General features: G+C 33.6%; 3 protein-coding genes across 3 annotated transcripts; all 3 read right to left on the bottom strand.

Moving 5' to 3' along the window:
* Nucleotides 1-22,435: 22,435 nt before the first annotated feature.
* On the bottom strand, nt 22,436-25,455 carry LOC123668258 (mexicain-like). Its single transcript, XM_045602031.1, has 6 exons — nt 25,236-25,455; nt 24,872-25,084; nt 24,156-24,279; nt 23,893-24,068; nt 23,347-23,448; nt 22,436-22,740 (listed from the first exon to the last, which is right to left on the bottom strand). Exons 1-6 carry the CDS (start codon nt 25,453-25,455, stop codon nt 22,601-22,603), a joined length of 975 nt encoding a protein of 324 aa, XP_045457987.1. The 3' UTR covers nt 22,436-22,600.
* Nucleotides 25,456-30,828: 5,373 nt separating this feature from the next.
* On the bottom strand, nt 30,829-35,423 carry LOC123668246 (mexicain-like). The gene is made up of 6 exons (XM_045602021.1): nt 35,204-35,423; nt 34,094-34,312; nt 33,495-33,618; nt 33,008-33,183; nt 32,108-32,215; nt 30,829-31,158 (listed from the first exon to the last, which is right to left on the bottom strand). Exons 1-6 carry the CDS (start codon nt 35,421-35,423, stop codon nt 31,019-31,021), a joined length of 987 nt encoding a protein of 328 aa, XP_045457977.1. The 3' UTR covers nt 30,829-31,018.
* Nucleotides 35,424-38,666: 3,243 nt separating this feature from the next.
* Nucleotides 38,667-42,362, bottom strand: LOC123668236 (chymomexicain-like). Its single transcript, XM_045602012.1, has 6 exons — nt 42,143-42,362; nt 41,590-41,808; nt 40,899-41,022; nt 40,474-40,649; nt 39,289-39,396; nt 38,667-38,895 (listed from the first exon to the last, which is right to left on the bottom strand). The coding sequence occupies exons 1-6, from the start codon at nt 42,360-42,362 to the stop codon at nt 38,756-38,758; spliced, it is 987 nt and encodes a 328-aa protein (XP_045457968.1). The 3' UTR covers nt 38,667-38,755.
* Nucleotides 42,363-72,089: the final 29,727 nt, after the last annotated feature.

The following is a 72,089-nucleotide window of genomic DNA, read 5'->3' as shown; positions in this document are numbered from 1 at the left end:
GCTATCAGGTGTACATGATAACAACCGGAACCGACGGCTTAACGTGGCACAGTGGGCAGACCCACAAGGACTGCACAAACACCCAGACCACGGCAAACACCTGTATGGCCAATACAAATGTTTGTCATGTGCGGGGATCGAACCCGCATACATAAATATATAATAAAGATAATTTAAAAATGTAGTCCATAATTTTTTAATGCTTGATATGTTTAGTGGATTTGATACTAAACACTTAAAATTATTTTCCAAAAGTTACAATTGCGCCTCTGTGCTCGTATCATACAATACAGCTTAACTTAGTATAGCAAAACTTTGTAACCCCATTCAAAATATATTAGAAGAACGACCTTAGTAGTATACCTTGAGAATGTTACTTGAACTACGCGCTTACAGGGCAACTCACGCTGCGCCGCCCGCCCACCGCACTACAGGTACGTTACGTTCACACGAACCAAACTAAATTATACGTTACACAAACTAATATATAATTATGTTTATAATACAATGTTATTCTTAAATATAATGTTGGTTAAATTGGGGATTTCAATTTTTATCGATTACGAAAAATTGTAAAATATCCTCATTGTAGTCGAGTACTGGAAATAGCATATTTTGTAAGTGCGACTTTAGCGTCTGTTATGGGTTACTAAAAACTCATAACGGCTCATCATCATCTCATTTTCTTATTCTTTAAGAGAAAATTGCGCAAGAAATTGAAAAAAAAAATTATGTTGTCATGAGACACCAGGTAGGAACGAAGTTCCTTCGGATAGTATAGAAGCAACACAATTTGAAAAAAAAATGTTGAATTTTATATATATTTTTTAGTTCTTGTTTTTTTTTTTAATTTTGTTGATTGGTTTTTAATTAAGTACATAATTAATTAGTAGGAAATTTAGTATTTTAGAAAATAACAAATACCGTAAAATAAAATAAATCAAAGAAAATAATAATAATAATAATTCAAGCTATTAAGTGAAATAAAAAAACATATGACTTTATTTATTTTTGTCTACAGTATAAAATTACATAAATAATTTAAAAAAAGTTTACTAGTAATATTTTAGTTTTACAAACGTCATATTCATACTAGTCGTGTGACTGATATTACGTCACTTCCGTTATATATTTTTCTTACGGTTTTAGTATCACATTTTTTTCAGTTCGGTCGCCCAGCCAAATGTCAAGCCTGCCGTAAGGAACTTCGTTCCAAAATTGCAGAAAAAGTATAATTTCAACTTCACACGTTTGACAATTCGTAAGACGTCAGTCGACTTAGGTAGTATAGTATAGTAGAGAAATACATAGGTAGGTACTATGAGGATTTTATTGGTCGTTTTATGACTAATAATTACTAATTGTAAATCAGATATTTGTAATTAGAAGACTTTATGACACACAAATGGATCTGCTATTATGAGAATTGTGACCGATGACCATATACGACATAATAAATTTTAATGATTCCTATCATTGGTAGGTATGTTTTATAATTAAACAAGGCTTTACTGCCTAATAACGATTTATTATTGATTATTTATAGAAATTACACATTTGTGTTTCTTAGTTTTTATTTAAGGGATTATTATGAATTATATATATATTATGAAGGTTAAGTTTTATTTTAAACAAACACCGAGATAAGTGAATTAAAAGCTATTTTCAACCTTTAAGGTTAAAAATTTCAAATAATGTTATTTTTTTTTTCACTGCATACGTTCAAACAGTTAAGCATAATGAAAATATATATGTATGTTAATTTGTGAGTACTCAAATTACTATCGATTTTTTTTATATCACTAGGTCGGCAAACAAGCGTACGGCTCACCTGATGGTAAGAGATTACCGTAGCTCATACACGCCTGCAACACCAGAACCATCGCAAACGCGTTGCCGACCCAATCCCCAATCCCCCCTCAGGAGCTCTGGTCACCTTACTCACCAACAGGAACACAATACTGCTTGATAACAGTATTATTTAGCTGTGGTCTTCTGTAAGGTCGAGGTACTACTCCAGTCGGGCTGCTCCATATTTTGAACAGGAAATTCCTGCTGTGCCCTACCTCAGTCATGCCGATGCCATCTATAATGTATTTGTGCCGATTGATATAATTAGTATGTAGTTTTTGTTTGGTCTGCGCCTCTGTTGTATCTACTCTGTGTATGTAACTAACATTAATTTACATATATAACTTCCGTTTTGGTCAGAACAAGTTAAACACGTTTATTCAAATCTATTATTAATAACAATATAATAAAGATGTAAATTGATCACTATTTGAATTTACCATTTCTGAATAGGCACATAATTATACGCGCTTTTTTACAATGAATTTATTGTTATGGCACATAATTATTAATTACTAATCTGAGATCACATTTCTGGAAATAAAATTAAGCCGATAACTTAACAGCAGTAAAATATTAATTAAATTAAAAAAAAACTAATTTCAATGACACACATCCTTTCAAAATTAAAATATACACGACGAACATTCATAAATAAAGTTAATATAATTCAAATGCACTTTTAAAAATGTAGCAACGTCATCTTAACGTACGAAACACCATAATCCTCTCACTGAACGTCACTGAACACATTATAAAGATTCCCCTATATTACCGAATGTATACAAGACAGGCGCTTAAATTATACACCGCGTAATAAAAGGGACATTCCAGTAATAAAATTACCATAGAGTATAATTAGGACTATTATAGTATAGTTTGCGCCGTGGGCAGAGATGGTCAACAGTGGAAGTACGTCACCCCATAGATCACAAAGCGTTTTGTTTACATTGTGTATGAATGTATAATTAATAAAAATATATCGCTCTAGGCATGAGAAAATAGATACAGACGGGAATACATTAGAATTTTTATATTTTCTTAACTTTTTTACCCTTTTATGAGTTACCAAATTGTTTTTTAAACAGATAAAATGAGAGAATGAAAGTAACCGAAATAGCATACAGAATTAGCAAGTTGAAGTGACAGAGGGCTGGTCACCTGTGTCGTAGGACCGATGGCCGTTGGAGCCGAGATGTCCTGGAGTGGACAGCGTGACTAACAACCTACGTAAGATTACCCGTGTAGGTAGTCCGGTGCGAACTTCCAGCAGTGGACTGCAATAGGCTGAACTGAATATATTAAAATTCTATTTAAAAAAAAAGAAAACATTTTTTAGTTGAAAAACAAACGCTTAAATTGTTCAACAGCATAATAACATAATTATTATTTATAGTCCAAGTTTATCAAACAGACGCGGTCGACTGTTCCTAGACCAGTGTTTTAGGTAATAGCCTTAGTAAATAAATGTAATACAAATATAAATTCACACCCAGATTCAAAGCGACAGTTAAACCTTGGATAAATAATTAAAAATTGGGGTATATACAATAGTATAACTAGATTTAAAAAAAGTACAAACAATATTTCAGTCTTGCGAGTAATCGGTAATCAAATAAACAATAATAAAACAGCACAAAGCTCAAATCGAATCGTACTTCACAATTGCATTTAGCGTGATACGTCACACCTTCACGCCTCCGCAGCGAGACACAAACAGCGCGACGAAATCCTGACTTATGCACTTAAGCTAGTCGACCAGCGCATCGAAGAAAGCAAACTATACTCAATGATACAATATGCAATTTATTTCAATTGAAATACTGGGAATGCTATGAATTAATGTGGTTTTAATTTTGTGTAATAAAATGTCCTTAATATTATCACTAACTTTTTTATTTTAGTATAAAATAACCAAGAAGGATACATGTTGAAAATCTAAATCGTAATTAATAATGTAATTGATATGCCACAGTATCTACGCGCATAATATCCGAACGACGGCAAAAAAAAATCGTAATTCCACTCCAAATGGATAGTTAATTTCATTTATCTCTATTGCTCGTTTTTATCTTTATTGTCAGATCTAATTTTGTATGAAAGAACATTAAAAATATTCACCAAATAAAATATGGTGGTAAGGAATCATTCGTGGCCAGATTTGAAAACGTGACAGTACGGTGACTACTAACCTTATCTATCCAATAGACTATCTCTACTTTGTATGAGTCAAAATATTATATTTTTACAGTAACCCCCCGTTGTTCTGACAATGTAACAAGTAAAAACATTAAAACGTAACCATTACTATTATCACAGTAAAATCGAATCAACAGTTACTGCTAAGTCATACATACACATGACAATTACAATAAACAAGTACATGTTTTTGTCCGTAACGTTTGAATTGCATATAAAAACTTACATGTCGATGGCATTATACTTTTATATACTTTCGAGGGCTCTCGACCTACAACAGGGATACGCCTTACAACAGTCTGCGTATTATGACAGTAGCCAGTTAGATGTTCATTTTTATATTGCCTGTTTGTACACGTGTGACGCAAAGCTACTTAACCAACATTAATAAGATCCTCTTGACATATTAGTGAATTTTTACTTGTGTTGTTTTACAAGCCGATTCGTTCAATAAGATTTTATTATTGCTCTCGCAAGCACGAAACGAAAAAAAAAACCGAGTTTAATTACATCGATAAGTATTACTATGTAAGTAGTTGGTAAAACAGTAATTTAAGTACACATGACTAGCGATAACTCGATAACTTTTTAACTTAGATAGGGTACAGCAGGAAATTTCCCGCTCAAAATATGGAGCAGCCCGACTGGGGTAAAACCTCGACCTTACAGAAGATAACAGCTAAATAACACTGTTTTCAACCAGTGTTGTGTTCCTGTTAGTGAGTAAGGTGACCAGAGCTCCTGAGGGGAATTGGGGATGAGGTCGGCAAAGCGCTTGCGATGGTTTTGGTGTTGCAGACGTCTATAAGCTACGGTAATTGCTTACCATCCGTTGAGCTATACGCTTGTTTGCCGATTTATTTAAATAAATAAACTACTCGTCAGATCTCGATAAAATTTAAATGAGACCAAATGTCAAGCACAAGTATTCGATTAAGAAAAAAAAACGATAAACCGTAAGTAACAGTAAAAAGTTATGAATTAATACACATAAAATAATACAATCGAATTGAGAAACTCTTCCTTTTTTGAAATCGTTGAAAAACATTGTTTGTATTATATGAGTTATTTATTTTTACAGAATAGCTTGTCATATCGCTATACTTTCATTGGATATCCATACTCAGGTTTCAGTCGACCGATTACAACAATATGTAATCAATAACAATTCCAAGACGCGAGAGAGTTATTGATTTCTGCAGACATATTTAAAGGGAGATAAATAATTAACTGCCAGTTAGTGTTGGAACTAAATGCATCATGTTTTATGCAAATATTATTTAATTTTATCTATCTTTTATGTTATATTTAACTATCTAGCTATCCTTTTCTGAATTGACCTACCATGAGTGATGATTGCTATCAACTGGCTATGCGTATTCAGCCTGTAATATCCCACTAGGCACAGGCCTATTTCTTCCTATTGGAGAATGATTGGGGAGTAATCCACTACGCTGCTCCACTGCAGGTTGGCGGATATGAATAATCAGGTATTTATGATAACAATTGGGGCTGACGGCTTAACGTGCTATCCGAAGCACGGAGGGGAGACACACAGGGGCGATATCCAAATCAGAAAGAAATATTACAGTACAAATACTCCATCCTGAGCGGGAATCGAAACCGCAAACCGTTATGTTGCTGGTTGCTATGGTAACAACTAAGACCTACAGCTTTACGTGCTCTCCATAGTACGATTGCGAGACCTACAAGGACGTACAGCCAGACTAGAAATAAGGATTTGAACCTATACAAATATTTGCCCTAAGCGGTAATTTAGGTTCCTTTGTTATACGACTTGGTCGGCAAACAAGGTTACGGCTCACCGGATGGCAAGTACCTTAGCCTACAGACGTCTGCTACATTAGAAGCCTCGTAAGCGCATTGTCGACCCTACCACCAAGCCTCCCCAGGAGCTCTGGCCACCGTAGTCACCAGATTACTTGAGAGCAGTTTTATATAGCCGTGTTCTTCTGTAAGGTCGAGGTACTTCCCCAGTCGGGCTGTCTCTAGATTTTGAGCAGGATATATTTTGCTGTGCTCAACCTTAGTAACTATATTCAATGTTCTATTGTTTACGAATTAAGCTACATTTTAAGTTCAACCCTTCTATTTGAAAAAAATTGAATAAATCAGTCACTCGATGAAACATATTTTTACCAAGGCTCTTCGATAAAGAGTTTCAGCGATTAAACTTTATATTAATTCATTGGCCTAAGTCCGTCTATTGCAGACGATTTAGACAGTGTTAGACAGACACTGTGTCGCCTAGGACACTCTTCAGGAAAATGCAAAGTTGTCTAAGCTCTGCGCCACCCTCACTGGCTAGGCCCACAGGAACGACGAGTCGATACGTGTGAAGCCAGTTCGGCTGCAGGAGTCGCATTTTAGAGCTATGCCACAATGCTTAATGGACACCCCATTCCGGGTTTCAAATGAAATTTTCGTTCTCCAGGACCCTGATGATTTTGAGCCAGGTTTATCCCTCGGTCGCCTTTTACAACCCCCACGGGAAGAAAGCGGACAGTGCTATTCTACTCGGCCGACACCACACGGCATTATTAATTAAATAATAGTAAACTTATAGCACATTATTTTTATACATATTTATGTATTGTATATACCATGTAAAATACAATTTACCGTCATAAATTATTAATCAATTTATCAATAAATGCATAAATAACTTCTACATTGACAGTTTTAAATCAATAAACTCTAGTTGTCGCCATTAATTACGCGTTTAATAAATCAAAATGGAGTCAATGAAACACACAGACTTATGGCTTAGTCAGACTGATTGTACTTATATAACATTAAAACACACTGGAGTCGCGTAGGTATTTAAATTTTTATTGTAAACTAGCTGTACTGTGCGCGCATTACTACGCTTTTTTTGGTCGTGCCAACTCAGAAACCTTTGTGGGCTCATGCACAAAACTTTGCTGAAGATCATGACATGATCAAATGCATAGTTTACGCTTAAAGGACAAACAGACAAACATTCATTTTTATATATTATATAGATGTTTGATGACCTTATCGAACAGAACTACGTACTGGGCTAGAATAGTGATTATAATGTGTGATATGTTAGTATTATTCAAACTTACTTTTTAAAAGCAAAAGAAACCTTATACAAGCAAGTAACAATATGCAAAATGATGTTCGAACATGGGAGGCCTATGTCCAGTAGGTCTAATAGGCTGAACTGAACCGACTGAAATAAACTAGTACTTGCAATCGTAGCGCTACTAAAATGCTAAGCCTAAGGAAAACTCACAACTTTTATTTTAAGATTTATTTATTTTATCCTCTATGTAATTGGTTTATTTATTTCTAATATCTGTCAACTGAGGTAGGGCACAGCAGGAATTTCCTGCTCAAAATATGGAGCAGCCCGACTGGGGTATTACCCTCGACCTTGCAGAAGATCACAGCAAAATAATACTGTTTTCAAGCAGTATTGTGTTCCTGTTGGTGAATAAGGTGACCAGAGCTTCTGGGAGGATTGGGGATTGGGTAGGCAACGCACTTGCGATGCTTCTGGTGTTGCAGGTGTCTATAAGCTACGGTAATCGCTTACCATCAGGTGAGCCGTACGCTTGTTTGCCGAACTAGTGACATAAAAAAAAAATCTGTAGTATTTCATTGTGAATTTAGCTCATGTTTATATAAATTAGTTTCATACACATAATTTAAAAATTGCTTATAGCATAAATCATAATATACTATAATTGTAATTATATTACACAGTAATACAATAGTTTATCTATGGCATGGCAACATAAATATTTGCCATCAATAACCTCTGTTGCCATTAATTATAAATGTCACATATATCATGCGACACTCGTCGACATCATGAAGTCAGCCGTTCTCAAACGTTAATGTACACACACCTTTAGAAATTGAATTTCAATTTCATATCATGAGCTATAAGCCGATAGAAGTAAAGCCGTGATATACTGGAGCACAGATATTTAAAAAAATATTTTTAAAATATAAAAAATTACAGTTGTATGACCAGTTTCATTTATGTAATTAAAAAACATAAATGTTCATATGCGTATGTGCACAGATTATTATATAACTAAATAAAAATCTTTCGATTAAAAAAAGAAAACAGCACTAAATAACATTTAATATTTTTAAAGTAACTAATAACAATAGTTTAATATTTCAGATAAAAAAAATACAAATAAATAAATAAACAATATCTCTCAAGGATTAGAAGACAACGTGTCAGAATTTATTCCTAATTTATAAACATTTTTTTTTAAGTTTTTTCATCGGAATCAATATGGCCGTTCCCGTACGCATGCGCACCAGGTATCTCAGTAAATCAGGATTAGCCGTTCGACCAACGAGACTCATTTGTGTGTTATTTATAAACTAAATCCGCGATACGGTGGGCAACGAAAAACAATAATACCTTTAAGGAATTATGTACCTTATAATTAGGATGAAAGAGAATAAAATTCCTTGATTTTTGGTATGTTAGTGTGTGCCGTGTACACCGAGGTCATCCCGATAAAGTGACCATTGCGTGGATTTTTTATCATTTTTATGAGTCTCCCTTTAAAATGTAGACCTTTTATACTACTTATATTTTGAATAATTGAACGTATGTATTGTTAGTGTGAATGTCTTTAGACGTCGTATAGTTTGTAACTGATGTAGTTCTTACACGTAATTTTGAATATTTTTCTGGTCATCTTTTTATTCTTCTTTGACTCCTACTGTTACCTATCTGTGACTTTAATAATACGAGCTGTGTGCAATGGTTTTGGCTGTCTTTGGAGACGTGCGAAGTAGGATTAGAAGTCGAACTTCTTCAGATTAACCATTGTCGTCCAGGTCTTCAAGTACCGATATTAGAAAAGTAAAAAGAATCGTGTTACCTATTAACGTCCATTTATTCTCAAAAATGCCTTCCTTAAGTGAGAAAAGGGTTGCCCTTCACATGTGCATTAATAATTGTAATTAAAAATTACAATAAGTTACGCTGCTACATCTTGCACTGTTTACCCCACAATATGTCACTCTCTCGCATGACCGTTAGGTGACTGGTGGACTTTACTTGATCTCTTCTAGGGTTATAAGTCCGCATTTGCCATCAACCATATTAATACCAATTTAATATTGAAGTTTGATCAACCAATCTGTTCCACTGCTGGCTGCTTTTCATTATCAGATATTTATGACAACTGTGACCACGCTTTTCCGTGCTCTCCAAAGCATGGTGTATTTCGTAGGTTGGTTGAAAACTTCGAGACAAAAACGATCAAACGATACATACAAAACAACCAAAAAGAAAGACTTATCTTTGGTTACAAAACTTTAATGTAGAATGAAACCAGTATCGAGCGGTTTTTAGGTAGATATTTGTTACCACTACAACAATATAAACATTTTGCGACAGTTTTAAAATTAACTTTCATATTACCATATTGTTTAACATTAATCGCATTATGTATTATAATAATCGAAAACAACTGCATCCCTTCAGGGAGAATTTTACACACAAAGAAAAACATATGGCATTACAAAAATAACAATAAACTATTATGCATTGTTTACAAATTGCGCTACCAGTTAATATCTGTTGATGTGTGGTACAAGTTAATGATGAAAAACGATTTACGCCTGCTCATGTTACTATAGCAAAAATCGAAAAAAAAAACAATATGTTGTTGATATGATACGATAAATGAAACAATTTGATTAATTTTAAACAAAAAAAAAAAATACTTGATTAATTACTAAGCTGAGTTTTTCAGTTACCTATTTCTAACAATACTTAAACACTGATTGTAAACTCAATCAGCCTTTTCTATTAAATCTATAATACAATGAAAAAGCGAAATTTTTGGCTTCATTGTTTATAAAGAATGTTTATTTCTTTTATTTATTATTTTTTTTTTAATTTACCGGCTAGTACTACTCTAAATTACACATTGTAGCATCGCTTTCTTCTTATAACTTAGACCACGGAACCTGTAAAGCCCTGAAGCAACGCACATGGCTTTTCAATACGAATAATATATTTTCGGTAACAATACATTTTTTCAATAAATTGTTTGAAGTAACGTCGATGTAATATTATAGTGTTTTAATAATAACACATAAAAATATTAAAATACGTCTTGACGACACTGTAAAGGAAACCTACCGCAAATTACTGAAATTTATTTTAATGTTGTAAAACTGTGTGTTGTATGTTTATTTAGTTTTCTCGGATACTATTTAATCCACCACTTCAGCCTATCGCAGTTCACCACTGGACATAGGCCTCCACAAGTTCGCGCCAAAAATGGCGTGAACTCATGTGTTTTGCCCATAGTCACCTCGCTGGGTAGGCGGGTTGGTGACCGCAGGGCTAAGCAAATAACTATACAAACAATAAAAATTTTCAGCTTTATAATATTAGTATAGATAATAGCTATCTATATCGAAAGCCGAAAATGAACTGAAAAGCTAATAATAAGCGACCACAGTGAAATCAATCGTTGGTTTAGTTTTCTTGAATTATACTTTTTCAATGTTTGAAATCACAATAATACTGGTCTTAATAATTTCAGGAACAACTGCTTTGAATTGGAAAAGTTTTTTCGTGTTTGATAGTCTATTTCGCGAGGAACACTATAGGCTGTATAATGTTTTATTTTCTAATACAAGTGAAAGCGCGGCGCACAGCTAGTTATAAATATAATATAATATTAAATATAATATAATATTAAATATGATAAGTTATGGTTTATCCAAATAAAACAAAATAAAGTAATATATAACACAGCATTGTAAGCTAATCTATACCTAAAGAGTGCGTTGTTAATCTGCATATTTTTAACAGTCAATATTTTCAACAGTTTTCGCAGTTTGAGAGTTGCACTATACCGAAAGCTATCATTTACGCAAAAAAAGAAATATTTTCTGAAGCTATTTCTCGCTAATATGACTACAGTACGTGTCGATTGAGTTCCGTACGTGTCCATTGTCCGCTAATAGTCGGTATGTCCGTCTGTTCGCATGTCTGCCTCCGTTCGCTCCGCCTTCGATCTACTTTGCCATTGTAGTGTGACAAGTAGTTACGGAAAATATACCACCCTGTAGCGATTTGCACAGGGATGGATTTGACCTTTTTAATTGTTTCAGCAATCATACATTTTATAATTTGTAATTTTGCACCCTGGTTTCGTCCGCCCTTCTTTTACTCAAATTAATATGAGGAAAAAATAGCCTTTTTCGATAAATGGACTAGTATATACTTGTAGTATAAAATGTTTAATTTGTAATATATTCATTAATTTTAGTGATTGAAATAATAGTAGTAAATTTATGTTTTTGAAGTAAAACTTCTTTAAGCACGCTAGACTTGGGGAGTAAGTTGGTGAATGAGTGACGAGAGCGTTACGAAAAGTGTGATCGGGCGAGGCAAACGGGAGTTGAGAGGGAGATATAAGTTAGTGAAGATAAAACGAGACAGAGAGTTACGTTTCGTAAGTTATACTTCAGTCGTGTCATAAACTTAAAGCACACTTTTTACTGAAAGTTTTCAATTCCCTGCACTTTTTTAGTTTTTGTTACATAAAAATCTTATTTAAAGTATTAAAAAACTTAAAAACAAGACATGGCTCGAATGGAAAATAGAAATTAGTCATTCTGGAGTTTAGTTCATAGCATTGAGTGATTTATTTTCATTAATACATTTTACTATATAATTATATCAGTGTTACCTGAAGCGACTCAGCTATTGTGCCAGGGCCGTAGAACAATTGTACGTAAATCAAAAGTATCGTATCCGTCAAATTTTTGTTAATTTAGATCGATGTACGGTAATAGGGTACTATCGTACACCGTAAGTAGGTATGATATTATAGCACATGTACCATAATTGTCTAAAGTTACACTAGTGTATAGGAAAAAAAATCTAGCTATATTTGTCGGCTGCTACCTATAATAGGTATTAAGTTGTTTATCGTAGGAAGGGACGATCGCGTGTGTACATTATAAGATATTTATATATTACCAGTTCTGAATCCCACCCTGTGGATCAAGGTGCAACGGGTTGCAAAAACCCCGAAATTGTCCAAAAATTTCTAAACGTGATCACGTCATTGTCCGCGCACACCCGCCACAATGCCGACAATGCGCCCATCCTTAGCTCCTTTATTCTTACCATTGTGCTTTACTAACAAACAATACGTTTCTATAACAAAAAACATAAATAACACACTATATTCAGTTTAATATAAACCAAATTTATGTTTCATTAAAGTTCATTTTGCGTTGTATAGTATTGTCGGCTATGTCGTTTTGTACCAGGTGGTGCGAATGACATTTCACATGTTTGCTGTAGTGTCATTGTTAGGTACACCATTGTTGCAATTGTTCAGTTTGTTGCTGAATGGATCGATGCGAAACATTTTAATATTATAAAATTATAAACGTCTCCCGCGCGTTTCGGCGTTAGAACATGGCGCGGGTAGAAACGACTTCGTACGTTTTTTTAACTTATTAATATTAATTGAAATTAAATAATGTTTTGTCTAGTACAGTCCAATTCTTGTCTTAGTTCAAAAAAATACCCCAAGGTGATCATGATTACACGCTAATTGCAGTTGTCCTCGGTGACACTATTCGTCTCTTCTCTTTGTACACCTCCGAACTGCTTTTACTTTGCCGTGTCCTTTATACCTAATGATTATCTGGAAGAGATCGCTTTTGTAGCAATAAGAGCACCATTGTACACCGTTCTTTATTCGTATCTTTTAATTGTTTTTTTATTCTTGTTGTTTACAATAAAAAGAATTAATCTAATCTAATATATTACAGTATTTATAGTGTCAACATAATTTACGCCTCATAATATACTTAACAATTTCATTAAATGGTGTACAACTTAAAATTTAGGTAAGTAAGTACGACGACGGAACGTACTATTTGGTAGTAGCAATATTAAAAATAAAATTTAAGAGACGTATGATGTCCGGTATACTATTAAACAAAACCTACAAAGCGGATTATGACAAAAGTGAAAAGTATATAAGAAAATCAGAATAATTCAGGAAGTTAAACAAGTGAAATAGCAAGACACAAAAAGTTAAAAATTTTAATGTGGACAAAATAAGTTATTGTTATTGTATCAAACTACTCATAAAATTATATAAAAAAAAATTAAAATCATTATCATCTCTATAGTTCCTATATTCCGCCCACTAGTGCGATTTATCGGAATGTATGTCCGTCTCCACATAGCTTTGTGTTCATTTCAAGACAATGGCAAGGCATCCGCCCTACTGCTATGTATAACTCTGCACGTGTATGGATTCGTACCATTTAAAACACATTATAAAACGAATCAATACTAAAATTATATTAATATTATAATTTCTGGCAAACGAAAATTTTTCAATTTTCAAATTTTCCAATTCAAATCAGTTGTTCCTGAAATTGGCGTGCTTAAGCAAACAAATAAATACACACACACATACACGCACTTCAGCCTATTGCAGCCACTGCTGGACATAGGCCTCCAAAACTAATGTGTTTTGCCCATAGTCATCACGCTGGGCAGGCGGACATTTAACGATTTAATAATCGTTAAATGTCCTATACATATCCTATACAATACATATTTGTCCAGTCATTTTAGGTTTTATCTGCGGAAAAATTCCTAGTGACCTGAATTTTTGTATACACCTTTATGACAGCGTTGTAATGAAGATGTGAAAAGTCGACATTGTCGATATGTGTGTTGCCCATAGTCACCACGCTGGGCAGGCGGGTTGGTGACCGCAGGACTGGCTTTGTCGCACCGAAGACGCTGCTGCCCGTCTTCGGACTGTGTATTTTAGTGTTGGATGGTTATCCCGCCATCGGTCGGCTTTTAAGTTCCAAGGTGGTAGTGGAACTGTGATATCCCTTAGTCGTCTACCTTAGTTGAAGAGAGGGGGTGGCTATATTCTTACTGCCGTAACCACACAGCAATATGATTACTACTTTTGAGTAATCTTTGATAAAGCGTAATTACTAGACTATTTTTTGTCTACCTACTGTTGTATTTATAGCGTTGTGTGTGCGTTTGTTAACTTGTCGATCTAGAATGAATGTTGTAGAATGAATGAAATAAAATGTTGAAGTCGGTTTTTTTTCTTTTGTGAGCAAACACAATTATTCCTTAAATTACCCGGTGAAACCGCGGAACTCAAATTTTAGAAATCTACAGTTTTGATATTTCTATTAGGTGCCATCCATAAATTACGTCACACGATTTTTGACCCTCCCCCCATCCTTGTCACAGCTGGTCACATTTATGAGACGTCACATATTCCGCAACTTTACATATCAATTTCAATTTTTTTAATTGAAATTATTATTTTACAATAAATAAATAAAATAAATAAAAAATGTGACATATTTTAAAATCAAAAGTCGGCTCCTAACACTAGTACGGCGAGTTTCGATTAGCCAACAAAACAACTTTATTTTCTTAGGTCAATCGTTTACAATGAACAATAGAATAGAAAATAATATAGTTTATTTCATACCAAAAAAGAAAACACAAATTGAACAATGTTTCATTTTTTTACTTCACCATGGTACCATGATAAGGAAGCCAGGATCTGATGATGGAATCCCAGAGAGATCGAAGGAAACCCTCGAAAATCGTAGTGACGACTAGTGCGTTTGTTAATTTTTTTCGTCTACTTACGTTGTATTTCTTGTCGATACAAACACAATTATTAATTATATCTTTAAATATATTATATAATATTATTATATCTTTACCTTACATTGTTATCTATAATATTTTTATTTGTATACGTTATACACTTGCATATTTGGCATTAATGCATTGTTATTTAACATTATTTTACATAAATTCCATTCTATAAATATTTTGCGTAATGTTCGAACAAACAGAAATAAATATGTAATTTGATACATTTGATACCAGCGACGTCATCTTCATGGCTTGTTACGACAAATTATGTATAGATAACAAATCAATGAAAATCGGAAAAATGTACTTTGCTAACAAAATTCCTTTTAAACCTTCATCATCCTTGATTACCGCTCTAGTATAATAGTGTAACGGTGGTCACGGGTTCGATTCTCACTCGGAGTTGATGTTTGTGTTTATACAAATATTTATTTCCTGTCTGGTTGTGAGTCCTTGTCCCCCCACCGAGCCTACCTGTTATCATGTACACCTAATATATATATCCGCCAAGCCGCTTCTGAGCAGCGTGGTGATTTAAGCTCCAATCCGTCACCTGCGTGGAGGAAAAGGCCCAGCAGTGGAAATTTACAGGCTGAAGCGCATCCTTGAAATATATAAATCTAGTAGTTTTTCAATACAACAAAATACAGATATCTAGAATTTTATTATATACTAGCTGACCCGGCGAACTTCGTATCGCCTAACACAAACTTTATCGTATGGTATTAAAGTTCAAATTGACTTTTAAGTATTATCACAAATCTTTTGTATGGGAGTATAGAAAAGTGTTGTTTTCAGATTTTTTCAGGAAATTTAATTTTTTTTTTTTAGAATTTTTCTCTCCGTAAGAACCATCCTCGTACTTCAAGGAATATTTTAAAAAAAGAATTAGCGAAATCGGTCCAACCGTTCTCGAGTTTTGCGCTTAGCAACACATTCAGCGACTCATTTTTATATTATAGATCTACATAGTTCTTAATATAAGATAAGATCCCTTATAAATGATTTTACTATACAAATCAATCACAAAATTTAATGTGTAATATTAACATGAAAACAATAATAATTGTATTAGGATCTATTGACGATTTCTCAGCATCTCGAACGATTGTGACATTTATTACGTCCGGTACAAAGTTTTTGCACAATCGACAGCAGGAAGTCATGTATAAGGACACATTTGAACACTTTTATATTATTATGGACTATATAGTACATATTGTAACAAATACTTGGTAAAAGAAAACAGGTGTTAAGAATTCAAAACGATAGTGAATTGAAACGTAAAATCTTTAATGGTTTTAATTGTGCATTGGGCTTTATGTGTGCGGTGATAAATTTATTTTGGTATTGTAAAGAGAAAAATAGTTCCTTGATTCGAAGAAGTATTTAGGGAATGGAAAGAATGGAACTGGCCACAAATCTGTTGTATAAATAGATTGATAACAATTAAAATTAAAATTTTAAAAGAAAAAATATTTTAAAGCAGCTTTATCATAATATGTTATAATTAATAATTTAGCATATTTTTAATAAATTTAATTATAGATGCTGATAACAATCAGCTGGAAACTAGAGTGGATTTGTTGTATTGTGAAGGAGATTAGGGTTGAAGGGGAGTACCTCGACCTTAAAGAAGATCACCGCTAAATAATATTGCTTTCAAGCAGTGTTGCGATCTTGTGGCGTGTAAGGTGACCAGAGCTCCTGGAAGGGATTAGGGGTAGGGTCAACGCGCTTTCGATGCTTCTGGTGTTGCAGGAGTCTATTGAATACGCTTGTTTGCCGACCTATTTGTATAAGAAAAAAATATTATATCTTTCAATTATTAAAACTAGTTTCACCTCCAAATCATTGTATATATTTTAATGAATCACTATATGACGATAATTACCATTGCTTGAAACACAGTTTTTGTCCCACACTAATTACTAGTACAACACTTAAGTACACTTCTGAAGAAATCGTCAAATACTAAGAAGTTCTAATGTGTATCTGACAGTTCTTGATATTTCATTTTAAAAAATATTTATCGATAAAGGTACACAGAAATATAAATCATTTATAATGTCATCGTTATCTTTATATTTTAAAATGTCTTTACTCACTTATTTAAATTGATGGCTTTCAATTAAATATTTACATTAATTGTAACTCAAATATTGCAGACGGTGTGACGCCCAGGTTTGGTCAGTTTACGTCAAATAACAAAACTTACAGTTAAATTCTTTATTTACCAGATAAACCCAATTTTACGGATTCGTCTCAAATAAGTAATTGTTAAATTTATATCAATGAATTATATGAATAAAGCATTGAATGGAATGTGCTTTTAATTCTACAATCGCTACTGATCAATAAAACACAATGTACTTAAAGACATATTCCATGTAAGAAAGGCAGGCTTAGTTTCATTCACAAATATTTACAACAGAGGAATTAGTGTGTAGATTATAAGAATGTAGCTCTTGTACTTTAAGAAATAGAGTTTAAATTTGTTTGGGTTATGTAGTCGTTTGAGAAGCCGCTAAGAAGAATCATTGGCGATCGTAAGCCAAGCCGGTAGTTGATAATCCGGATATTGTTCGGTTCATTCATAACTATGTTACTATTCCATAAATAATCTTTAAATTTTTTGCTCAACTAAATCAATGAATGCACTAACAAGATTTTTGTAATGTCCTGCATAAGTCCTTTTATTACTTTATTGGATATACTTAAAAAGAAAAAAAAAGTATTAGAGGTAATAGATGACCAAATTAAAGAGTCGGTAGAAGAATTATTCATTAACTTGTTCTTAAACTAACAAACATACTATAAGTTTAAAAAAAGTTTGTATTAAATCTATTATTGGCAATCCAGTCTTATTTATTTTCCATGTTATAATGGCATGTTAGAAAACGAGAAAGCATATGCTAAAGCTTTACATATAGCGAAATTCAAATAACTGCATGGACGTCGTCCATATTCAAGGTGGCATGGGTGCAGTTATCTGTGCAATTTTGGTTCATCATCATCATCATTTCAGCCTATTGCAGTCCACTGCTGGACATAAGCCTCCACAAGTTTGCGCCAAAAATGGCGTGTATATACATATACAACTAGTTCGGCAAATAAGCGTATGGCTCACCTGATGGTAAGCGATTACCGTAGCTTATAGACGATTGCAACACCAGAAGCATCGCAAGCGCGTTGCGACCTACCCCAAATCAAGTCGAGGTACTACCCCAATCGAGCTGCTCCAGACCTTCCTGCAGTGTCCTATCTCTGTTAGTAAGCTGCTTCACAATGTGTTTAGCGTTACAATTTGGGTAATATATTAACTATTCCAGTTCTTTCTCAGTAAAGGCGGTAAAACTGTGGAATGCCCTTCCTTCTAAAATCCGTCAATCCCCTACTATATCTGTCTTCAAAAATCGAGTTAAGAACTTTTACAAAACTTTGACTTGATTTCTTACACGCATACATTCGCCATTATTTTCCCAAAACGACTTATAGTTGTACCCAATTAAGTATTATTTATTTATTATTATTATTTATTTAATAATAATAATAATAAATAACTTTATTGCACACAGTAACATATAACAATTACATAAGTATAAAGCTTAAAGGGAAAAAAAATTTAGTAATTACGTCGCATACAACGGGCGGTCTTATCACTAGATAGTGATCTCTTCCAGACAACCCACCAGAAAGGAGCTTGTTGAATTTAAGGGCTTGTGCAGCTTAAGGATATAATATAATATATAATTATTTATTTATTATATTATACATTTAATTATTTTTTATCTACTTATACTTTTTAATACCGTGAGTATTGCGCATGTGTGGATATATGTATAATATATGGATTGTATATATTATTTAATATATATTATATTATATTCTTAAGCTGCACAAGCCCTTAAATTCAACATGCTCCTTTCTGGCGGGTTATCTGGAAGAGATCACTATCTAGTGATAAGACCGCCCGTTGCATGCGACGTAATTATTAATTTTTTTTTCCCTTTAAGCTTTATACTTATGTAATTGTTATATGTTACTGTGTGCAATAAAGTTATTTATTATTATTATTATTATTATTATTATTTTACCTACTAGCTGTGCTCGCGACTTCGTCCGCGTGGAATAGTGACTTTACATGTTCAACGTGATTATTTAAATTGGCATAACTTTTTTTATATAAACCGATTGACATGAAACAAGTACTGTTACAATATATTAGTAACAACCACATTTAAATCGGATAAGCCGTTTCTGAGTTTAGAGTGCACAAACGCACAGACAAACAGACAAAATTTTGAAAATCAATGTTTTGGGTGCCATCTTCGTTGATAATGGTCCCAATAATATTTTTTCTTTATATCATACATGTACAGACAGCGACCCGTTACATTTTTATTATACGTATTGATTTTCATATAGCTTAAGTTTTGGAACGTATGCAATGAAAAATAAAATAGCATTATTTGAAAATTTTAACATTGAAACCTTGGTTGAAATAAGCTTTTAATTTAGCCGGCTTTGTTTAAAATAAAACTTAACCTTCACAATTAAGTCCTTAACTGAAAACTAAGAAACACAAATATGTTATTTCTATAAATAATCAATAAATCGTTATTTGGCAGTAAAACCTTGTAATTGTAAAATATATCTAGCAATGATAGGAATTATTAAAATTTATAACTATTTGCTCGCAAACGAAAATAAAACGACTTCAATTACATCGACAAGTAATACAACGTAAGTAGACGAAAAACATAGTCAAGTAAATACGTGTCATCAAAGATTACTCCAAAATTAGTTATCAAATCTCGATGAAATTTAAATGTGCCCACATAATAAATATCAGCTTTCGATTAAATTAAAAATCATCAAAATCGGTACATCCAGTAAAAAGTTATCCGGTATAATACAACATAGGTCGACGAAAAAATAGTCAAGTAAAAACGCATTATTAGATATAACTCGAAAAGTAGTTGTTAGGTCTCAAATAAATTTAAATGGGTCCTTTCGATTAGAAATGTTTTGGTCGAAATCGGTCTACCCAGTCAAAAGTTCTGGTGTAACATACATAAAAAAAATACAGCCGAATTGAGAACCTCCTCCACTTTTGGAAGTCGGTTAATTATCGCGTATACATCTCGGTCATTGGTCACAATTCTCATAATAACACATCCATTTATGTTGATTGTACCCTCAAGACAAACAACCACCAATACCTTCTACATATAGTTACTAAAGTATCCTTGAAACGAATTTACAGTTATAAATATTTGATATAAATATCTTCTATAATAGACAAAACACAATAGAAACATTCGCCTTTGTAGTATATTTAATAGTACAAATATAAAGATACACCGATTGAGATACGAAATTCAAGCTACCAGACCGTAAGGCACCGTAGTTCATTGATTCAAAGAATTTCATTAACAGGAATATTCTTTGTTATAATCGCATTCACAGCATCCACTGGTGTATAAGCAGACGATTGTTATTATAAAACGTCTAAAGTAGGATTAGAATTTACGAATGAATTCGTGATGCTACCGACACTGGTCACTTGAACTACTGAATGGGCTTTGTAAATTTACCGTTTTGGTAAAAGGAGTACGGAGAAATGACTATACATGAAACTGTTTTGCAGTTTTTTTTCCATCGTTAATTGATATACATAATATATATGTGTAATATAAAGATATGCGTTCGACATCGTAAGGATTCATTCATTTTTATTCATTATTTTTTTTTAAATTATAACACGAAGTCTAAAAGACTCAATAGAAGTTTTTCTTGTATTTTTGCTACGTGCTATTAAACCAATGTGTAATGATAATATCTTTGAAATCTCCAGAATTTTTTTAAAAATATTCCTACTTTTTCTTTATCAAACACAATTATTATGTATATAAAAGAAGTAAAAAGAACCATATGATAGGTCAACTTCCTCCGTTATACTCATAAAAATATTACTGAACACGTGTTTTAAAAACCCTATTAATCATTGCTTTAATTATTTTTATCCTTAAGCAAAATTTATAATAATAATAATAATAAATAACTTTATTGCACACAGTAACATATAACAATTACATAAGTATAAAGCTTAAAGGGAAAAAATAATAATAATTACGTCGCATGCAACGGGCGATCTTATCACTAGATAGTGATCTCTTCCAGACAACCCACCAGAAAGGAGCTTGTTGAATTTAAGGGCTTGTGCAACTTAATAATATAAAAATTTATCAAAGGTTCGTAGCAATATAACTAATATGAACAATGTTTTAAATATTTTCTTCAGCTTCTGTTGTCAATATACGTATGTTAAACAATTTTTAAGGCATATAAAAATGAAAACATCTTTTCATTATTTATACTAGATATTAAAAATAATTACAAATTACACTCGAATTAAATATTAATATTCTTTGATAGATAAAAAAATCAGATGCACTTAATTACAGATTTAATATAAAATATACATTATTACAGATATTTTTTATGTTACCGTATATTTAAAATCAAATTAAAACAAGACCAATCGTGTTTGAGATTATCCACCCCCACATATTATCAACATATTTCCCCTATATTCAGTACACTATGTTTTCGTCTATAGCAACAAATATCCCTATAAAGGATCCATTCCACGAATGATCAGCAGCAATCATCATCTATTCCGATATAGACATCATGCGTAAAATCCCCAGCTCCAGTCGATAAAATTAATTGATTAAATCGAACACAATGCACGGGACTCAAACCCGGATTATCTGGAGCCCGCTGCGTCCAATTATTCCGTGAGAGCAACACTCGTGGTCTTGTTTGAAACATCTTGCGTTATTTTATCACGCGAACAGTTTTATTACAAAAATACGATTTGATAAATGAGACGAAAATATATTTTTTCTTGTACAAGCTTTTATTTTCAATGCGCGAAAAATTACATAATATACTTTTCTTTTAAAACTTTTCCTATCAACATATAATATCATTAAAAAATTTGATTGACATAAAAGCTCTCATCAAGTCCTTTGATTCGCCATCTTGGGTGTTCTGCCATGTTGGATTTCAAATGACGTCACTAAGCTAACCATGCATTGTCATCCAAACTAAATGTGTATACAAAACTCCAGCATAATCGATTTAAGCTATATTCATCAAAATTGAGGTACAAGAATCTACCCTTACAAAGATATTGTAAACACATACATAAATATAAAATTACAAGTTAAATAAAAACTTAAAAATAATAAGATTCTGTGTTGACTGTAAGAGTTTTATCACAAGAAAACCTTATTTATTATTAATTTACATTTTTATAAAGATATAATATAAGACAAAATAATTGTTTAAATCGGCAGTTGTAATAATCTAATGAATAAAAAGTCTGAGTCAGACAAATTATATTTTATCTACTGAAACATAATATGTATCTATAAAAAATTCACCATCATATTTTTTTAATGTCTATATATAAGGTATGAGATGGGATATGGTGTATTTCAAAACAAAAAATGTTTACAATATACTAAGACTTTTTGAAACAAAAAATATGCATATATAAATAATAATTATGTACAGAACTTACTCTTTTACAGGTCGGTTTAAATTATTTTAAAGGTAATAAAAGGAATAATAATGCTTTTATGATTTCAATTCAATTTAATGTATTAAAGTTAACAAAGCAGATATTTAATGTAAGGAAGATTCTCACTAGAAATATCAAACATTTATAGTTTCACACACTACATTGATATACAAGAAGAAATATCGCTTTTTATGACGTCATAAAGGATTACTGTTATATTTACTTTACGCAATTACAACGCCTAGTGGTGGTTGGTCGGCGACGAAGGCACAGTTTACTCCTCTGGGCATCTTGAAGTATCCATTTTCACCCCAATCCGCACCCCAAGAGTTCTTTACCAGCCAGTATGGTTTTCCATCCTCACCTGAATTTGTAATACATTAAATTATAATTGTTCAAAAGAAACCTGGGACTAGACCGTTGGCGTAGTATGCAAAGAGTATATGGGATCTTTAAAAAAAATTAATAAGTTCAATTTACCTATGTTATACTCAAGAATTAGAGTCTGAAATTATGCAGTTTTATAATAAACTAGCTGCGCTCGCGACTTCGTCCGAGTAGAATTAAAAAAAATATTTTCAAATCGCAGAGTTACAAATAAATAAATTTTTAAAATAAAAGTAGCCTAAGTTACTCCTTATTACATCAGCTATCTGCTAGTTAAAGTCCCGTCAAAATCATTCCAACCGTTTCAGAGATTAGCCGGAGCAAACAGCCAGACAAACAAAAATTATAAAATAATATTATTTTCGTATATGTACCGTGTTATACATCCATATGCATTAAGTAAAAAGCATTTATTTTAATATTACAAACAAACACTCCAATTTTATTTATTTGTATAGATATTAGAAATCAACAAATAAATCCCAAAATATATAACCGCTAAGTTTGTTATTGGAACGCATTGATCTGATGGAATGTAATTCTGCAATTTTTTGTGTTTTAATTTATAGATTTATTTGTATACCTTTTCCATAACCAACCAGCAGTACAGCATGATTGATATTTATCCCTCGACATTCTTTCAATATTCCACCATTATAATGTTGTACTGTTTCACCATCAACCACTGTAATCCACATAATCATACATTCAATTACAATAATTCATATTAACAAATAAATCGTAATATTCTTGTACATCGTCAATAATAAGGACAATTTTGCAATCGCGAGCAAATCATTCGTCATTATTCGCATTAAGGTCAGAAGGACCGTCTGCCTCTTTTTAGTATGTGTAATGGAGTTTTTTGAATAATCACTGTTTGCAACATTAAAATAGATTATCGAAGTCAAAAACCGATATATCAAATCAGATATGACAAATCAAGATCTAGATAAAACTTTCAAGACTATTACTTAAAATATTTCAATTGTTTAAAGATTGTAAGTTATGAATGATTTACTAAGCAATCGTTCAAATTAAGCTAAACGATTTTTGCGTTACTTCCAAATAAAAAGTTTCATTTACATACGACTGCAACTTCATTAAAAAATATATTAAAGAGTATTACCGATTGACAAAGGGCCCAATTGTAATAATTTCTCTGCGAATTCATCTTCTTTGGCTTGTACTTTCACACAGTTCTTAACTCTAACTTTAACCTTCTGCGGGTTTAATCTACACATGCCATCTCTAGCTTCATAGGGATAGTCATCTTCGGTCATTGCCCCGTTATCTTGAATATACCTAAACATAAAACCGTTACATATTATTACAAATTTGACTATAGAGGTATTTTTGTAATAGCTTTAAAGTGAGCTAAAGCTAACTTACTTTAATGCTGTTTCTGGGTTTCCACTTCTGCAACCATAAGACTTTTTCTCGCAATCAATCAGTTCTTGCTCTGATAGGTCCACTAGTTGATTAGTTTTGATCGCGTAAGCACTTTCCACCGTACCTTAGAGCACGTACAAATTATACTTATTTATGATGGTTATGTTATTGGCAACTGCTATTTACCTTTAATATCAATGTCATATTGTGGACAGAATATTTCATATTCGATGATGGTTATAGTTACAAAAAACAATAAAAATTTAACTATATTTGCTATCGTGCCACTTTTTTAAATGCTGTTCCACTTCGACTCTTAGTGTAAGGGTCCTTCCAAAATGCATATTATTTTATGGTTCTACCTGATGGTACGCGGGTACCGTAGCTTATAGACGGCTGCCAATAAATACTAAGAGTACTGCAAGCGAGTTGCCAACCCTTTTGCCAATCCTCCCAGAGCTCTGACTACCTGACTCAAATCATAGGAATACAACACTCACTCCTCGAGAGTAGTATCACTAAACCGTGATCTTTTATAACATATTTATGAAATTTAAAGTAATCGTCAGCATCATGGTCATTAAACTTGATTTATTGATGAATATACAAACATGGCAAATGCAAAAAAAAAAATGGCAATAAAAGCAAATGTCATGCATTATTGTAGATATAATTTTATTCTAAGTTTTGTCGCTAAGAGATTATTTTTAACTTACCAATTGCACTAAAAGCCCAACAGGAACCACATATCTGATTTTTTACTTCAGTAACTACTCTTTTTTGACGCCAATCAAATTCTTCAGGTACATCCACTGGCTTTAAGTCCAAGTCACCACTATTGATGCAAGCGCCACTAACATTACTCCTTATGTATCCTGTGTGTCTTTGAATAAATTCTTCAGAGGTCAAATCGCTAAACTTATTTATAGCTAAAATAAAAAGGAAATGTATGATACAAAGTTGTACATTTAGTAGAACTAGACTTAGTTAATAAATAACAATTTCTGGTTGTCAATATAGTCGTTGAAACGGTTCAAGGAACAAAAGATATATTATAAAAAAGAACGATTCGGAACTTACCAAATACAGCACCATCACTATTCTCATTGAGACTATTAATCTTCTCCAAATTCTTCACAAATATTTCATACCTTACTGCCTTCTCTTCTTCATCGTATTCCTTGTTATAGTCTTGTATAAAATTTTCGAAGTGATCGCGAGCATCCTCCAGTGAATACCTCAGTATGTTCTTAGCAGAAGCTAAACCGACACAAAACACAAATAAGACAATTATATTCATTGTTACTTTATAATACTAAGAAGACAGTTGACCGACTTCAAGTAATATCAATACTGACGGTGTACGCTTTTTATATTTCAAACTACACAACGAAAATGCGTTTTTAACATACCATTGGATTCTTATCACATTTCCTTATTAGAAATATGCATATCTTTATTATCATTACATTAAAGTACGTCAATTTTTGCATTCTTTTAGTAACTACAATAATGAGATAGCTGCACCTCGCGGTCCCACTCGCGTGATTTCCGATTCCATAGAAATGTTGCCTACATATTATTCTAAATCTCCAGCTGTCTAGGTAGGGGATAGTCCCGTAGTACCGGACGGACACACACAAACGCATCAGCCTATCGCAGTCCACAGCTGGACATAGGCCTCCACAAGTTCGCGCCAAAAATGACGTGAACTCATGTGTTTTGCTCATAGTCACCACGCTGAGCAGGCGGATTAGTGACTGCAGGGCTGGCTTGGTAGCACGAGAGTTTGTAGCTTTGTCACTACGATTTTCGAGGTTTTCTCTCGATTTCTCTGGGATTTCATCATCCTGGTTTCCTTATCATGGTACTAGAGTTGCGATATCTCCTTTCCGAAAAAAAAAAGAATTATCAAAATCGGTTCATAAACGACGAAGTTTTACCCGAACATATATATAGTTAGGCCCTCTCGTACAGGTCATGAGAGTAGATAAATTTATTTTGCGTGGGATCGACACGTCACGTGTATACTAAAAAATACTGGTTGATGCAAGATTTACGTGTGCTGTTATTCCTAACAGCATTTAAATTTCGTTTGGTAAGTATTTTTTTAGATTTAGTTCTTTAAACTCGTATTACATGAATATAAGGTTATATCCATTTCAATTATGTTCTTTGAGTCCCTAGAAGTTTCCTAGAACAGTGTATTTTCCCCTATGGCTGAACAATTATTTTTTCATGTTTATATAATACTGTGATAGAAAAAAATATTGTTCAGTTCGCAGTTACAAAATATATAGATTTCTAAAATAAAAGTAGCCTAAGATACTCCTTATTACATCAGCTATCTGCCACTGAAAGTCCCGTCGAAATCGGTGCAGCCATTTTAGAGATTAGCTGGAACAAACAGAGAGACAGGCTAACAAAAATTGTAAAAAAATGCTATTTTGGTATATGTATCGTGTATACATCCATATGCATTTAGTAAAAAACGGTTATTTTAATATTACAAACAGACACTCCAATTTTATTTATTTGTATATATTAAACTGCTGTGTGGTTACAGCAATGAAGAATATAGCCACCCCCTCTCTTCCCGTGGGTGTCGTAAGAGGCGACTAAGGGATAACACAGTTCCACTACCACCTGGGAACTAAAAAAGCCAACCGATGGCGGGATAACCATCCAACTACTGGCAATGAAATACACAGGCCGTAGACGGACAGCAACGTCTTCGATGCGACAAAGCCAGCCCTGCGGTCACCAACCCGCCTGCTCAGCGTGGTGACTATGGGTAATACACATGAGTTCACACCGTTTTTGGCGTGAACTTGTGGAGGCATATATCCAGCAGTGGACTGTGATAGGCTGAAATGATGATGATGATAATGATGATATTTTAAACATTATTAAAGTCTGATTTTATTATTTCAGGTAAACTTATATCTTAAATAATGGAGAGACAAGACATTACAAGAAAATCGTCAACAGCGTGTCAAATCTGCGTAGGCCACCTAAGAGACACATTGCGTTGTTTGCTTAGAAAGTCAGGACGAGGACTGGATTCGATGGGCTCACGAGGCATGCGCCGATACTCCAGTGCCATGTGTTCCGACCTATTTGTGAAAGATGTCACCTTTATTAGGTGCATTCGGTCATTTACACCATTTTATAGCTTTGTTTTATACTAGGTGCCACATTATAATAAATCAAAAAATTTCGATGATAATATTTGGTTATCTATTTGGATTTGTATCCTTTTTGTACTCTACTGGTCTATCCGTCCTCGATTTTTCTAGGATTTTTTTAATGAAAATAGTTTTTGACAATTTTTCGGAAATAGTTAAACTTATAGCTTCAGCCTGTAATATCCCACTTCTGGGCATAGGCCTCTTTCCCCATGTAGGAGAAGGATCAGAGCTTAATCCGCCACGCTGCTCCAATGCGGGTTGGCGGATATATTCCCTACTATGAGTAACGATCGCTATCTAAACTTAAGTACTTACTATATAGTTGTCTGTGTTCACATATACCTACTACATATAAAAATACTAACATACCAAACCGAATTGGCGCCGCAACCACGCCGATGCCAAGATGCATTAAAACCGTGTAGAAAACGAAACCTTTCTGAATCGCATCAAGCTTTTATATTAGATTTTTTGATTCAGATCAACTTATATTCAAACTACCGACCCGCCTCGGCTTCGCACGGTTGAAAAAACTATCAGTATTTCTCTACTATAATGTGCATGTATTATACACATAAACCTTCCTCTGGAATCACTCTATTTACTAAAGAAAACCGCATCAAAAATCCGCTGCGTAGTTTTAAAGATCTAAGATCTAATCATACAGACAGCGGGAAGCGATTTTCGGTCATTCTCCAGTTCGGCGTTCTTTGCCTAATTACCGTGACGTTTTTTATTTTTCACTGATTTGACTTAAACACATTAAAATATGAAGCAAATCAAAAATACGAATTCAATAATTATTTTGGCATGTAACAGTTAATTGCGGTTTTCTAGATAATGAGACTTAAAAAATTTATGGGTATGGTAATTAGAAAATTTTTATATTTAATGTAACGGTAATTAGAAAATATGCTGTGTGGTTACGGCAGTAAGAATATAGCCACTCCCTCTCTTCCCGTGAGTATCGTAAGAGGCGACTAAGGGATTACACAGTTCCACTACCACCCTGGAACTTGAAAGTGCCGACCGATGGCGGGATAATCATCCAACTACTGGTTTTGAAATACACAGGCCGAAGACGGGCAGCAGCGCCAGCCCTGCGGTCTCCAACCCGCCTGCCCAGCGTTGTGACTATGGGCAAGACAAGACAAGACACATGAGTTCACGCCACGTTTTTCTTGAAATATATTCTCTCTTGCCAGGACAAATGTGACTGATCACATCTTGCTCTACAAAAATTTGGACGTCTTGTTTGGTTTTCTCTACAGTAGTCTCTATATTATTATTATGTAAATACTTTGGTTCTATTTCTTTATCATGACTTTGTTTTGGTTTTGGATGTAGCGTGTTTTATATTTCAGTCTTAATGCTTGCTTCCTGTACTTTTCTTTTGCCCTTCTTAGCTCTATTGTTTTGTCTCAAATATGACATTTCTTTGTTTTCTATACATGCCTTCTAAATAACAATAAGAGTGAGATTTTTTTACGTATCGGTTTCTCGACAGTTATCTTTGAAGATGGTGAAGTTGGTGTTGAACACAAGGAAGACGCTCGTTCCGTAATATTCACACTTGTATCTTTATTTTCGGTCAAATGCTCATTATTGATTAATAATAAAATATCATACTTTCAGTAAAAGATGATGACAGACCACTAGATGGACGCGGCGTTGATGTGGTTAAAGAAGGTTTAAAATTTGGTGTCTTCTTCAAGGGAACTAATTCTTTTTCAAAAGAAGTCGACTACAGAAAAATTTCGTCTTGCTGATTATCTTCTTTTTTTTGATTTGGGATTTTCGCGACAATTTTGTATTCTTTTAGTGTACTTTTTAGCGCAAGGAGTATGATAAATCATTGAGATGTGGTGTGAAAAAGTTTCAAGAGGATCTGTTATATTGTTATCAAGCACCTCTATATCTAAGGTCACTTCTTCCTCGATTGTTTTCAATTTTCCCTTTTCCTTTTGTCTTTTATAGTAAGCTCTGAAATTTTTTCTACCTCTTTTTTGAGTTTTCTTCCGGCTTTTGGTGACATTTCGCAGATAGGCAGTATTTTTTTATTTTTTTTATTGTACCCTTCTCTCTATTATTTTTTTTTTTGATTGCTAATACAAAAAGGGGCATTTTTAATTCGTTCTCGGCATTGTCGCGCGACATGCCTTCTATTTTCTTTAACTTCCTCTTTGGTCTTTTTAAGTTTTCCTATCTTATAAATTAAATAATTTGATGAATGGTCAGCATATAATATAGACATATTTACGGACAATAATAATAATAATCTACGAAAACCGCGGTAAACAAGTATTACTTTTTCATACAACGGTAATTATAAACATATGGTAACTAGTATACGGTAATTAGAAAACGATAAATTTTCATAAAAATGTTTAAAACCGACACAGTATACAAATTCTAGCTTATTGCAACGTACGGAGGCCAAAGTACTGTCTCCATTTACATGATCAACTTGGGTCTATCTTAAAAATCTAGTATTAAAATAAGAACAACGGTAATTAGAAAAGTTTTTAACCAAGGCTACGGTAATTATATACTCACGTGCTTCATTGGCGGTACACTAACATGAGAGTCATCCAACTGCTGATGGACCTCGGTACACACTGTCGAGACGCGATGCGTACGGTAGTGATGTGCCAAATACTTTTATTTAGGGATGTGCAGTCGAGAACAGCAGATGTTACGGTAATTAGAAGTTTCCATTGGACATACGATTACTTCATAATAATTATTTGTAGACTGGTCCTATTGAGTTGATATTTTGTTATGCGATACACGCTGCTTAATATCGTTTAAAACGTTGAATGGATCAAAGTAAATCTATACGCTATAAAAATTACAAGCAAGTTTTAAGATTAAGTTGGTGTGCGGACACGCCACGGTAATTAGAGAACAGAGGTTTTTTGAACATAAGTTAAATTAATTTAGTCTTAATTACTTAAAACAGAAGCCAATATTTTTTTTACAGCTAGGTACGGATGCTATCTAAAATATATAAAAAAGTGCATGATTGAATATTATGATATTACGGTTTAAACAAGCCCGGACACGAAAAATTTGCTAATCGGAGAATGGCCGTTTTGTTTTATACTATGTAATGATGAATATACTATACTCGTACTCAGTAAATGTTCCGAGTAATGTATAAAACAATATTTCAACTTATTTCTTGGCTTACAATTCTGAAGTAGTAATAACCACACATAGTTTTACTTAATATAATAGAGGATAGAAAGTATGGAGAATTTTAAAATGGAGATTACACTTAATAAGTACATAGTAAATTGAAAGACTATTTCAGCAAATTTTAAAAAAGAACATTGCGCGAATACAAAACTAAAACATTGTTTACATAAGCAGTTCTAATTATTTTTAAATCATCATTGAATAATGAAAGAAGGATATAAATAAAATTTCAATTTAATTTTTTATATGACTGTTATTTCCATAAATTCAGTAAGCAAACAATTCATACAAGTGATTAGAAGAAAAAAAAAATAGAATAAAAACATTAAACATGCAAGTTAACATTTCTTAATTAATTAAGAAAAAGAAATTAATCAAAAGAAGAAGAAAAAGAAAAAGAAAATCAAAGAAGAAATCACTGAAATTTTAATTATGGACAATTATCGCTAAGTTCACGCTCACAAAAACAATTTATGCAATGACAGCAGTTACCGGTGCCAGCGTCATCATTAAGACACAGTTTACACCTCGATGGATCTTGAAGTAACCATTTTCACCCCAGTTCTCGCCCCAGGAGTTCTTTATCAGCCAGTATGGTGTTCCATCTTTATCTGTTTATGTCATAATTAATTATTTTTATTATTAAATACGATATAAGACAAAAATATAAAAATAATCATGAAACTATGATTACGCTTCAGCCTGTAATATCTCACTGCTGGGTATAGGTCTCTTTCTTCATATAGAATACGAAATACGTGTAAATGCAGTTACGCATACATAGATATATAAAACAAGTTATTTAGCTGTTAAAATACTATAATTTTATTACATAAGCAAATACCACATAGTAGAAAAGACATACTTTATTTTAACGTGTGTTGTAACTCAGAATGAATGACGACGCGTTGGCGCAGTGGTCACAGTACAGACTGTTGCGTTGGCGATCGCGGGTTCGATCCCCGCTCACGACAGATATTTGTATTGGCTATATAGATGTTTGTCGTGGTCTGGGCGTTTGTGCTTGTGTATTGTGTGTTTCCGGACCCCCAGCACAGTAGAAAATCCTACTGGGGGCCTTTGAGTGTGAAGCATTTATTTATTTATTATTAATGCACAAAGTTGTAAAGTCCATTTCTGATACTAACTCTTGGTTGTGGAGGCCAGAAAGCTAAGTAGGGGTTTTACTGGTGTGGGGAGTGAGTATAATTTTTTTGATTTGCTCGGCTGCCTTAAACGTTTGTCAAAATATAAAGGGCTCAAGTGTGATGGGAGTACGTCACAAGGTGCAAAGCTATCCTCATTATGTTGTTCTGAAGTGCTCGAATTAATCGCAAAATCGGTTACCGTAGCTTATAGACGCCGCAACCGCGTTGCCAACACTAACCTCAACCGTCTACAGGAGCTCTAGCTACCTTACTCAAAACTAAAACACAATACTACTTGACAGCGGTATTATTTAACTGATCTTCTGTAATGTTAAAGTGGTTCCTCAGATGAGCTGCTAGATTTTGAGCAGCATATATCCTGATATGCTCTACCTCAAAGTGGCACGCGTACCTTTTCCATAACCAACCAGCAATACTGCGTGATTGACATCTTGTCCTCGACAAAAATCACCAATCATAATTCCACCTTTATACTGTTTCACTGCATCGCCGTCCAGTGCTATAAGCAACATAAAGTGTTAAAATATTATAGGTACTTAAAGTTTCTCCGTAAGTTTGGGATCAATCTCCTGAGATTTCAGTAATTCTTAATTTGTAACCGACTCCAAGAAAGGAGGAGGTACTGAGTACTGAGTGGACCGATTTCGATAATTCTCTTTCTAATAAATAATAAATAAATAATAAATATCTACCCAATACACACACGGTCGTCTGTTCCTAAAGTAAGCAACTTAATGCTTGTGTTATAGGTAAAAGCCGACTGGTACAGCTATTTTTTTAATAAACATACTAATAGATAAGACATATATAAATGTATAAATAAATATATATATATTACACCCAGACACGGGTTGGGAATCGAACCCACAACCCCCGGAGCAGAAAGCAGGGTCACTACAAACTGCGCCAACGGGCTAGTCAAAACACAATGTTCTTTTTTTAAACGAAAGATGGTGCTTGTCATTTAGTACCATTTAAATTAAATGCAGATCTGATATGTACTTTTCGAGTTATATCTAATAATTGATTATATTATTAAAAAAAATTAACGATCCAGATATTTATCTTGGTCGAAGCGTTAGTGCTAAAAAATAAAAAGTAAATGTTTCTGTACCTCCGACACAGGATTCACTTTCTACTAGAATTTTTGTATTCGTGAGATAAGAATTTTTTATCACCTCAGGTGTTTTAAACCCATGTATAAATGAATTGAAATCAAATTCGAACAACGACTAATTTTGAGTTGTGTTTTATCTATCAAATTTGGCAATTATCTTATTAAATGTATTACCTATCGATAGTGGTCCGATCTGCACTAATTTTTCAAGTAACTGATCTTCTGATGCTTTTATGTTTGTGCAACCTTTGACTTGCACTTGAACTTTTTGTTTGTCGAATCTACACTGACCATCTTTTGCTTCGTACGGATAACTTTCTTCAGCCATAGCTCCGTTTTTCATTAGATAGCTAAAAAAAAAAATTAACAATTAATTTAACATAAATTATTTCATTGTGTGATTGGAAACCTATTTGCAAACAACGAACCGCTATTTTAAAAGACAAAAAGAGCCTAATAATGTTAGAAATAGTGGGATAGAAACAAAAATTAGCAAACATAATAGGTTTGACCTTGCAACCCTGTGAATTATCATACATAAATATTGAGAGTTAAATTGTTCTTCACGATTAATTGCTACTTCGTTATAATACAATCAGAAAACTTTTATTGCTTCGAACAATTTGTTTTTAATAATAATTTAATAAAATCGGTAACTTACTTAATTGCATAAGCTGGAAAACCGCCATTACAACCATCAGACTGTTTGTCGCAATCGATCAGTTGTTGTTCTGATAATAACACTATTTTACCATGTTTGATTGCGTAAGCACTTTCCACGTTACCTAAAAATAAATAAACTTAATGTTATCCAAAATTAAAAAAATCAATCATGAGTACCCACGGCAGAACGTGTTCTTAGTACCAAATAAATCAAATTTCATAACATTTCTCATCCCTGCTTTATTCTTAAATTATCTGCCTCGTCGCATCTGTCACTAACAAAAATATTTTTGAACTATTTCAACAAATTTCGACTTTTATCTACTTTCGACTTTTAGCAATTCAGCATATCGAAAAGATCTAGCTGCTTAAAAACAACACCACGACGGTTCAACTTTCAAGTAAGATCCATACCCTGTGTAACTCAACTGGGTACTTTTGACCATGCTGTTTGCCAAACTGCAATATTGGGAACTCAGAAGTAGTAATAGCAATCGTAGAAAGTAACCCACTTTATGACTTACTTAATAAGTGGTCACTAAGATCATGGAATTTAAAAAGTTATATCACATTAAAATTTCGTGTTATGTCACTCACCAGTAGTACTAAACGCCCAGCATGATCCGCAATGATGTTGAACTTTTACTGGGCTAACCTTTCCTTTAGATCGCCAGTCAAATTCTTCAGGAACTTCTACTGGCTTTAAGTCCAAAACATCTTCCCCGATAGTACAGTAGTCACCAAGGTTACCGCTTTTGAATCCTGTATGCTGTTTTATAAATTCTTCGGAAGTCAAGTCGGTAAATTGTGTTATACCTAAAATAAATTGTGTGAATACAAATTTATTAATGATTTCAATTATTGTTTGATTTAACGTTATGTGATATAATAAAATATGCGATATATTACGGTAAATTAATCAAAACTCGTTTTAGGCGGTGTATATGCTGTGTGGTTACGACATCAAAGAATATAGCATTCCCCCTCCCGTGGGTGTCGTAAGAGGCGACTAAGGGATAACACAGTTCCACTGCTACCTTGGAACTTAAAAAGCCGACCGATGGTTGGATGAACATCCAACTGCTGGCTTTGAAATACACAGGCCGAAGGCAGGCAGCAGTGTTTTCGGTGCGACAAAGCCAGCCCTGGGGTCTCCAACCCGCCTGCCCAGCGTGGTGACTATGGGAAAAACACATGAGTTCACGACATTTTTGGCATGAACTTGTGGAGGCGTATGTCCAGTAGTGGACTGCGAAAGGCTGCTGGGGCTGTGTGATATATTGTATAAATTAACTGAATTAACTGAATTTTTCTATATTCGTATGATTGATTGCATGTAGATGAATATAAAAATACTTGTTGTATTTTCGTACAGTTTACTATAAATTGACATAAAATTTGAACCAGCATTGTTTTTACTTCTAAGTGTTTATGTAATGTTTATGCAAACCTTATGTTAACCCGATAAACCGAAATAAAATAAGAAAAAGTTGTAGGTAATGTGTGAAATTCGCGTAAACTAGAAAACAACTTAGGTCCCGATATTTAAATTTAGAACAACTTAATTACAAAAAAATAGTATAAATCATTTATCAATTCGATTAAAACATTATTATTGTCAAGATTTATCATACTAATAAAGCTGATTTGATGAAAAATAAAATTTAAAATGTGTAATTGATAGTTTTATACGTATACGGAGCTTACCGAATTCAGTGTGATTGTTTTTTTCGTTGTTCTTATTAATTTGCTCCAAATTATTCACGAATATTTCGTATCTCATCGCCTTCTCCGCTTTATCGTATTTTTTGTTATAAGTTCTTATAAACTCCTCGAACAGAGCGCGAGCGTCTTCCAGTGAATACTTCACTATGTATTTAGCTGAAGCGAGACCCACAAACAACGTGAGTATGAAGATAATATTCATTGTTGCTTCTTGTACTTCAAGAAGAATGAAAAATATAGCAAGGCTCTTCAGTATTTATACCATTTTCGTCTAGTATTAAGACATTTTAAGTATTCTTTAAACATGTAATATCTGTTTTATTACTGTTGTAAATAAGGTATTTATTGTAATTGCATAATTATTCGAATTACTTTGATAACGAAAAAAAAAAAATACTTTGCAAATAATTGTCATAACTTTTAGATTTTAAATGCAGAGATAGGTTATTTAGTCTTCTATGAACTCTTAAGCAAAAAAGTGCAGTTTAGGTGAGGACTCATCCGATACGGATATACATACTGTAAAATTAAAATCATATTATTACTATTAATCGTATAAGTGTGTATAATATATGGATTCTTTTACTTTTAATTAATGATTTGCTTATAAAAAGTCATAAGTAAAAAAGTACTCCTTTAAAAAATTAAAACTAAAATTTAACAAAGGTAATTTTTTTTTTTTCATTATCATCCTGTTTAGTTTCGAGCAACGATACTAGAATAATTTATGACGATATGTAACTAATGTTTTGCGGGGTCCAATATTTTTTTTTTATCTGTCAAAACACAATGTTGGGATAAAAAGGCCCAAATGGAATAAATTATTACAAATTACTTAAAAAAAATTTTTTTTTCTTGGTCCAGATTTCATTCTATTTAATAAAATAGAACGAAATCTGCAAATCTAATGACAATAATTGTTCTATAAAACTTCCCTGTCAAGATGGCTTAGAAATAATTAAAAAAAAATGTAATCTTTAGCTGCGGTGCTAAAGGCAGAATTACTCGTAATATAGAAAAAAAAAACTAATTGCGCGTATTGCTTAAATTTCACAGTTCTTGAGAGGTTTATTACATGGCCTATGACTGATTTTAAATATGTAAGGAAACATGGCGCACGAACAAATTACTACTGTTTGTATATATTCCTCTTTTCTTATACGAAGTACTGATTTTTCCGTAAGAAAACTAGGTCAGCAGAGCCATGTCATATTTAATATACAAGAATTTTCTATCCTAAAAGTCAGAAACTCGTTGACTTAAATTTAAAAGAAGATTGATCAACTTAAAAACTGATTCTTTCACGTGGAATACTGTCTTATAAATCAAAATATCCTTATACCTTCGAAACATTGTTATTAAGTGATTAAACCGTTTTTAAAATTACCATTCATTTTTGGTTTTTTTTTGCTTTTTTGCCGTCTCCCCCCTGCAAAAAAATTAGAGAAAGATAGTTGATAAGTTTTAGAAAAATTGTAAATTGATTTTCTTATTGAATTAGATTGCATTTGTTTTCTAATGTTTACGCGAATTTTACTCATTTAATTAAACACTTTTTTCGGATTTTATCGCGGTTTATTGTTAACTTTTGATTCCCGACGTTTCGGATACTTTACAGCAACCATGGTCACGGGAGGACTGTCCTCCCGTAGTAAAATTCGCGTAAACATTAGAAAACAATATGTGAACCAGTACGGACTGGAAATCGCAAATAAAATTCGCCGCCTGGAAGATCTTATGACAAAGCGCGCAAGATTTATAACATCATTAAATTTCTTGAATAGATTGCATTTGTTGTCATTAACACTTGTTTTTTAGCCGACTTCACAAAAGGAGGACTACTCAATTTGACCGTATATATATATATATATATATATATATATATATATATATATATATATATATATATATATATATATATATATATGTATTTCGGGGATAACTTGGTCGTTTGTGAACCGTTTTTGGTAATTCTTTTTTTGTTGGAAAGAAGATATCTTGAGTGTGGTATCATGATAAGGAAACCAGGATCTGGTGAAGGGATCACAGAGAAATCGAGAGAAAGCCTCGAAAATCTAGATGTACCGATTTTGATGATTTCTAATTTAATCGAAAGCCGTTGTTTATCATGTGGTCATATTCAAATTTCATCGAGATCTGATTACAACTTTTGGAGTAATCTTTGATAATACGTATTTACTTAACTATTTTTTTCGTCTACCTACGTTGTATTACTTGTCGATGTAATTGAAGTCGGTTTTTTTCGTTTGCCAGCAAACACAATTATTATTTATCTTTTCAACCCTGCCTCTAAATTTTTATTTCACTTATTGAGTGATGAGATGGGATAGTTGTGGATGCAAAAATACTCGTGTGTCCTAGGCATGTGTATTTTTTTCTTACAAAATATCTTTTGTAGACATATCTGTCTAAAGGTTGCTTGGAAGAAATTGCCCTATGCAGTATGGCCGGATTGGATATTTTTAATTGCATAAATCTTTCTTGCAGGCTTGGATGTCTGTCCTTATGTGTCTCCCCATCGTGCCTCGAAGAACACGTTAAGCTATCGCTCCCGGTTGTTATCATATACAACTGATTGCCATTGTTACTCATAGTAGGAAATATACCCACCAACCCGCAGTGGAGTAGCGTAGAGGATTAAGCTCCGATCTTTACTTAATATGGAAAAAGAGGCCTATGCCCAGCACTGGGATCTTATAAGTAAGTTAAAGTTATCAAATCAATTAACAAATTCCTTTTAACGTTACATACTAAAGTCCTTCACTAATAGAATGCATTTTGGGAGAGCTATTTATTATAGCGAGAGATTTATTATTTTATATACATTATCACTACATAGTGTAAAACAAAGTCGATTCCCGCTGTCTGTATGCTTAGATCTTTAAAACTACGCAACGGATTTTGATGCGGTTTTCTTTAGTAAATAGAGTGATATCAGAGACTTTTATATGTATGTCGGATGAGGTAAATTTCTCTCGCTCATCGTCTCTGAATACTCTGGTTGTGCATCTGTTGTGTATAAATTCCTTGCTAATTTCGAACGAAAGCGCAAGTGCCGACATGTATAATACATGCATAATATAGTAGAGGAACACTTTGAACGTTTTTGCAACCGTGCGAAGCCGGGGCGGGTCGCTAGTTTTCAAATAAAGGTTACTTTTAGTTCGACTAGCATCTTAACAAGAAAGAAATGAATCGATGGTTCTACAGCAAACAGTAATTTTAAAAAGATACCCTAACGGTTAAGTGTGATTAAATATCATTTTTGTACACATATTTAATTAGTTTGAGGTAATTTAGGAATTATGAAGGAAGGATTTAGTTAAAACCACTATTTCTTATATGATTTTATTTAGTGATTAAAAGAAAGGCGACAAAATATTAAACATATACTAATTTACACTTTTTTACAAAATAGTAATAATAATACAGGAAAAGAATCTTTGAAACTTAATTATATATAATGAAAGCAAAATACATCCTCACAACGTGCGCTAATACTGCAAAAATAGATCATGCAATAACAGCAGTAACTGGTGCCCGCTCTGCCACCAAGACACAGTTCACACCTCGATGGATCTTGAAGTATCCCTTATCACCCCAGCCCTCGCCCCAAGAATTCTTTATCAGCCAGTACGGTGTTCCATCTTCACCTGTGTCAATTTCATAATTAATTATATTTGACAAATAAACATTATAAGCTTAAAAATAAATGATCGTGAAAAAAAATAATGAATAAAGTATGAGATACGCACACATATGCGTGCAGTAAGTAGTATAAAAAAACATAATTTGAAAAAAAAATAATGATATTGAAATTTATACAAGTGCAATAGTGATTGAAAGTTTTAATGAATATGAAAATTATATTTTTGAAGTGGCATTTCATAGAAGTATAACCTGTCGTCAAGGGGGGGATACCCAGTATGACGGTAGAACAGTATAAGCTTTTGCGCCTTGATTTACGTATCAAGGCGCAACTCGTCCGTATTGTACGTCCAGCTAAAACTATTGTAGGCCTGCAATTAACAAAACGTAATACTTACCTTTTCCGTAACCGACCAGCAGTACTGCATGATTGACTTGGTATCCTCTACAATAATCACCAGTCATAATCCCACCTTTATATGATTGTACTTCTGTACTGTCAACCGCTATAAACAAAAAAGAAATGTGTTAAATTATAATATTGGTATGATATACATATAAATGATCTTAGCGACAGCGGACGGCACTGGATGAGGCGTGCAATTAAAAATTGTGAATTTTTGAATCATTTTATTATCACTTTTTTTATTCCCCAGTGTCGCAAAAATATGTCCACCTGATGGTAACATGGTGGTTACTGGAGCTCATGAACGCCTGGAAGAGGAGGAGAAAATATGGGACCAATGGTCTGAAACATTTGAACTTGAACTTCAGAAATACTTTATTTTTTATGTCCGTTGTCGTTGCTGACCCTACCAATAATACAACATTGTTTGAGAGCAGTATTATTTAGTTAGTACCTTCTGTACGCTTAATATACCTCCTGAAAAGAGTTGCTCTTAATTTGGAATAAATGTTCTGTAAATTTCTTCAATGTAAGCTCTATAAAATCTTCAAGCACGAAAATATTTACAGTTTCGTTTAACATCACCAGAAATAATTTAAAAAAATTGTCATCCAGATGGTTATCTAGCTGTGTGGCTACGGCACTAAAGAATTTAGCCACCCCCTCTCTTCCCGTGGGTGTCGTAAGAGGCGACTAAGGGATAACAAGGTTCCACAACCACCTTGGAACTTAAGAAGCCGACCGATGGCGGGATAACCATCCAACTGCTGGCTTTGAAATACACAGGCCGAAGACGGGCAGCAGCGTCTTCAGCGTCAGTCAAGTTAGCCCTGTGGTCACCAACCCGCCTGCCCAGCATGGTGAGTATGGGCAAAACACATGAGTTTACGCCATTTTTGACGTGAACTTGTGGAGGCCTATGTCCAGCAGTGGACTGTGATAGGCTGAAATGATGATGAGCTTAGATTTAGATTGAATTATCATGGTATGATAAATGTGAAGTATCCGAAACGTCGAATATATAAAAAAACATAATAAACCGCGATAAAATATGAAAAAATTGTTTCATTATATTGATCTGATGATCGTTAGTGCTTTTGTGTTTCTAGACCGTGATGACTTATTACCTACTAGGTTCTTAGTTTGTGAGGTGAGAATTCTCATTAAAAATTATTACTTATTGATAGTGGCCCAATCTGTACTAATTTTTCTAATAACTGATCTTCTGATGCTTGAATGGACGCACAGCCTTTAACTTGGACTTGAACTTTTTGTTCGTCAAATCTACACTGGCCTTGACTATTTTCATAGGGGTAACTATCCTCACTCATAGCTCCGTTTTGCTGCAGATATCTGAAAAATAAAATCAATAATGAAATATTATTATGTTTAACGTATTAAAAAAACTTTCGAGCGATAAAAAGCGATTTTAAAAGATAATTATAATTAAATAAAAACTGCCAAATTTGACTGCCTCTTCTTTATCTTGGAGAGTTCAATTGTTCTTTACGGTTCATGGAGCTGACTTTTACTTGATGATCCATTTTTTTAAGTTCTTATAATAGGTTATTTTAATAGTAACCAAAAGAAGTAAACACTTACTTAATAGCATAAGCTGGAAGACCACTAGTACAACCAGTAGACTGCTTGTCGCAATCGATCAGTTGCTGTTCTGATAGAGACAGCATTTGCCCTGTTTTAATTGCGTAAGCACTTTCCACATTACCTATAAACAAATTATTTTAACAGTGAATCTAAACTATCAGTAGCGTCAAGATTAACTAAAAAAGACATAAATTCTTCATCGTCATCATCATTCCACCCTATCGCATTTCACTGTTAGATAGAGGCTTATGCCTCTCTAAGTTCACACCTTATTAAAATAAAATGTATCAAATCCCATCACAGCTTTGTGATTTTTATACTGTCATTTTCTTTTTGTATGTCAGTAACACAGTGTAATTACAGTACATAATTTTCTTTGATTTGTATTTCAACAACTTTCGACTTTTATTCAGCTCAGACTTTAGCTATCTAGAGTAATATTAATAAAAATACTCAAATCATTCATTAAGTGACTCAGTGGTTTTCTACCATTATCGTGATAAGTCACTTTCAATTCACGGGCACACTGCCATATCGTCGTAGCCTGTGTCATAAATTACTCGATTATTTATTGATTAGTTGTAATCATGACACCGGTCCTTGAAACACTGAAGTATCGTAAACAATCCGCTATACGGTTTATAAATAGTGCTAGTGACTGAAATAAATCTTGTGTTATCTAACTCACCAGTTGTACTAAACGCCCAGCATGATCCGCAATCATGCTGATTTTTTACTGGGCTAACCTTTCCTTGAGATCGCCAATCGAATTCTTCCGGTACCTGTACTGGCTTCAAGTCTAAGTCATCTTCACTGCTTGTACAGTAGCCATCAAGATCACCGATTTTGTATCCTGTATGCCGTGCTACAAATTCTTCGGGTGTCAAGTCGGCAAATTGCGTTATACCTAAAAATTATTAGAGAGAAAGAGATGATGAAAAAAAGTTTTATCATAATCGTAAAATACTAATTCTATTTATTTAATTTATTATTTTTGTATGATTTTCTGTCTATAGGTAAAATACGTCAAAAAATTGATGAGTTGGTATGAAATTTTGACCAGCATCACACTACGGCACTACTTATCAATTCGATATCAATATTTACGTCACATTATTATTGTCATAAGTTCTCACATTAACGAAAAATAAAAATGTAATAAAAGGGAAAATTTGTAGCGAATAGTTTTTACTTACGACCTTTATACTTATGATACTGATAGTTTGATATATGGTTCTTACCAAATTCAGTGTGATTGCTATTTTCGTTGTACTTATTGATCTTGTCCAAATTCTTCACAAATATTTCGTATCTCACCGCCTTCTCTACTTCATCGTATTCCTTATTGTAAGTCTTTATAAATTCCTCGAAATGAGCGCGAGCGTCTTCCAGTGAATACTTCACTATATATTTAGCTGAAGCGAGACCCACAAACAACGTGAATATGAGAATAATATTCATTGTTGCTTCTTGTACTTCAACAACTGTTGGCTTGAAGTGATGTAAAATATAGCAAGGCTCTTTAGTATTTATATCATTTTCGTCGTATTAAGGTATTTCGAGCATTCTTTAAACATGCAATTGATGTTTTATTACCGTTGTAAATAAGGTATTTATTGTAATTGCATAATTATTTGAATTACTTTGATAACGAAAGCAACCAAGGAATACTTGTTGAATAGCTATCATAACTTTTAGATTTGAAATATTTGGGTAGTTTTTTATTAGTCTTCCAGAAACCCTGAAGCAAAAAAAAAATAACGAGTGTGCTTTAGACCGCGCAACTGTAGTAAAACTTATTTAACTTATTCTCATTTTCCATGTAACTTATATCTCACTCTCAACTACCGTTCGCCTCGCCCGATCACACTTTCGTAACGCTCTCGTCAAGCATTCAGCAGCTTAGTCCCCAAGTCAAGCGTTACAGACGCTTTACTTCAAAAAAATTTTGTTTGCTTGAGGCGGTGTCTAAATAAATAGTATTAAATTTAAAATATTTTTTGTATTCGTGTTAAAGAAAATAATTGCGTTTGCTCGCAAGCGAAAAAAAACCGACTTCAATTACATCGACAAGTAATACAACGTAAGTTGACGAAAAAAAATAACAAACGCACTAGTCGTCACTAAGATTTTCGAAGATTCCCCTCGATTTCTCTAGGATTCCATCATCAGATCCTAGTTTCCTTTTTATGGTACTACACCTGGAATATCTCCTTTCCAACAAAAAAGAATTATCAAAATCGGTTAATAAGAACGAAGTTAGCGCGAGCATTAAATTTATATATAGGGTAAAACCGGGATAGATGCCTCACTTTTTGAAATAGCCACCTAATTTTAAAAATATGTTTTTTTATACGAATAATTTTTATTAATGTAGCTAGTTCAATCCTTTATGTTGAATTATGACTATTTTTTTTCAACCTAGCCAATGCAGATTAAGCAGAAATTAGCTTTTCGTAAACCCTTTTTTTGAGGATAGATGCCTACCTATATGGATAGTTGCCTCATCATGAAAATAGTGAGTAGGATAGATGCCCTGTAAACCGTGTAAACGAAAAACCAAAAACCAAATGTTAGGTTAGGCTACTCCTTAAACATCGATTGTCTCCAAGAAACATGCGCCAGGCGAACGAAAAGTGAAAAAAAATTGTGTTTTTTTATATCTTTTAATTTTTATAATTAGAATATAATTTATTTTTATATCACACAGATTACTATATATATATAATTAAATACTATATATAATTAAATTTTACAAGCATTTATTCAACAAAAGTATAAATTCTTAATTGTTAGTCTAAAATATTCATATCAAGTGTCAACATAATAAATATAATAAATAAATAAATAATATAATAATAAATATTTACACAATACACACACGGTCGTCTGTTCCTAAAGTAAGCAACTTAATGCTTGTGTTATAAGTAACAGCCGACTGGTATATAGCTACATATATTTTTTTTTTCGATAAACATACTTATAAATAATACATATATAAATATATAAATAAATATTTATATTACACCCAGACTCGGGGTGGGAATCGAACCCACAACCCTCGGAGCAGAAAGCAGGGTCACTACAAACTGCGCCAACGGGCTAGTCAACATGCACATTGCATAATCATACTTTCTCATCGAAAGCTGACTGTAGGTTTTCTATAGTCCAAGAACATACTCGAGCTCGCATTTCTTCCTTTCTTTTATATTTTCGTGGCATAGTTTTGCTAAAATCAGTAAAACATCCAAACATAAACATACCTAAATACATAAAAAATATAACAGACACAAAAAAAATTATACATATAAACTTACTCTGTATATGGTAAATGAAGGGATAGATAGGGCACGGGCTAACGGCCGAACCCAATATTCAGTCTATCTCTGGTTATGTCCTACTAGAGACAGAAATATCTATCTATCATTCATTTTACTGACCCAATAACTTGTCGACGATAGGCAATCTTATCCTTCAAAGCTATCTATCGACGAGAGGGAGGATAGCTTACCAGAGATAACAGTTCGTATGATAATTACAATTTAAGCGTCCCAATAATAATAGAGTTCTATCTGTCAGTAACGTTGGTTATCTTCAGTAACAACAATATCCGATCTATAGTTTTCGGGGGATAACTAAGATTTATTAATTGCAAAAGTATGTTCTTTGTTTAAAATAAAATTAATTTCGAGGAAAAATAATGGCAGACTCAAGATCAAGTAGCAGTTCAAGTGATATTGCTCTTTTGCAACAATTAATTGAATAAAAATAATAAGTTCGTGCTGTGTGGCTACGGCACTAAAGAATTTAGCCACCCCCTCTCTTCCCGCGGGTGTCGTAAGAGGCGACTAAGGGATAACAAGGTTCCACAACTACCGTAGAACTTAAGAAGCCGACCGATGGCGGGATAACCATGCAACTGCTGGCTTTGAAATACACAGGCCGAAGACGGGCAGCAGCGTCTTCGGTGCGACAAAGCCAGCCCTGCGTTCACCAACCCGCCTGCCCAGCGTGGTGACTATGGGCAAAACACATGAGTTCACGTTATTTTTGGCGTGAACTTGTGGAGGCCTATGTCCAGCAGTGGACTGTATAGGCTGTAATGATGAATGATGAATAAGTTTCTTCTGAAATAATACTTACTTTACTCATCTTGTGAATAAAACAAACAATTTGGTGAATGATTGTATAATTTGCAATGATTTGTATAATTATACAAATTCAAACGAAACGACGATTCAATAAAGCGTAATAGCCTCGTAGCGTCTTTTCTTGTCATGTTAAAACCTTCCGTTACTAGATTTACCATGCACTCCATATTAAAATAATATCACTTATTATACATTAAAAAGTCTGTGTAAAAATTAATTTGTCCATATTTTTATAAAACAAGATTACTTTAATATGAATAAAATTTGTATGACAAATTTAAATACTACAAAACATCTGTGTAACATAACTGAGGCCGTCTGTGACGCTGCGTATACTGGAATGTAAGGGAGAGCTCAGGTAGCCGGTCTATCTACAGCTAACTGGAGATAGTAGTCCCCTATGCGAATTATTGGGACAACTACAAAGGATAGATAGTTAGTTATTAGCAGTCGATGAGCTATCTCTATCTTTAGATTGAATATTGGGTTCGGCCGTAAGGGCACCTATACCTAAAAAAATCAGGGCAACTATCCTTTGTGATTGGGATAGATGCCCACGTATTTTTTAAATAAATTATAAACAAAATAGCATCTATTTACAACTATATGCAGACTCAATGACCCAGTATATAGACGTGATAAAAAATATAACGGAATTTATTACTATTTATAAAATTATACAACCTTAAATACTAATCTTTAAAACTTTGACGCGTTTGTAAATTTCGCCACGGAGATAATTACACACACGATCCAAACGCGTCCTTTCCACACAACTATCTGTGGATATCTGAGGTACGGGGTGTCTTCGACTCCTACTTATGCGATTAATTTTTATTTGTGAGTTCGGGATGTTAGGTTTTTAGAACATGAGGCATCTATCCCACTGCGGCATCTCTCCCGGTTTTACCATACGAGTATATGGTCGAGTTGAGTAACCTCCTCCTTTTTTAATGTCGGTTAAAAACGTATGAATTTCTTTTTTACTGTATATAATATTTTTATGCAAAGGTTTAAAAAAAAAAATATCAAATTAAGTTAAACATATTGTTTTCTAATTTTTACGCGAATTTCAGTCATTATAATGAAACAACAGACACACCATTGTTGCTGTAAAGTATCCGAAAGTTGTTTCGTTATACTAAGTTCAACATATTTAATTGTTGCATACTTGAATAATTTAATTGTGCTGTGTGGCTACGGCACCAAAAATAGAGCCACCCCCTCTCTTCCCGTGGGTGTCGTAAGAGGCGACTAAGGGATAACACAGTTCCACTACCACCTTGGAACTTAAGAAGCCGACCGATGGCGGGATAACCATCTAACCGCTGACTTTGAAACACACAAGCCGAAGACGGGCAGCAGCGTCTTAGGTGCGACAATATCAGCCCTGCGGTCACCAACCCGCCTGCCCAGCGTAGTAACTATGGGCAACACACATGAGTTCACGCATTTTTGGCGCGAACTTGTGGAAGCCTATCTTCAGCAGTGGACTGCAATAGGCTGGAATGATGATGATGATGATGATACTTGAATAATTCAAATTTAGAATTTAAGACAAAATTAAGATTATTTAAAAACAATAATTAGTAATCAATCAAACATTCAGACAGGTATTAGTTAAAACTTCCCTGACAAAATGTAATTAAATTAATAAAGAATGATTCTATAAACTTAATCGGCTACGGTGCTTCTAGGCAGTTTTTAACAGGGATATTTTTAATTGCACTTCAAAAAACTGGACACCCAACGAAATAATCAATCAATCACATAATTTTTACATGAAATATATTATTTCACGGCAAGTAAACCAATTAATTATTTATCAAAACTAACATTACAAATATTTAAAGAAATAACATCAATAGCTACTTATACTTTTTCTCAGATATTAGACAAAAAAATGTTTGTACGCAAATAAACTATTTTCATGTGAAATATACTGCAGAGTAGATTAACTATTCTTGAAACATATTTTCTATTGACCATCTCAAAACTCATTTGATATAATACTTAAAATTTCAAATGACGAGCTCAGCAATTCAGCTCAGCATTTCTTACAAATGTTATGGGCCAAGTAACAAATAGCATTTTATAATTAATGCATAAGGCGGAATACACAACTATAATTCAAACTTCCTTATCACATTGTCTCGCAATTATGAATATCGCCATGTGGATATCAGGCAATCCGATAAATACCTAATACACATATACATTGCAAGGTGTTGTTATTATGTATTAGATAATTAGTTCGTTGGGTAAGGTCAAGTTAAGTTTTATTAACTATGTATATTCTTACACTGCGCTGTTTGAAAAGTTTTTTTTCGAGATTCGAAACTTTCGACGATCATAAATTAAATTTCATTTTTGTAGTCGTCTCGTCCATACTCTTAAGCGCCTGGACAAATGGGAAACATACCTGTCACCAATTCTTCAAGAACTATAAATGCAAGTATGACATGGGAAAAAAAGTTTGGCAGTCCCATTAAAGCCTTTGCTGTTTGGATTTGTCCCTAGTACAAAATGAACATTTTTTGATTTCCAATCAAAAAGGATGGTCCTTTTTAATACTTATAGAAAAAGAAACCCAGCAGACTGCTTGCCCTTTTCTAATCGCGTCGTTGCGAGGCTTATTATGCGATGGTATCAAATATTAAGTTCTATGCAGGGAAATATGGCATATCAACAAAATGTCAGAAACTACTTGAATATATTCTGCTTTTCATGTGCGAAATTAAACTAAAAAAAAAACGAGTCTCGACAGAGGTATAACATCGAGTTTTATCCATTAATACAAAGTCAGTTGATAAATTGGTGTTTAAAATAACAAGAATATACCAACGATAAAAAACCCCTGATATTTAATATTTCTCAAAATATGTACAACACAAAGTCAATTTTACGAAGAATAAAAGAAGTCAGTGAAATGGTAGAGTTTAGTATTAGAATTTACTATTAAATTGAAATATATAGTCAAAAAATAAATTGATTTATATCAATATCATATTTATTAAATATGTTTTTATATTATGTTACAAAATACGGACAAGAAGAAATGTTTTATTTTATTAACTGTTCAAGCGACATCTAGTGGGCAGTGGAGCTTCTAATGTGAAGTTGCCGCTTATCAGCCAATGAGAGGGCGACGGGCGGGGGGACCTCGCCTAACTTCATACGACTTTTTTTCTTCGTTCAAAATATTTAAATTTGTAACGTTCATCATTTTATTCTTTCATTATTCGTTGTTACTTGGTCAGACAATACACGAAATCTTTATCATACGAGTCGTCTTTTATTTCAAAGCAAAGTAAACGTTAATAGTTTTAATACCGATTGATCTTGAAATCGCATATAATACAAGCAATCTGAATAACGAACATTAACAAATTATTGTATAACGGAATTCACAACGTTACTTGGAGTATAAGCAATGGATTGTTTAGATATGCTTTAATTAATACGATTATCAATAATTATTTCATAGATGAATGTTAGATATACTGATATTATACAGATATTAATTGAAACTATTATTCTAAAATTATATTTTAGATACTAATTGATTCTTCGATTATCAGTCAAATAATAAAAGATGTTCGAGTAAGGGACGTCATCCTGTAGAATGCTTTTTGTATTTATGCGAGCTGAGCGATGTTTTATAATAAAAGTGACTTTTAAAGACAGACAGTAACTTAACAAGCAAGGAATAAGCCGATGGGTTTACACTGAAACATTTTTTTTAAATATCGCTAAATTGGTAAATATGTTTTCTATAGGTACAATTTTACTAGTTCGGGGCTATAGGCAACAATGAAGGAACGATTTAATTTAAACAACTATTTTCTGTTTTTAATGATTTTTATTTTCATAAATTCAAACACACAGTTAATACAAGTGATTACAAGACAAAAAAATAGAAGAAAAATATTACTTGCAAATATAAATGAAGAAAAAGAAAACTAAATCATCGATGAAAAAACTGAAACCCCAATTAAGCACAATGATTTCGTGTGAACGCTCACGAAAACAGATCATGCAATAACAGCAGTTACTGGTGCCTCGTTTGCCACCAACACACAGTTCACACCTCGCTGGATCTTGAAGTATCCCTTATCACCCCAGCCCTCGCCCCAAGAGTTCTTTATCAGCCAGTACGGTGTTCCATCTTCACCTGTGTCAATGTTATACTTAATTATATCACAAATAGACACTATAAGCTTAAAAATTAATGATCGTGAAAAAAATAATTTTCACCTGTTTTAATGTTATTAGTTAATTATATTTTTTTTAAATAATGGGTTATTAGTTAAAAATATGATGAAACTGTGATATCATAATTGCGATCATGGCGCTACGTATATACAAATATGTACGATTAATTATTTGACTATGAAAATGCGTTAATTTATTACATATGCAAAATACTATGTCGAAGAACTAAAATGAAAACATTTATTTTGCACTAAAGCAATAGACAATTTAGGAACACCAAAAAAAATTTAATTTTCAAATAACTAAGAATAAGTTTTGGTAGGAAAATCAATAAACATTAAAAATTTAATACAATTTAGCATGTGTGTCGTTACTGCAGTAAAGAATATTATAGCCACACCCTCTCTTCCCCTGGGTGTCGTGAGAGGCGACTAAGGGATGATACAGTTCCACTACCACCTTGGAACTTAAAAAGCCGACCGATAGCGGGATAACCATTCAACAGCTGGTTTTGAGATAAAAAAGCCAAAGACGGGCAGCAGCGTCTTCGATGCGACAAAGCCAGCCCTGCGGTCACCAACCCGCCTGCCCAGCGTGGTGACTATGGGTAAAAAACATGAGTTCACGCCGTTTTTGGAGCGAACTTGGGGAGGCCTATGTCTAGCAGTGGACTGCGATAGGCTGAAGTGATAGCATTAGTTCAAATTTAGTAATTTACTTTACTCTCAGCATTTCGAAGCAGTAGTCGTGACTTCGTATTCAATTTATTAAAATATTTTCTAACCGAAACCAACGTAAATCTAAAACTAACTGACAACACGTAATGCATACCTTTTCCATAACCAACCAGCAGAACTGCATGATTTACTGCGTTTCCTTTACAAAAATCACCAGTCATAATTCCACCTTTATAGAATTGTACAGCTGCACCATCCAGCGCTGTTAACAAAATAATGTGTTAAAATATAATAGGCAATGTTTATACAAATCATAACTCTGAGATTTTTGCACCAATTTCAGTAATACTTTTCTATATTCCCCCTTCCGTTGCCGATCTTACCCTCTTTGTAACCACAGCGTAACCCCAGAAGTTTTGACTACTCTACTCAACTTAGAAACACAACACTTCTCGGGAATAGAACACGGCTGACACGGCTGTGATCATATGCAAGGCTGAGGTACTTCCCGAAAAGAAGTGATTCTAGATTTTGAGTTAGATGTGTGTCCCGACTCAAAAAACATGCATATATTAAATGACTAAGGAAAAAATCACACCCTCATCTTTCGTTAAATATCTTTATAAATTGGTATAAAGTAATAGATGAAATACTCGTAAAGTGAGTCGAAACCAGCTAGAACATGACACTCTTGAAAACATTTCTTTATTTTTTCGTATTTCGTTTGGTAGCATCGGAAGTATTTACCAAATTTGGCCATTTATATGTTTAATGTGTGGTCTGATTATTAATGCCTCTGTTTTCGGACATGGATTCCGGATAATACAAGATTTAGTGAGAGCCTTTTAGATGAGTGTGAGATGTTTTAAATGTAAATTTTATTTAATAAGAAACAAATTGTTAAGTTTTTTTGTACATAATGCTAAATCACTCTAAGTCGACTATTAAAATATCATACTTATTGATAATGGTCCCATTTGTACTAATTTCTCTGCGTATTGATCTTCTGATCCTTCTATAGAGGTACAACCTTGGACTTGCACTTGAACTTTTTGTTCATCAAATCTACACTGGCCATCTGTAGCTTCATACGGATAACTGTCTTCAGCCATAGCACCGTTTTGCTGCAGATAACTAAAAAACATTTAACGATTTAAAATGGATAATTTGTGATTGTTCAAGCAACGAACATTTATTTTAAAGGTCGAAATTACAACCTTATTAATTAGTCTTTCAGTAAATTAACTGATGTGATTCATTATCGATTATATTCACATGTATAATCTATTATTTATATAACTTAATGTCATATTTTATATTGGTATATAATATCGAGTGTACTTTAATTTTATTACTGTAGAAAAACAGTGCACTGTAAAACTATTAATTGTTTATGCTGCACTGATTATCACATAAATTGTATCTATTTTTTCTGTAAATAAATAAATAAATATATTTTGATAGCTGAATTGTTTTTCAAGATTAGTGGTACATATTTTACTGTCCAACATATTTATCTTTTTGGGATAAAAATAATTTTACGAAAGAAGTAAATACTTACTTAATTGCAAAAGCTGGAAAACCTCCATTACAACCAGAAGACTGCTTGTCACAATCGATCAATTGTTGTTCTGATACTTCTACTAATTTACCATTTTTAATCGCGTTAGCACTTTCCACGTTTCCTAAAAATAAATATACTTAAAAAATTGACGATAGTCGACTTTTCGAACAAATCTAATTTTCGAACATTTTACACTACAACTTAAATAATTTCGTTTCATTATTTAGCTCTGCTTCTGACAATGGAGTTTCAGAATAATTCCGATATCAAAACTTAAATTGTTCATAAAGTGATCCCACAATAGTTCCACTTATAATGCATAGGCATACTTCCATCATATACAATATTCCAATATTTTAGTGTTAGTGGCTATGAAAGTTTAAAAAGTTACCGCTTCAGCCTGTAATATCCCACTACTGGGCAAAGGCCTCTTTCCCCATGCAGGGGAAGGATCAGAGCTTAATCCACCACGCTGTTCCAGTGCGGGTCGGCTGATATATTCCCTACTATGAGTAACGATCGCTATCAGGTGTGCATGATAACAACCGGGACCGACGGCTTAACGTACTCTCCGAGGCACGGTGGGGAGACAAGGACTGCACAAACACCCAGACCACGGCAAACACCTGTATGGCCAATACAAATGTTTGTCATGTGCGGGGATCGAACCAGCAACCGCCAGTGCAACAGGTTAATTCATATTCAAATTTTGAGTAAGCTAACTCACCAGTAGCACTAAATGCCCAGCAAGATCCACATTGTCCCTGATTTTTTACTGGGGTCACTTTTCCTTGGGATCGCCAATCAAATTCTTCTGGTGCATGAACTAGTTTTAAGTCTAAATCATTAATATTGATTTTACAGGAGTCACCAAGGTTACCGCTTTTGTATCCTGTATGCCGTGCTACAAATTCTTCGGGTGTCAAGTCGGCAAATTGCGTTATTCCTAAAATAAAATGATTAATAAAAGTTAACCAAATTGCCTAAAATAAATCAAAATACACCGTTGACTTTATCATAATCGTAAAATCCTATTTACTTTTTTTCTTTTAATGATTGCCTATCTATATGTATGAAAATACAGCAAAAAGTCGTCAATGGGTTGTACTATTTGTTAATTATGATGAAACATTTTTATCATGTTATTATTTTCATTAGTTTTATTGACCCTGACTTATGAAAAATAAGGTTAAAGAAAGAAAAACGTGGAACTAATAGTTTTATACGTATACGGAACTTACCGAATTCAGTGTGATTGCTTTTTTCGTTGTACTTATTAATTTTCTCCAAATTCTTCACAAATATTTTGTATCTCACCGCTTTCTCCGCATCATCGTATTCCTTATTGTAAGTCTTTATAAACTCCTCGAAGTGAGCGCGAGCATTTACCAGTGAATACTTCACTATGTATTTAGCTGAGGCGAGACCCACACTCAACGTGAATATGAGGAGAATATTCATTGTAGTTTCTTCTTCTCGAGGAACTGTTGGCTTTAAATGATATAAAATATAACGGTTCTCTTTAGTATTTATATGATTTTCGTCTAATACCAAGAAATTTTGAACATTCTTTAACCATGCAATAGATGTTTTATTACTTTTTTTTTAAATATGGTATGTATTTATAATCGCATAGTTACTTTAATTGCTTTGATAACGAGTATAAGTAATAAATACCTTACAAATAATCATCATATCAGTCAGATTAAAAAAAAAAAAAATTAACAGTTTTCTGGAAACCTTAACACAAGAAAGTGCTGTTTAGGTGAGGACGTATCTAATACATATTATGAAATTGCAATTTATTTTAGTTAAGTTTATATTTAAGTATATGTATCTAAATAAATTTCATACAGATAATTTATAATAAGAATTTGTACCAAAATAATTTAAGCAAGTTTTAAACGATAATTGAAAAACTCAAGCCGTGAATAATTAATTATTACAAAAACAAAAACGCTATAATTTAATGTGAAGTGTCTACATTCATACATAATTACATAAATAAAGTCCAAAAACATTACCCTCCTTCTGCAGTCGGTTAAAAATAGATTAATAACTGGTCCATCATTACAAGATGCGTCTCACAAACTATGCAAAAAAATAGTTTTAATATCTCGATTTTTTCTAATAGCCACTGATGCTTGTCATGTGGTCCCATTTAAATTTGATTGAGATTTGATGACTACTTTTTTAAATATCTTTCTGATAACGTTTATTTACTTGACTATTTTTTCGTCTACCTACGTTGTATTACTTGTCGATGTAATTGTAGCCTTTTTTGTTTGCAAGCAAAGAGAACAATTTACAGAGTAAAATTGCTTTGTTGGAATAGAATTTAATTTTTTTTAATATTTTTTTGATAGTTACGTATGTAAGTTTTTCGTATCTTCCACTTAAAATGTCTTTGAATATTAGAAATAGCATAGGAACTAAAAGTGATCCTTGAGAAACGTTTATCTGTGTCTTAAATCCTAAAGGCTTATTGTGAATAACAATTACTATTATAATTAAAAAAAAATTAAAATAATTTTACACCGACTGCAATAACTTTCCTTTTTACGTAAATTATGTACCTAATATATAAGACAGCTATCCTAAGCTTTGGATTATAAAATAATGGATATTAAATAAAAAAGCTGTTTTAGTAATTCTTATTTATTATAAATAAGTTTATTAATTTATTAGTAGCTATGCCCGCGACTTCGTCCGCGAGGAATTTACCAAAATATTAATTGTTCAGTTCGCAGAGTTATATAATTAAAAAAAAAATCTAAAATAAAAGTAGTCTAAGTTAGCTAATCCTTATTACATCAGCTATCTGCCAATGAAAGTCCCATCAAAATCGGTCCAGCCGTTTCAGACATTAGAACAAGCAAACCAGAACAAGCAAACAGACAGACAAAAATTATAAAAAATGTTATTTTGGTATATGAACCGTGTATACATTACATATGAATTTAGTTAAAAAAGGTTATTTTAATATTACAAACAGATACTCCAATTTTATTTATTTGTATAGATAATAACTTTATACTGTGTGGTTACGGCAGTAAAGAATATAGCTACCCCCTCTCTTTCCGTGGGTGTCGACAGAGGCGACTAAGGGGTAACACAGTTCCACTACCACCTTGGAACTTAAAAAGCCGACCGATGGCGGGATAACCATCCAACTACTGGCTTTCAAATACACAGGCCGAAAATGGGCAGCAGCGTCTTCGGTGCGACAAAGCCAGCCCTGTGGTCACCAACCTGGCTACCCAGCATGATGACTATGGGCAAAACAACATTAGTTCGTGCCATTTTTGGCGCAAACTTGGGAAGGCCTATGTCAGTGGACTGTGATACGCTGAAGTGAGTGAGTGATTAATAAGTTCAACATCTAATCTTTTTTACTTAAACTTTAAAGAGAACTTATTTTAGTTATTTTTTATATTGCTTTCACAAATCGTTAACATTTAAATACTTATTACACAATAAGTATTTTGTTACGATTTTTATTCCATTTATAGTTATCAGTTTCTGAATTACTTTAAGAATTTAATATTGAAATACAATAATAATTATTAAATATATCCTGGAAACTCTCAATGAAATCTATTTTTAATCATTCTAAGACGCAACTAATAAAATGTAAAATTGGTATAAAGTATTAAATCGCGGCCACAGAAACACGATTTAAATTAAAATTTCAAAATGATACACTTGTGTAATAGTAAAAAAATTAAATTCTTTGCACTCTAAGATTTTTGTAATTTACTTACTTCTTAGTAATAAACAATATATTTTTTTAATTTCGATGTTATTAATTAAAATTAAGTTATATAAATATAAATTTAAGTTATTTATTAAATTAAAATTTCAAAATGATACACTTGTGTAATAGTAAAAAAAATACAATTCTTTGCACTCTAAGATTTTTGTAATTTACTTCTTAGTAATAAACAATATATTTTTTTAATTTCGTAGTTATTATTTAGTGATCTATGAGGTGAGTATGAAAACAAATTCATATTTTTTACGTAATTTAATGACATATGTATAAAAAAAATATGTAAGCAACGACAAACTTCTAACATATTGTGTTCAGTTCGGAGATTGGCAATGTTTTATGCTATTATAGCGCTAACTGCGTCTTGGCGAACGCAGTGTGGGACGTCCTCCGGCCGTTGGACCGACGATCTACGTAAGATTCCCGGTGTAGGCTGGATGAGGATTGCGGAAAACCGGGATGTCTAGCGCGAACTTGGGGAGGCCTATGTCCAACAGTGGACTGCCATAGGCTGAAGTGATGAGCGCTAACTGCGGGTTGTTTGGTGCCATAGGCTATGTTCACCAACCAGTACGGCATTCCATCCTCTCCTGCGATTTTGTTTATTTATTTAATCAAATTGTATTTAATGATTTAATAAAACACTTTTTTCGGATTTTATCGCGGTTTATTGTTAACTTTTGATTCCCGACGTTTCGGATACTTTACAGCAACCATGGTCACGGGAGGACTTGTATTGTTGTATTTAATGAATTACACTTTTATATTACAATAGATAATTCTTATATACAAAATTCTAAGACAAACATTCCTACAACATAAAATATGGTCAATAAAGGTAATGTTATAGGTTAAATTAGTTATTTAAACACGATATTTAAAAAAATGTCAGTATATAATTATTTTTGGATAAAGTCTACGTACTTTATTCCAAAATTTTTATTCATTTAAGCTCGAAATATCATAAGACAACGAATCGTTTTCTAAATATAGGAAAGTAAAACTTACCTTATATTCAGTAAATAATTTGGTAATGATATTACAATAGTTGTGTATTACCTGCTACATACATATACGCTTTAGCTTGTAATATCCCACTGCTGGACATAGGCCTCTTTCCCCCATGTATTTATTGCAAGACAGTATAACAACTGCGCAAGCCCTTCATCAAACGAATAAAACTCCAAACTTTATCATCTTTAAATTAATATAATCATTTTCATGAACGAATTACGCCTACAGTAATTTTTTTTTATTCTAGTATGGAACTTGCTTAATAATCTGTTTTCATTTTTCAAATATTCTAATTGGAAATAGGAACGCACTACTGGTATTTCTTGACGTCATCATCATCATCATCATCATCATTACAGCCTATACAGTCCACTGCTGGACATAGGCCTCCACAAGTTTACGCCAAAAATAACGTGAACTTATGTGTTTTGCCCATAGTCACCACGCTGGGCAGGCGGGTTGGTGACCGCAGTACTGGCTTTGTCGCACTGAAGACGCTGCTGCCCGTCTTCGGCCTGTGTATTTCAAAGCCAGCAGTTGGATGGTTATCCCGCCATCGGTCGGCTTCTTAATTTCCAAGGTGGTTGTGGAACCTTGTTATCCCTTAGTCGCCTCTTACGACACCCACGGGAAGAGAGGGGGTGGCTAAATTCTTTAGTGCCGTAGCCACACAGCACATTTCTTGACGTAATTTTTTGAAAAATACGTTATATAAATACATAACACGAAGTTGTACCTTTATTAAATATTTAACATGATAATTAAATTTATAATTGTGTTTGCAGACAAACGAAGAAAAACCGACTTCAATTATATATTGACAAGTAATACAACATAGGTAGACGAAAAGTAGTCAAGTAAATACGCATTATCAAAAATTACTCCAAAAGTTGTAATCAGTTCTCGATGAAATTTAAATGTGACCACATGATAAACATCGGCTTTCGATTAAATAAAAAATTATCAAAATCGGTACACCCAGTAAAAAGTTATGCAGATTTTCGATCGCATCATCAGATTCTGGTTTCCTTATCATGGTACCAAACTAGGGATATCTCTTTTCCAACAAAAAAAGAATTTTCAAAATCGGTTCATATACGATGGAGTTAACCCCGAACATACATAAAAAAATATATATACGGTCGAATTGAGTAACGTCCTCCTATTTTTGAAGTCGGTTAAAAATACGTATTAACGATTTTTTTTAGCCTTTAAAATTTGCTGCATACTTATTTGTAGCTACGCTGGGAAAGGTGGAGCTTGCTATGTAGACATATTTGAATTTGATTGAGAACCGATGACGATTCTTGAGTTATCTTTAATATTGCCTATCGTCGTATTACTTGTCGATGTAATTAAAATTTCTTTTTAGTTTGCGAGCAAACAAAATTATTTTGTTCATATTGGATCTTAAATATTCTTAGTTTGCCAAGTATAATGTATGCAGGGACACAAGAAGAACTGTTCTTACAAGATCACACCCCGTTAATGCGTACTGTGTTGGAAGCGCTGGTAGTAAAGTGTTTGTGATGCGCCTATGTTGCAGGAATTCATATTGTCATAATGTACGCTTGTTTACTACAATTAGCCGCCAAATCCTATTATTTCTAACAAGAATCTGTTGTGAGTACATTTCATAAACTAATAAGATGTTTTATTTGTATCTTGCTTGTTGAATATAGTTTCCTTTAGACTATTCGATTACGCTACTTTTGTTTAACTTCTTTTAAAAAAATATTGTAAAAAAATTTTAAAACATAAAAATTATTTAATTTATAAATAAATAATATTGAGATTTTTTTTTATATTACTTGGTTGGCAAACAAGTGTACAGCTAACCTGATGATAAGCGATTACCGTAGATTATAGACGTCTGCAACACCAAATGCATCGCAAGAGCGTTGCCAACCCCATCCCCAATCCCCCCAGGAGCTTCTTTCCACTATTCGAAAGCTACAATTCCATATCTACGATCGTACTGAGAAATAATATGAAACATTGTATTTCTCAATATTGGACAAAGAAATTATACAACCGACTTTATAAATACAATATTTACAATGTTTAATTTTCCTCGACTTATAAATGAATAAACGATTCATTACAATTCAAATGCTTTTATTCTCGAGATACGGCCAAAGAAGTATTTCGAGTTCCGTTTGATATTTCCATTAAATTTCAATTTCCAAACTCATCTCGCCACAATAAGGCCGGTAACAATGGAACGACTATCTACTGCTATATTTAATAACGGAATAGCTGTTTCTGCGAGCAGTGTAATTGTCGGATAGGTGCCGGCAGACTTACTGTTAAAGGATTCATTAAAAACTTTAATGGACCACACGCAAAATAGACTAATATCTACTGTTTACGTTACCACAACGGAAATGAAATTTGGATGGAACGGTATAGATAATTGAAAATTTATGTGTTTACGAGACTCGATAGCCAGTTATATTTCTTATTTTTTAAACGGTGATATTATTAACGAAAGTAACCGACATAGCGCACAGAATTAGCAAGTTGAAGTGGCTGTGGGCTGGTCATCTGTGTCGCACGACCGATGGCTGTTGGAGTAAACGGGTCCTGGAGTGGAGACCGCGTCTTGGCACACGCAGTGTGGGACGTCCTCCGGCCCGTTGGACCGACGATCTACGTAAGATTGCCGGTGTAGGCTGGATGAGGATTGCGGAAAACCGGGATGTCTGGCGCGAACTTGGGAAGGCCTATGTCCAGCAGTGAACTGCTATAGGCTGAAGTGATGATGTAGTGATGTGATATTATTAAAAAAAACTATTAACGTTCCATAGGATAAATAGTACCGAATCGATCGAACCTTTGCATATTTTACGAGATCTTATTGGTGCAGTTTCTTTTTGGAACGAAGTTGCTTATGGGGCGTTGCGGAGAGGTACCCTAGCCGGCAAAAAAAAACGTCTGTAACGTTAAAAAAGTATGATGGCTATACAGTGTCTAATGTATAGTCTACGTGATGACTGTTATTATTATTGCAGTTTGCTATTATTGTTGTATCATTCGATCAATATTATATATTTTTATAAACCATTGTAAATAATAAGGCGTTAAGATAATTTTGTTAAGTAGTTTTTTTTATGTTTATCGATAAAAAAATCATAATAAAAAATGTATGTAATTATTTTCTGTATACCTCGAATAGAATTTGAAATTAATATTTTATAATAAGGAATTTCGTTCCTATCTGGTGTCCCACGAGACCGCACGGTTTTTTTAATGATTTTGTTTGACGTAAATTCGAATTTCTAATAGTGCAATCATCGACGATTGAAATACTTTATTTGATATGTGACGATACTCAAAACACTATAGCGATATACTCGTACGTCTACCACAATAGCAAATTTGATAAAAGTGTCCCTTCTCGATTAATGTGAAGACATTTATACGTAATAATATAGATACATATTTACACACGTAAAGAGGCTGTCAAATACCCTTTCTTTGATCCATCGTATATGGATTCCGAATCGGTGATAACTTTACTTCTACAAATATAATAATTTATTTTTAAAGTTTTAATTTGTAAAATGACGATTCGAAAGTGCTCTTGGAGCATATTTGAATAAAGCTGTTTTTGATTTTGATTTTGATAATAACGCTGAGATAGGGTACAGCAGCAAATTTCCAACCCAAAATATGGAGCAGCCCGACTTGAGTAGTACCTCGACCTTACAGAAGATTACAGATAAATAATACTGTCTTCAAGCAGTATTGTGTTCCTGTGGTGAGTAAGGAGTAAGATGACCACAGCTCCTGAAAAGAATTGAGGATAGGGTCAGTAACGCACCTGTGATGCTTTGTTTATAAGCTGCGGTAAACGCTTACCATCAGGTGAGCCGTACCTACACTTGTTTGCCGACCTAGTTGTATAAAAAAATCACAGGTACGTCGTATCCAATAGTATAAAAGGTCTATTGAGTCCAACAGCTAGCGCGGTGATTAAACAATATCATTCGTTAATATGACTGGTTATTTCAATTAGGGCGAACAGATAAAAAAAAATAATAATGGTGATTTATCAAATATCCTGTCAAACTAGGTAGGTACATATATTATTATGAACTTTATTTATGGCTGAAACCTATTATTTTTAATGGACTAAGGAGAGAAACCTTGTTGTTTAAACAAAACCAACCCACCCTTGTTTTACTGATTAATATTTATCTGATTTTTATTCTCTTGCTTTAACTCATTATGTACTCATAATTCTACCTCTAGTCCGCAGAAGGTGGATAGGTTAAATGTAGATTAGTGCTTTCTGTTTCGCGAGTTGCGGGTTCGATTACCGCCTCAGTCTGGATGGAATATTTTATTTATAAATTTTGATCCACGGGCTCAAAATGCCCGTGCCTTTGTTTATCATGCATGCATTATAATACTACAGGCGATTTTTCTACTTATTATACTACAGATCGACAGTCCTGTGACTGCCTAGTAAAACTAGGACGTGGTCCGACGCCGACGGTTTTTTTTTTTTTTTTTTTTTTTTTTTTTTTTTTTCCTTACTAAATACTGTTTATGCAGAAGTATACACATAATTGCTTTCTAATTTCTAACATTATTATTTTTCTTATCTATGTCTATATTTACACTTATTTGCCTAGTTATCATATATGTACACTTATTTCCTAGTTACCATATATGTACACTTATGTTCTACTTACAATGTACACTTAACCTATGTTACTGTTAGTAAGGTTTTTTTTTTTTTTTTTTTTTTTTCTTATATATATATATATATATTATTTTTTATATAGTTATTATTTGTTTATCTATGTATAAGTTATCTATTTCTGTTATTTACTTAAATTTCACTACATAACTATTTATTTATCTATTTTTTTATTTTATTTTATAGGTACATCCACAAAATACATATGGAACATTATATATAATTCACTATTACATTATTATCTAATATGTATCCCATCACGGGGTACACAACATTCCACAATATATTAATGCCGTGTAGCAAGTATAATTAAAATTACTTCGCATAAAAAATTAACAGTAAAGATACTACTTGTTAATAATAAAATTCATTTAAAAAGGTCATCAATCAAATTTATATAAAGTGTAAAGTTGAGATAATATTAATAATCAAACTTAGCTTAACTAAAATTTAAATAAATATATCAACATGCAAAATAACTGCTATTTGTAACTATTTGATAAACCAAAAGGATATAAGAATTTATATATTTATATATCTACTTTCTTATTACTATATCATGAGCCACGCCTGATCCCAGCATCTTGAGCAGAGCCCTTGCCAACGACATATCACGCTTGTGGATGGTTCTTTTCAGGTTGTGCTCCAAGATTGTTTTTGTCGAGGCACCCAGCGCTCGGCTAACGAACCTGCCGATTGCGTCATCACCGTCGTCAGTGTAGTAGACACAGGTGTTAGTGTGTCTTGTTAACGCTACTACCGCATGAGGCACACTATCGTGGATTTGTAGCCTCTCGGTCTTTGTCTGGACGATGATGACCTCGCTGTAGGTTTGCCCTTGTGCTTCATGAATGGTCATGACGCGCGATCCCTCTCCAGCACCGTATCCCTGGTCCATCAGGAATTTTTTCTCTTCCTGCGTATAGACCAAGTATAGGGTGGCCTTTTGAAGTTTTGGTATTGGCGCGCCAGTGTATCCATTCGTTCTGAGGGAGTGGATGGTGGGATTTGACGAGTACATGTTTATATATACCTCGCAGATGGCATATACAACGTCCATGGGACTCCGGTATGTGCAGGACAACTCACGTGAGATGTTGATTGTCAGGTAAGGTCTACAGTACCTTATTTCGAACAGATTTTCTCTGTCTATATAAGGCAACTGGTTGACATCTCCGATGAGAACAACTTCGCTTGCCCCCGAAAGCCGAGCCGCCATTACTATAGCTCCAAAATGGTTCATAAGGGCTTCGTCCACCGTTAAACGGTTACATTTCGTGCCCTTTTTGAACCCATTTGTTAAAATGGAGGCCATAGTACGTACCCTAGACCTGATTTTGTCGCCGAAGCGGCGGGCTAGTTTCTCTTTAAGATCTTTGGCAGCTTCGACCGTCGTGGTAACTACTATTTCTACATTCTCATCGAAGTTCCTAACTATGTGTGTCGTTTTTCCGCACCCAGGTACCCCGTTTATCCACTCCAGCTTCGGCAATTGCCAGCCCACGAGGCCCGCGTCGACATCAAGATCAACTGAAATGGATTTTGCCATCTCAAGCATCCTGTCATCCAGCATTACTCTCGTGCACTTGGCAACCACCAAAACCGGGTCCCTCGGAGGTGTTAAAAATTTTGGTGACGTGTTTTCCCGCCCCGCAGCCTCGGCCGTGCCCACAAAACCACCCGTGCCGCTATAGGCTGCCATATATTTTCCTGACATGTGTCCTTTGATAACCTGGGACGTGTCGTTATTATATATGGCTGCCTCTGCCTCATCGAGCAGCACCATTAGCAGACCTTCGCTGCCTCGCTGATGGGCCTCCAAGATCTTTTTGCATGTGGCCAAGTTGACTTCTCGATTGGCTTTTACTATGGCTAGGAATTCAACCATTGCGTTAACAGCATGGTCTAGCGGGTTCGATGCCGGTCTTAGCCTGGGCGGGGTTACTTGTCCCTTATCGGCCCTAGTTCGGTGAGTTTTCGGCTTAACCGGTTTTCCTAGATGGTCAGCCCTCAGAAACTCCCTTAGAGCCATAGCCTGTCGGTCCGTCGATGTTGAAGGTCGAGGCGCGCGGCGAGACGAATTAAACGTCGTCTTTATTGGAGAGACCAATCTGTGGATGGAATTCTGCAGTGCCACCAAGCGGGTATCGGAAGTCCGCTCACTGTTATTGGTCATGGAAGTGGTGTGTGATCTCTGTGCTGCTATTTTCAGTTGTAGGCGTTCGGATTCACTCAGTGGTGGCTCACTGAGAACCGGCCCCTCAACTGGGGACGATGGCTTAATTTCTGCTTTCAGGAAATTCAGATCTTCCCCCCTGTCTTCATATACTATGATTTCGTGCCTTTCTGATGCTATTAGGCATCCATAGTAATTTGTTATGTCCCCTTTAAAGAAGCCGGTCCTCATGGCATCCACACTAATTTTTCGCGGGCCATTGTCTTGGCCTTCTCCGCAGAGTTTTGAGAGTATTGTGCATGCCCGCGCGAATGGGGTCTCCTCGCCCCATTCGAACAGTACGATAACCTTTTCTTGCAGCTGTACGCATCGATAGTCCGAGCCACTCACCATCCGCAAGTCCAGAGCATCAATCTTGTCACGCTTAATGCTCGTTTTTGCGGTACTCCCTTTTAAGAGCAGGGCGAGTCCCGGCGACACCGTCACTCGATCCGAACTCTCCGAGCGACAGAAACTGATACCTATTTTTTCTGCGGTGTCACTCATGAAAAGGGCTACACCCCGCGTCCTTATACTTGGGTCGCCACGTTCTCCTCTTTCTCTAATTAGCTCTTCAAACGTGGCGTACAGGGTGGTATGTTGAGACGTTGTCGGTGTTTTTGCCCTCCCAAGAAGTCTCCGCAGCAGTTTAGGGACAGCTTGCAGTGACCTCGCAATTGGATTTTTTGGAATGCTGGATTGTGCAACTGCTGCATTCTGTAATGTGGGCTGTGTTGTATGGACGGCAGATAGTGCAGCGACCGAACCATTTGCTCTGGCAGCCATTTGAGCGACCGTTCTTGCGAATTTGAGAAAAAATGGATGGAATATTTGTGTTTATATATTTATTTATCAAAAAAAATATTTACCTATAACAGCCGGCTGTTACCTATAATGTAAGCATTAATTTGCTTACCTTAGGAACAGGACCGTTCCTGTATGTTATAAGATATTTATATTTATATAACAAAATTCATCATCATCATTACAGCCTATACAGTCCACTGCTGGACATAGGCCTTCACAAGTTTACGCCAAAAATAACGTGAACTCATGTGTTTTGCCCATAGTCACCACGCTGGGCCGGCGGGTTGGTGACCGCAGGGTTGGCTTTGTCGCATCGAAGACGCTGCTGCCCGTCTTCGGCCTGTGTATTTCAAAGGCAGCAGTTGGATGGTTATCCCGCCACCGGTCGGCTTTTTAAGTTCTGAGGTGGTAGCTGTGGAACTGTGTTATCCCTTACTCGCCTCTTACGACACCCACGAAAAGAGAGGTGGCTATATTATTTCGTACCGTAGCCACACAGTACATAACAACAGTATAAACAATATAACAAAAGTAAAAAGTGATATTGCTTCATAAATTTTAAACCTATTTCAATACAGTTAAGCTAATGATAAATAAAGTTTCATTGATAATATAATCCACGCACAAACGCAAAAATTTTACACCAGTTTTACAAATTCGAATCGTTTCTGTAATACCAAGAAGAGCATTGTATTTAGCGTTCATTGATGTTTTTTCGAAGTCCGCCTACCCATTGTCCGTACGAAGGTGTAGAATATAAATTACCTCTTGGATTTTTTTTCTCTTTCAACAATGAAGTGTCATTGTTCATGTTTGTATTTTAATATCGCCGAACACACGTCGGGGATAGATAAATAATGCGTGGCGTTTTTCGGCCATTTGTTGGGATGAATGGTCGCTTCCATAACGTCTAGGATATTAATGTTGAGGATGCTACCCATTCATGTTTCTTTATCCGCCGCTTAAGAATGTGTACGCATTCGTCATATCACGGTGACGCTTTATACTTTTCTTTATGGTTTTCGTAAACATTGTTCGGTTCGAATAATATTGTAATTGAGAAGTTTAAAGCTAATGTATCAAATGGAGCATTTTTTTTTACTTCTCTTACTCAAAATTGCTAATTTGTTTGACTATTTCTGGTAATTGATTTCAATGTTATAAATTTATAGTTGTAATAATGATATATGAGTATACTCGTATATGATAAGAAAATTGTGTTGTAATAGAACAGTGACACCTGACACAACTAAGAAACGAAAAGCTGGTCATTATGTACAATTTGCAACGTTTTATTTCTTTTATATACATTACATACAGTTCAAGTTCTGTGTGAGTAAAACAATAAAGTTTCATTCAGATTATTTTACTTTAATCGAACACCTCATTTATAGCAACTATTTTTATAAAATAGAATTTTTTATTTATCATCGGCATAAATATTGTAGATTATTTCGAAACTTTATTTAATCTGGAGAACATAACTTTTTACTTTTTCGTATATTCTTATATATAAAAATGAATCGCAAAATGTGTTGCTAAGCGCAAAACTCGAGAACGGTTGGAGCGATTTCGCTAATTCTTTTTTTAAAATGTTCCTTGAAGTACGAGGATGGTTCTTACGGAGAGAAAAATTCTAAAAAAAAAAAAAATTAAATTTCCTGAAAAAGTCTAAAAACAACACTTTTCTATACTCCCATACAAAAGATTTGTGATTATTCTTAAAAGTCAATTTGAACTTTAATACCATACGATAAAGTTTGTGTTAGGCGATACGAAGTTCGCCGGGTCAGCTAGTTTTTCTATAAAATACCTTTTCGAATTTGTAATTTTATTATCGATATGTACCGACGTCTAAATTATTCAAGTCTTCGATATGACAGTGTTTATCGCTTATGTCTATCTGCCTCACCCCCTTTGATCAAGGCGTTCGACCGTGACGAACCAAAGCAAACGGCTCGCGGTCAGGATTTTAAACACGTTTTGTCATTCCAAAGGTTTTTTTCTGTCTTTTTCTGTTCTTATAATAAAGGAAAAAGATGCAGAAAATATTGACGCCTGTCTCTTTTTAAATGTATAATTAAGAGAGGGATGGAAATAGGAATAAAACTGGTTTAAATTAGAATATTCAATGTTATACAACTATTGTTATGTGGGAGAATATTTTTGTAGAGGAATTGTTAACAGGTTTCGAGGAACTTAATTGTGGATTTATGGCTTAAATCAAGAACAAAAACTACGAAACTTTACATATTGTTTTATATTAAAATTTTTCTTCTGATCGACTATTTCGAGATTGCACTAATAATAGACATTCTATGATATAGATATAGATATAGATATTTACTAATATTAGACATAGCGTTAATTACTTAATTTGCATTTCATTCATACTTCTTATTTCCCACGTTGTAGTAAATATGTACTAAACAACCTTACTTTGATGATGATCTTTCTACAAGTACAACTTTACATCTAACTAAGAAAGTTAGTGAAAGTTAAATTAACCTTAGAAGGATAATCTCTATAGACAAAATACAGTAACCTGTAAGAGTCAGTACAAATTATGTGTTTACCCTGTGCACCTTTCTCTTAATATTGTTATAATGCTTATCGTGGTTATATTTTGTAAGATTCGCCATCTTGTTTGTTATTACATCGTTATTTAACGTTTTGTAAAAAAAAAAAACTGACTTGAAACTCGTGATTTGTACAACTTATCCATCTAACCGAGGTAAACCACAGTAGGAAATATTTTGCTCAAAATCTGTAGTAGCCCGACTGGGGAAGTACTTCGACCTTACAGAAGATCACAGATAAATAATACTGCTTTTAAGCAATGTTGGGTTCCTGTGGTGAGTTATTAGGTGACCAGAGTTTCGGGAAAACGATTGGAGGATGACATAAAATAAAATAAAAATTAAATATATTGGAGAAATAACATAAATAATACGATTTATCTGCTAAAAATACTTAACGTTTGATAAATGATCAAAATTTTATTTCAAAATTTAGTTCTATTAATAAATAATCATATGCAAAACATTCCATTGACTGAGGTGAAGAAGACACTGAGTCAATTAAAATTTTGACTAACGTAAAAATGGTCCGAAATATATCAGCGTACTTCAAACGTCCCTTTGATAATTTAACAACCTGGCTGGACACCAAAGACACCGGCACCGGAACACACTCGAGGGCCCTCACGCACAGAGGGAGCCAGTTTGTTCCAAAAATACTTTATGCTTTTTGCACAGAGATCAAAAGACGCATGTGAAAAGGCCCTCAACTCCACTTGTGCAGTTTAGCTTTGAATGAGAGCCATCGAACTGTTTGTACATTCTAATTCTAGTTCTATTCGTGAATGTTTATGGTGAACGGTAAAGGATTTAAACACATTCGCTTTTTCAGTTTTAATGACAGGATTTTTAATTACAGAAACCTGGTAACAGAAAACGGTGGTATAAACCTGGGAAGAAATGGAGACATGTGATAGTATAAATAAATGCTATATTGTGCTCTATTATCACAAAAAAAACCTTTGTAGATGATGTGATGATTATAAGCTATTGTTAATACTCAGTAATAAAGATTCAGTAAAAAAGAAGAAGAAGAAGAAGTATTAACAAAGATGGAAAAATCATTGTTAATTTGTTAAAAAAGTTTAAACCATTCTCAAATATAACGAATCGAAACGGAAAATAAGTAAGCTCAGAATTTTTAAAATTCTCTTTTTACTTGTAGTGATATATATTTCTTCCTTAATCTTTTTGATATTTTTGTTGTAATTTTGTTATTGACGTATTAAAATTTTAAGGTTTATAAATGAGTTTCTAATTACTTCTTACGCTTACTATAGGTAAACATGTATTGAATTACTGAATTTATATGGAAAAAAAACCGACCAAGTGCGAGTCGAACTCGCGCACCGAGGGTTCTGTACAATGAAAATTATTAAAAAATATTGTTATTATATTATGTAACTAAAAATTTATGCTTTTCGTAATTTTCCTGTGTTATGAGATGTCGCTTTGTACCAAATCTCAAGATTCTGAGTTCACCGGAAGTACCCTGTAGGTTTTGACTCCGTTGCGAGTGTCGAAAATTTGCAGCATAATCGGCTGTAGCTTCAAGGGACAGTAAACTTAAATATTTGATATGAATTTCAGCTTGATACCTTCACGCGTTCCTGAGAAAAGGAGTCTTGACAGACAGAGGGACAACGAAGTATCCTATAAGGGTTCCGTTTTTTCCTTTTGAGGTGCGGAACCCTAGAAATCTTTGCTTTGTCTACAATTTTTAAAAAGCATCTTATGTCAAATATTCCATTATTTGAAAAAAAAAACGTAAGCGATATGAGAGTAAAATCACGTAGATATTTGTCTAACAGTAAACATTAAATAAAAAAGCTTTCAAAAAAGATTAATCACTAAAATTCAATTACAGATTCCTGTGACACAATAATTACAGCACTGCGAGGGTAGTTACAATATGTTTTACGTAAACAGAAACATATGCGAGGTCACCGATGTCACCACGCCCTTATGGCTGAGTAATTTGATTATCATTTGTTTAAAAATGTTTCCGCTGACGTCTCTTGTTTCAATATATATATATATACATCTTATATAAATTGAATATCTGCTTCTTTTGTTTCTGGTCATTATTTTCAAGACAAAATTTGTTCAAAAGAAATATTTAAATGGATATAATCACGAAAAACACGCAGTACGAAGTACGAAGCAGCAGAACATATACTTATAAAACTATTAAAGCATGATGAAAATTTTATTATTTACACATACTATCAAATCGTAGAAACTTGTCTAAATTGATTTTTTTATTGTTGAGATGCACTTTATTTTTTATTTTTTTCAATTTACTTTTAGTTCAAACCCAATTTTTTCAATCCTTTTGGTAACACTGATAATAAATTATTATGATGTAATTTTTATACTAATAAATACTTTTTCTAGAGATTAATGTGCTAGAAAACATACGCTTCAGCCTGTAATATCCTACTGCTGGGCATATGCCTCTTTTCTCATATAGGAGAAGGATCACAGCTCAATCTATCACACTTCACACACTTCAGCCTATCACAGTCCACTGCCGGACTTAAGCCTCCACACGTTCGCGCCAAAAATGGCATGAACTCGTGTGTTTTGCCCATAGTCACCAATCTGGACAGGGGGGTTGGTGACCGCAGGGCTGGCTTTGACGCACCGAAGGCCGAAGACGCTGCTGCCCGTCTTCGGCCTGTGTATTTCAAAGCCAGCAGTTGGATGGTCATCATGCCATCGGTCGGTTTTTAAATTCCAAGGTGGTTGTGGAACTGTGTTATCCCTTAGTCGCCTCCTACGACACCCACGGGAAGAGAGGGATGGCTATATTCTTTACTACTGTAACCACTCAGCTCAATCCATCACGCTGCTCCGATGCGGGTTGGCGGTTTGCTAGAAATATAAATACTACTATTTACTGGATTTGAAAATAATCTTTAATATAACTTTTTTATGTATCAATTCGTTACCTTTTTACCTTCCTTTACTTTATATCTGTTGATATTGTCATAAATAACATATCTTTCACCCTTAAGACTTTAACTGAGGTAGAGCAAAGCAGGAATTTCCTGCTCAAAATATGGAGCAGCCCGACTGGGGTAGTACCTCGACCTTACAGAAGACCACAGCAAAATAATACTGTTTTCAAGCAGTATTGTGTTCCTGTTGGTGAGTTAGGTGACCAGAGCTCCTGGGGGGATTGGGGATTGGGTCGGCAACGCGCTTGCGATGCTTCTGGTGTTGCAGGTGTCTATAAGCTACGGTAATCGCCTACTATCAGGTGAGCCGTACGCTTGTTTGCCGACCTAGTGACATAAAAAAAAAATACATCGGTCTTTTACAAAACTTCAACACTCCACAGCTATTACTTCATATATTTAATTATATATTATGACTAGCTGTGTCCGCGACTTCGCCCGCGCGGAATTAAAAAAGTGTTCATTTCGCAGAGCTACAAGATAAATAATTTAGCCATAGTCCAGCCGTTTCAGAGATTAGCCGGAACAAACAGACAGACAGACAGACAAAAATTCTAAAAAATGTTATTTTGGTATATGTACCGTGTATACATCCATATGCATTTAGCAATAACCTGTAATATAAATAATACAAAACAGACACTCCAATTTTATTTATTTGTATTGATAATCGATCTCTTCTGATATTTTAGAGGAAGTAACGTTTCACTCACAAAAATGGTCATTTTCGAAAGCTTATATAAAAATAAAAAGATTGTCTTGCACTAAAAAAAAAAAACTGCCATTCTATTTGTTTCAAATGATTATGTAGATACAAGTATGTCTATATAAAAGTTTCAAAACTTAATGTTTAGGTATACAGTACATCACCTTTTATTAGTATTAATCTAAATTAATATAATTTCATTTGTTCAAATCTAAATCTAAAATAGACACACGCTTTAAATGTGCATATTTGTCAAAGGTTAGCTCAAATGCCATTCGAAATTCTTTTTTGTAACAGATCCTTATCGTTCACTAATAGTCGAATTAATAATCCAAAAAATCTATTCAAATATTTTAAATACCACAACTGGTGCCTCTCTGTCTGGCCGTGTCAGACACCACGGCACCTACCTGTACTGTGATCCTTTTTCTGTCTCCATCTAACAGATGTTATACACGTATGAGTGAAAGAGTCAGCACTAATGAGTTCTCTTTAGCTTTGAATGAAGTGGTAAAAAAAACATGGCTCGCGTACATTTCTGTTTGTTCTGGCCGCCCGCACTGACCCACGTCATTATGAAGTGTTATCTCCGATGAGGGTTATATTTTTATTACTTTTTTTTTTATATGTGTTAGGAATGATATTTTTTGAATATATTGGTATTAAACTGATGTAGTATATGCAAGATTCTACATCATTCTTTACGTTTTTTTTAAGTACCGAAAACTTGTACTTCTAGTACATTTTTATTACCTTGGATAATGATGTCATATTAAAAGTATTATACAAAGTAGTCCCAATAAGACAAGTTACTTTAAGCTGTCTAATCATTAATTTTTATATGAAATTAGGTGTATTGGAAAAATAACACGATTTAAATATTCACTTGAAAACATCTCTATTTAACCTTAAAACGTGATTTGTCTCATAATTTTCGATATACTGCACTCACCTGCGCCCGCGCATCGCAGCGATGGGCTTCTTTATTGAGGGTTTTATTAACGGAGCGGGTCGGAGGCATTCCGTTTCCCTACCTCGCTCCCGTGCCTACGTGGGAACAGCGACGGTGACTTTTCAATTTTTATATTTCAACCATATGTTATTTTTTATTTATACATAACCGGGTAGCTAGTGATGAGTCAAATTTATAGAACGACAGAGCACTTTTTCTTTAATCATTTATTTAAAAATATTTTTTTAGTTTTTTCTTTGGTTTAAACACTTTATTGACCAATAAATAATTTACGAAAAAAAAAATGTTAGAACAAAAAACGGACGAATTCTTAGAAGCATTCTCTCAAAGTTAACCTTTAAGCTATATACGGACAAATAAATGGATTGTTGGTAGTATTTATTAAAATATCTACACACAATGAAAAAAAATATATGTACATTAAGATATAAATATATTCATACAATATTCATTAATATAAACAAAATTTTATGTATATTATAAATGAAATAAAGAATTAATAATATATACCTAAATATAATTATATACAGATAAAAGTATAACAAACAATTAGGTATACTTACAAATATTTTGCAAAATTAAGTTGCATTAAATATTTCTTCAACCCTACAACAAATGTTTAGTTTTTGCGTAACTAACTTTAAAAATCATGATCATAATTTTTTACAACAAAAAAAGACTAAAATATATAGGATTAAACTAAGAATAAATTGAATACTCTTGCCTCTAAACGTTCAAAAAAAATTTAAAAAAAAACACCAAAGAATTTAAAATAAATATTAATTTAAAGGATCTCTACAAAATCTTTTTTAGGTAACGGCTTTATACAAACAATATTGTA

This window comes from Melitaea cinxia, chromosome 3 (genome assembly GCF_905220565.1).
Source record: "Melitaea cinxia chromosome 3, ilMelCinx1.1, whole genome shotgun sequence".
Taxonomy (NCBI): Eukaryota; Metazoa; Arthropoda; class Insecta; order Lepidoptera; family Nymphalidae; genus Melitaea; species Melitaea cinxia.
Note: the sequence above shows the minus strand (reverse complement) of the source record. Positions and strands in the feature narration are given on the sequence as shown.

Bases quoted from the DNA above. Each gene is read 5' to 3' on its own strand.
- LOC123668258 (XM_045602031.1), bottom strand. From the start codon at position 25,455: ATGAATATAATTGTCTTATTTGTGTTTTGTGTCGGTTTAGCTTCTGCT. The intron at 25,085-25,235 runs GTAAGTTCCGAA...TTTTTATTTTAG, and splicing joins TAGTGATGGTGCTGTATTTG to CTATAAATAAGTTTAGCGAT. The intron at 24,069-24,155 runs GTAAGTTAGCTT...TTTTATGTTTAG, and splicing joins AACCCAGAAACAGCATTAAA to GTATATTCAAGATAACGGGG.
- LOC123668246 (XM_045602021.1), bottom strand. From the start codon at position 35,423: ATGAATATTATCTTCATACTCACGTTGTTTGTGGGTCTCGCTTCAGCT. The intron at 34,313-35,203 runs GTAAGCTCCGTA...AATTTATTTTAG, and splicing joins AAACAATCACACTGAATTCG to GTATAACACAATTTACCGAC. The intron at 32,216-33,007 runs GTAATACATTTA...TGTTGCTTATAG, and splicing joins GATCGGACCACTATCGATAG to CACTGGACGGCGATGCAGTG.
- LOC123668236 (XM_045602012.1), bottom strand. From the start codon at position 42,362: ATGAATATTATTCTCATATTCACGTTGTTTGTGGGTCTCGCTTCAGCT. The intron at 41,023-41,589 runs GTGAGTTAGATA...ATTTGTTTATAG, and splicing joins CTGGGCGTTTAGTACAACTG to GTAATGTGGAAAGTGCTTAC. The intron at 38,896-39,288 runs GTAAGTATTACG...AAATTGACACAG, and splicing joins GCTGGTCGGTTACGGAAAAG to GTGAAGATGGAACACCGTAC.